This window comes from Myxocyprinus asiaticus, chromosome 29 (genome assembly GCF_019703515.2).
Source record: "Myxocyprinus asiaticus isolate MX2 ecotype Aquarium Trade chromosome 29, UBuf_Myxa_2, whole genome shotgun sequence".
NCBI lineage: Eukaryota > Metazoa > Chordata > Actinopteri > Cypriniformes > Catostomidae > Myxocyprinus > Myxocyprinus asiaticus.
The window spans coordinates 12,052,580-12,115,285 of record NC_059372.1 but is presented as its reverse complement, the minus strand read 5'-3'; the positions used below and the strand labels follow the sequence as shown (position 1 = coordinate 12,115,285).

Below are 62,706 nucleotides of genomic sequence, written 5' to 3'. Positions count from 1 at the left end.
TTTTTTTTGCTCCGAATACCATCCACAAGTACATAAGTGTGTATGTAATTTAATGCACAAATAAATGCTGAACTGTTTGTAATGGTATTCTTCTTCGAGAATGTCTGTTCTGCAGTCTTGACATACACACACGCGCAATGCTGGGGACGTGGTTTAACGTGGCTGACAGCAAATGCCCATTCATTAAAATCCAGTAGATTTGGCTATTTTTTTTTTTTTAAAGAATTTTTTTAATTTTCATTTCTCAAGTGTAATGTGGTTATAGATTACAGATATATAATCTCTATAATCTGAAATAAGTGTTTTATGTTTTTATTTAAAATTAAATTAAATTTTTATCCATGATGGCAAAGCCCCATTTTCAGCTGCCATTACTCCAGTCTACTAAGAAATTAATGTGTCACATAATCCTTAAGAAATCACTTAACATGTTAACTTAGTAGTAAAGTAACATTTCTTTTTGTTATAACAGTTAAAATGGTTGTGCTACTTAATGAAGTGTGGAAATCGCAATATAGCATATTTTCCCAGCTGAGGTATTGCATTTTTTAGTTACTGTACACTTGCAAGTCAAATTTCAGTTTTAAAAATAAACAAAAATAAACATATTTCTTCTCAAATTCATCAATCTATTGTTCTTTTGAGAGAAGAAGGCTATTCCATCCATGCACTTCTGTTTTGAAAGAATAAAACAAATTTGATCTAATCGAGACAGAAAGAGCTGCCTTTATATGTTTTTTTGACCTTCAAAATTTTGGTACCCATTTACTTGCATTGTATGGGCCTACAGAGCTGAAATATTCTAATAAGAAAGTCATACATATCTTGGATGGAATGAGGGTGAGTAAATGACGGGAGACTTTCCATTTTTGGGTAAACTATCCCTTTAAATAAAAGGCCAATTCAAAAGTATTGATTATTAAAAGCACACATCTGAAATGTCAAAGAAAGTACACTGTTTCTCTAAATATGACTCAATTCCTTCTTATATGCAAACGTTTCATTGTCTGTGTGTGTCTTTAAAATGTATAATTCTCTTCACTATCAACACAACAAAAATACATTTTGTATAGTGGATTTCAGCACTTTGAAATTGAATTTGAACAGATTTTCTTTTTCTTGACATCTGTTTATGCATTGCTTGTCCTGATTCAATCTTATATCTCCTCCTCTGAGCATTAAGGGGTGTAGAGTATACTTTGTTGTCAGACAAAAAATTTAGAATATATATATATATATATATATATATATATATATATATATATATATATATATATATATATATATACAGTATATATGTATCTAGATCTAGATAAATGCAGGATCTGATGAAACCAGAAGATGGCACTGTGACGGTGGGTTGTGCACAGACATACACCACTCAAATTTTCTTTAGAAATGTAAAAAGCAATATTCTCTATGATCATAACTTTGTTGTACTATAATTTTATAATTCTCATTTTTCAGACTTTTTCTATTCTGGATCTCTGCATCTTTGCATTGCACAGTGAGCACAATGCTTCAAGCAGCTGACTTCAGAGACCAACTGTCCACTTACGGAAGCCCAGAATTCATGTCTTCTCTCAAACCAGGTTCAGAACCATAGAAATGCATGCAGATATAATTTATGTGTTATAAGGGGCCTGCTGCTGTTCAAAATACCTAAAGCCTCTACTCAGTTATCTGGCAAGCACCCAAGGCAATAGCAGTACACTAAAACCAATATATGGCTATTCTGACCTCAGAGCTTCCACAACAGTGGATCCAGATGAGATGGGGTGAGACTCATTATCATGTCAGTCTGATACAAGAGAAATACAGTGACACACACACACACACACATGTAAATATCCCACTCTGCATGGTGCATGGCTTAACCCTTTACAACTATAATTACATAAAGACTGTATCAATGCACTGATACTGGTATCGAATAGTGGATTGTTTGATTCAAATCCTGCAGGCCACAATGAGCACTTCTCTCAAATTTGGAGCCTTAGTTACCCCATAAAAACCACAACATGTGGAACCACAACATGACGAAACAACCAAAACCATGACCTTCTATTAACCTCATTTACACATCCCTAAAAAATGAAAGGTTGTGTAATAACATTCCATACCTTAGAATCATCACTTAGGGTCTTTCTAAAAGGATATCTGAAAGATTCCAGAGATCGCATGATTTCTGATAAGAAACAGTATACCCTGTACCTTGTTCCCACTGCATAACCTTCAAAATCTCCAGGAAAACAATGCTATTGTTTGATTCCAAGGTTTATCATTTAGGTCTTGAATGAGTATGATTATGTCAGACCCTCAACAAACAACCTTACTTGATTGGCAAGGGTATTTAGATATAGAAACATGCATCACCCATCTAAGAACTGGGACCTATTATACTCATAATACAATGTGTTTTTCCCTTTCTGTCCAGTGTTGGCAACCATTAAAGAGCATATGAACAAATGAACCTATCCGATCAGGTTTGTACAACTTTTTAAAAGGTCTTGTTACAGTCCGTTGACCATTTTAGAGGATGGCAGACACTGAAAATGCAGTTCAATTGTTAACACATTTTTGAAACTATATCACTTGTTCTAGCTTGGATATTGCAAAATCAGACAGATTTGAACACCAAAACCATTTCAACTGGCGTCATATAGTGAATTTTACTTTTGAATAATAGCAGAATCCTACATTATCATCAACAGTAGTTCTGCTAGTGCAGTAGTTAGTGATATCCTTAGAAAAAAATATCAATATTTGTAGGCAAAGAATTTTAGCCTTGAGATATTTAAAGGTTTATCAGCTTTCTTCTTTTGGCTTTAATTCATAAAGGTCAAAGAGAATGGACCAGTGAGAACGTAATGAAAACCATATTCCAGAGTCTCTGACTTATACATTGCCAAACTTAAAGGGAGGTGATGTGTAAATCCAACTTACAGAGATCCAACACTGCTTCTCTGTACAACAACAAAACTGATATCCATTGACATAGTCATTTTCTTGGCCTTGACTAAGAGGAAAAGATTTTAGGAGTTTTGTGAAGCACCATTTTCTTTTGTGCATGTACAATATAATTCAGAATTATAGTATATAGTAGCATTGTATAGTCCATCACCTTTTTCATATTGTACTTAGTTCCTTTGCTTAAAAGCATCTGACAAATGAATAAATGTTCATGTAATAAAGTCACGTCATATGCTTACAACACTATCATTGATTTATGTTGGATTTTCCCTGGCCTAACTCCTTTAGATGCCTATTTAGACTGTGTCAGAAATTGTGTATGAGTGTGCACAAATATGTGGTGTGTAGTAAATTCACTTACCTGTTGGTGACTCTTCACAATCAATACACTGAAATCTAATCTGGTTTCATAACAGAGAAAGCATGGCTAAGCAGGCTGGGCAGCCGAGTGAAAAATTGTACATTCTAAAACTGTTCTAAATATGGTCTGGAAAACAGGACATTCCCACAATTTAAGCACCTCTGTATACACACTATTCCTCTTTTAAAGGCGATAGTGCTACCAATAACAGTATCAGGATTAGGATTATAAAAACCAGAGAGGACACCAGGAAAAAAGTTCTGAATTATTTTGCAACTTGCTGGCAGAAGATGGAAGTGTACTATTTTGTAGACATTACCTCAGGACATAAGCAGAGCCATTGCTTGAATTCACAGGGCCTGAGGAGTAGACAACAACTTTTTGCACAACTTATTTTTAGGGGTATCAACACTGCTGAGTTAAAGGGATAGTTCATCCAAAAAAAAAAATTCTCTCATCATTTACTCATCCTCATACCATCCCAGATGTCAAAAAAGATTTTTAGAAGAATATTTCAGCTCAGTAACCCAAATGACTCCAGTGGTTAAATGTATGTCTTAAGAAGCGATATTATAGGTTGGGCCGCCGATAAAGGGCTACAACTGGACCTTTTGTCCCGGGCCTGGGCTTGAGGGGGGGCCCAGAGTTGGGGGTGGGGGGTGGGCATGGGAGGGGGGGACAGAAAGTCTATTCCATATTGTAGAGCGCATCTAAATGCATTTAGCGGGAGACACAAATATAAACATGGAGACAGTGTGCAACCGCGAATGCCGTCTGGGTAGCGCACAATGATGGGACAATGGACTATAGGTGTGGGTTAGAAATAGATAAATATTTAAGACCTTTTTACTATAATACCCTGCCCAGTAGGAGGCAATATGCATGAAAAATGTGAATCGCCAAAAACAAAAGTGTGAAAGTGGAGATTTATAGTAAAAAAATAACTTAAATATTGATCTGTTTCTCACCCACGCCTATCATATTGCTTCTGAAGGCATGGATTTAACCACTAGAGTCCTATGGATTACTTTTATGCTGCCTTCATATGCTTTATGTATCTTAATGGACCTACAGAGCTGAGATATTCTTTTAAAAATCTTTGCTTATGTTCTGCAAAGAAAGAAAATCATATACATCTGATGGCCAAGGACAATGTTCAGTTTAACAAAGGCCCTATAGGCAGGGTTGGGAGGGTTATTTTTGAAATGTATTCCACTACGGATTACAGATTACATGCCGTAAAATGTAGAATTACATTTGTAACGTATTCCGTTAGATTACTCAAGATCAGTAACTTATTCTAAATACTTTGGATTACTTCTTCAGCACTGGTAGATTTTTTCACTTGTTTTGACTATAAAAACTCTGCCAGTGCAATAAGACAAAATACACATGTTAAAAATACATTCTATGAAAAACCTAAATATCTTATGCAGTGTTGTTTCTAAAACAAGATTAATCAAACTGATCTTGTTTTGAGGATTTTTAGATATTTTTATAGGAAAACAATACAAAAATTATTATCAAGAATACGATTTTTCCCTAATATCGAAGGTCTTACTAGAAAAAAAGAAATTATGATTCAACGTGAATTTTCTTGATAAAAAAATATGATCATGCCTGGTAACGTGCATGTAAAGCTGACAATTTACACAAGGTTTATTTCTATTTCTTCTGCTCCAAACTTACTTCAAACGTACTTCTCTGTCTGCTCGTGTGAATGTAACACAACATAAGAAAGTGTTTCACCGCTGTTCAAATGCTCTTTGGATCGCATCATTTATATGGATAATTTTTTCCATCTGAAAGGACTAAATATTAAATGAAACAAATGACAATAAAATGCAAAGTAATCTCTTCAGTAATCAAAATACTTTTTGAATGTAACTGTATTCTAATTACCAATTATTTAAATTGTACTGTAGTGGAATACAGTTACTTATATTTTGTATTTTAAATACGTATTCCCGTTACATGTATTCCGTTACTCCCCAACCCTGCCTATAGGTATTAATAAAAGGTATGTGTCAGTGGTAAAAGACAACTGTACAACGTTAAATTGAAGTTTTAAGTATGTAGCTGCAGGAACTTGTTAGCAATAACACCATTCATGTCATGGAACACTGCACTTTAATTTGACACATATTTTCAACCACCCAAAAACTAAACTAAAATAAAATAAACAAATGTTACTTAAAAAAAAAAAGTCAATTTATGTCCGTAAAAAACATTATCAACCCTATACTGAAAGCTGTGATTTTACGTTGAATTTGAATCAGGCGGAATGGTGGGTAGTCCGCAGAGTGACGCGGGGACTTTGGACAGATAAATATGGCGGCTCCCAGTGGAAGGTCGGTTTTATTCGTGTGCTTGGGTAAGAGAGTTTCTAATCTACTAAAAGACAATCTTTAACTTTAATCTGATTTTTAAATGGGCAATGCAAAAAGCATAATAAACATCAGGCGAAAACAGCCAAACAATTACCATCATTCACTATTTCACTGGCTTCATTCAGGAAATGAAACCTTTCATGAGTTCATACACCCGGCATATGCATAAACCCACCGCCGATTTCATGCATTTACACATGAATGAACACTTATTACTTATGATTACTTAAACGTCTCATTTGTAGACTTTGAAAGAGTAGGGAATTCTAACTATTGGCATTTTATTGTATAGATCACCCATCAATTTTTCCATTAGTTTGGCATTAGATGAATCATAATGCCCAGCACATCAGCCTAAAACTCCCCATTTAGTGAGCATTGATATTTAAAATTATAAGATAGTTTGTGACATTCATATTGCAATCCACATAGGAGAGATTTCCTTATAGTCTAGTTGGTCCTCCTGATGATATTAGTAAGGAATTTACCTTTGATGCAAGATAGCAGTAGTAATGTAACAGGACCTAACACTTGCAGAAATTTGTTCATTCTATTCAATTCTGTTCTATTCCACCATAACACAGGGAATATCTGCAGATCCCCAATCGCTGAGGCTGTTTTCAGGAAGAGTGCCACAGATGGCGGGGTGGTGGACAAGGCAAGTCACCGCATGTAGTATTTTGTGCATGGAATGATAAATGGATCAATATATATTGTCAGATGTATGTAACCTACTTTGCATGAACTAAAACACTTCATAAAGAGAAACTGTTTTGAAGTACCAGCACCTTGGCCTTTGGATGAGCCCATCAGCATCATTATCAGTTTTATAGGCCAGGTAAGATTGTTCTGAAAAAAAATCGGAATAGTTGAAACGTCACAAAGGTCAAACATTAAATAGGTACATGTTTCTTGTTGATCAAAAATACAAAATTAAAAAAAGAGAAGAGAACAAAGCAATTTCTGTATTTTTATATTAAAGACACTTTAGCCTTGCCAGCCAAAGTACAGAGTAATGGTGTCAAATGCAGAAACAGGCCAGAAATATATTCTATGCAAGTTTGTAAACAGATACAAATTATTGGCTGATGCATCGCAAGCGCAGAGTCCCGTTGTACACAACGTGGATTCTTGCGTTACTGTGGTGGAAACAAACCCCTATTCTAAGAGTTACCTTAAAGGTGATGTAACTTTCTGTGCTACAAGTGGCACCAAAAAGAAGAAAATACACAAATAAACTATGTTTTCAAATAAGCTTTGCCAACACCCCTTAGACTCATCATGCCCTTTCGCACTCTGATTCACTATGAACAAATACAGTGCATCCGGAAAGTATTCACAGCGCTTCACTTTTTCCACATTTTGTTATGTTACAGCCTTATTCCAAAATGGATTAAATTCATTATTTTCTTCAACATTCTACAAACAATACCCCATAATGACAACGTGAAAGAAGTTTGTTTGAAATCTTTGCAAATTTATTAAAAAAAAAAAAACCACATGTACATAAGTATTCACAGCCTTTGCTCAATGCTTTGTTGAAGCACCTTTGGCACCAATTACAGCCTCAAGTCTTTATGAGTATGATGCTACAAGCTTGGCACACCTATTTTTGGGCAGTTTCTCCCATTCTTCTTTGCAGGACCTCTCAAGCTCCATCAGGTTGGATGGGGAGCGTCGGTGCACAGCCATTTTCAGATCTCTCCAGAGATGTTCAATCGGGTTCAAGTCTGGGCTCTGGCTGGGCCACTCAAGGACATTCACGGAGTTGTCCCGGAGCCACTCCTTTGTTATCTTGGCTGTGTGCTTAGGGTCGTTGTCCTGTTGGAAGATGAACCTTCGCCCCAGTCTGAGGTCCAGAGCACTCTGGAGCAGGTTTTCATCAAGGATGTCTCTGTACATTGCTGCATTCATCTTTCCCTCGATCCTGACTAGTCTCCCAGTTCCTGCCGCTGAAAAACATCCCCACAGCATGATGCTGCCACCACCATGCTTCACTGTAGGGATGGTATTGGCCAGGTGATGAGCGGTGCCTGGTTTCCTCCAGACATGACGCTTGCCATTCAGGCCAAAGAGTTCAGTCTTTGTTTCGCATGGTCTGAGAGTCCTTCAGGTGCCTTTTGGCAAACTCCAGGTGGGCTGTCATGTGCCTTTTACTGAGGAGTGGCTTCTGTCTGGCCACTCTACCATACAGCCCTGATTGGTGGAGTTCTGCAGAGATGGTTGTGCTTCTGGAAGGTTCTCCTCTCTCCACAGAGAAATGCTGGAGCTCTGTCAGAATGACCATCGGGTTCTTGGTCACCTCCCTGATTAAGGCCCTTCTCCCCCGATTGCTCAATTTGGCCAGGCGACCAGCTCTAGGAAGAGTCCTGGTGGTTCCAAACTTCTTCCATTTACAGATGATGGAGGCCACTGTGCTCATTGGGACCTTCAATGCTGCAGAAATTTTTCTGTACCCTTCCCCAGATCTGTGCCTCGATACAATCCTGTCTCGGAGGTCTACAGACAATTCTTTTGACTTCATGGCTTGGTTTGTGCTCTGATATGCACTGTTAACTGTGGGACCTTATATAGACAGGTGTGTGCCTTTCCAAATCATGTCCAATCAACTGAATTTACCACAGGTGGACTCCAATCAAGTTGTAGAAACATCTCAAGGATGATCAGTGGAAACAGGATGCACCTGAGCTCAATTTTGAGTGTCATGGCAAAGGCTCTTATGTACATGCGATTTGTTTCGTTTTTTATTTTTAATAAATTTGCAAAGATTTCAAACAAACTTCTTTCATGTTGTCATTATGGGGTATTGTTTGTAGAATTTTGAGGAAAATAATGAATTTAATCCATTTTGGAATAAGGCTGTAACATAACAAAATGTGGAAAAAGTGAAGCGCTGTGAATACTTAAAGGTGATATATGTTTAACGTTGTAATAAACAAGACCACTATAACATGTACACACCGGACAGAAAGCGTGGAAGAGGAATCAGGTTGTCCAATAACATTGCCAGATTGAATGGGAGCTGGGTGTGCGGTGCGGGGGATCAGCACATGAAGTTGGATGGTTTTTCTAGTAACAAGTAAGGGTAACGGTACATATTCAGACTGTCTTTCAAATGTATCTGAAGCTCAACAGTAATGAGCTAACTTGCGTGGCAATACCTTGAGTGTAGCTTACCTGTCGACAAGATCTCTATCGAACCCCAAAAATTCCCTCAAAGTCCTCCACCTTGTAAATACGATGCCAATACTTATAGTTGTCAATGAACTGGGATAGTAGAACGTATTTTAACATAAAAAAGTTCCATACTTCACCTTTAAAATGTCTTTGCCATTAAACCAGATTTTTATTGCTGGCTATCTGAATAACGGCCCTGTCTCAATACCCACATTTGCGATCGCTTGCATGCGACACCGAATAAGTCTGCAAGACTTTCCCACGTCTAAAACATGCCAATGCTCAGTGCACTTAACCCACACTAGCCCAAATACTTATTCTGAGCGTGTTAAGTGTATCCCAGAGTTCATCGCGTTCACGAGTGATGTAGCTTATTTTTGCCAAGATGACATCAAGTAGCCAAGATGATGTCGTTGTGCGAGTAGTATGTTAACACTGAAAATGCAACAAAAATAAGTGTTCAATGAGTACCCGGATGATGGACTTCTTCAGCAATCAAAACGGAGTGTGGAATGTTGGACACTTCATGCACCCAGTGAATGTGGCTTGCCATACGTAGCGAAAAGTGCGGAGTTACCTGGCTGCAATGCACAAAACAATTGTACATAATAGAGAATGTAGCAACTAGTGAAACTTCAGTTAAGACAGCACCTTACAAATGTAAGTTGAATGCTTTACATGACCCCATGTTGTGTATGTATGTTCGAGATTTAAGTATTGAACTGAGGTTGGCTTAGCCACTAAACCTAGCAGCAACACGTTGCATGTTTTGAAACGTGTTTGAAACATCACTTCCGTCAGCTGTTAAACAGCGAATGCTTCTGTTTTGTAAAAAAATTTTGTTCCATTTGGGATGATACTACACTTTAAACATTAATATACTGCATAGTGTATAGTGTGTAATTTGGGACACAGCTGCTGTCTTTACGTCTACTTGCACACTGGCCAAACACTAGAAATAGTGAAGACAAGTGGGTAAGTAGGCAAGTACAAAGACCACAAGTGTGGGGATTGAGACAGGGCCAATATCACATCAACCATTTAACTAACTTGCTCATCAAGATTCTGTTCAAACTGTTGCTCCACCTTGACAGTAATTGACCTGACGAGATGTTGATGCCAGTGCCCGATATAGTGCCTCTTGTGGCAACACTGAGAATGCAGCACATGCATACATTTAGTTTCGAATTGGGTTCTGGCACATTTCGGAAAGCATTGACGCATGAAATCAAGCTTGTATAGCTAGAAATGTTTGCATTCACATATTTTCCTAGACTATATTTTGCACTTAATTCTGAATTAAGAAGCTGCAAGCACTTCACTACTTAGTAACTACATTTTATGATATGCTTCAAAATGCTTTGTGTGTGTTTGTGCATGTTTGTGTATATAATCTGCTATGTACACTTGAGCTGCCATCATCAATGCTGTGTTTATGTATATGTGTCTTCAGTGGAGAATAGACAGTGCCGCCACATCCACCTATGAAATCGGAAACCCCCCGGATTACCGCGGCCAGACCTGCATGAAGAGACACAGCGTGTCCATGAAGCATGTGGCGCGGCAGGTACGGTGGGGTCCTGATTAGAGTTAACACTTAACGTTAGAATTGTGTTCTCTTTGTGTGTATTACAGTGGGTTATAGATTCTGGTGCCACCTCTGATTGGAATACTGGCAGCGCTCCTGATGCCCGTGGTCTGGCCTGCCTCAGGAAACATGGCATAGAGACAGATCACAGGGCACGACAGGTATTGAAGATGTGAGATTTTGTATGTTTGTTATAGATGGAGAGGAATGAGTTAGAGAACCTGTCATATCAGTGCAAACACACATTTATCATCTCCTCATTACAAGAATGGTTCTCCCAAAAATAAAAGTACTGTCATCATCTCATGTTTTGTTTCAAACCTGTATGACTTTCTTTCCTCCTTGGAAAACAAAATGAGATTTTAGGCAGAATGTTAGCCTCAGTCATCATTAACTTTCATTGTATGGGGAAAAAGATGCATAGAAAGTGAATAGTGACCGAGACTAACATTCTGCCTAACATCATCTTTTGTGTTCCACTAAAGAATGAAAGTGGGTTTGGAACAACATTAGGGTCAGTGAATGATGACAGAACTTGCTTTATTGGGTGAACTATCTCTTTAATAACCCGAAGAACCGAATTTCAATCACTATCACTGCACGAGAGCTCATGCGGGCATTATCCAATCATAATTTACAGCCAAAAGAGATTTATCTTTGTCATACCCTGAACATTGTAATGCCACTACTTTATCTTTCCTCCTTTACGATTTTTTAAAACGTCTTGCCTAATAATTTATTTCGACAGGTATTCACTGCCTCGCTGCCTGTGACCTCTTCGCTCTTCTCCATCTCCTTCTGTGCTTTAAATAATTTTTCATCTTTCTAGAGCACTTTCCGGAAAAAAAAAAAAGTTTCTACAGAGTTTGTTGTTTTGAATTGCCTTCAAAATAATATTTGCTGTGTATTTTTATAGAGCACAGTTGCTCAGTAATTCACAGCACATAAAACCAAAATGGTGCTGGTGCTTGGCAAGGGAATCTATGAACTCTCTTAGAAATGGGATGTTTATATGCACACCAACACAATGAAAACTACCGAAAACCAGCTTATAAAAAGATTAAAAAAAACCTGACAGTGCAAGAAAAACGTGTTTACATTTGATTTGAAATCATCGGATTATTCTCTGCTATTGACATCACAACGTAAACAGGCATGCGCACAACACTTGGATAAGCCGGTAAAAGTGTTTACATACAATGCCATATTGGGGTAATGGACAAAAAATCTATGTATGCCGATCAGTTTTTGCTTAACAATTTATGACCATACCCCGATAAAGGAAAAGCCTTTATGGCTTTTATATGACCACACACTTTAACGGCTTATTGACTATAATTGATGTAAGATCGTGCATGTAAATGCGCTCACCGACTTGAGATCTACATTTACTTTACAAGTCTTACTCGAGTTTTGAGAACTTACATTAACATTAAGTAATTTAATTCAGCAACTTTCATGAGCTTGCTATAATGTATAGTCATTAGGGCTGAAACGATTAGTCGACGTTATCGACAAAGTCAACAAAAAAAGAATTGTCGACAAAAAATAGTCGTTTGATCTCATTTAATGGAACAAGATCACATAAAACTAATGATGAAGTGCGAGAGCAGCACTGCAGTTTGCACCTGACTGAGGAGAGGAAGAAAACACAGCTCACAGTCGAGATGCGCTCTAAACTTTCCAAACAGCTTCAGGTTATGTAGATAGCGAAGTATGAGGGAATTACAATGCAAAAATGCAAAATAAGTAAATACAGAAGCACTCTCGTTGTGGAATAAGTGGAGCTGGAGCAAAACTTGCATGTCGAGCATCTTTAAAGGAAACACCCCGGCGTTACATCTTAAATTCAGTTGTATTTAATGCGTTATAGCTTTATTAAAGTTCAAATAATATGGAAGCAGATCATGTAAATAACTACAAACTCCGAAACTGGCATTTCTCTGTGTGGTCAGCACCACTTCTATGAGTTGTGCAAATGTCCCGATCTAAGGGGGAGAGATTGAAACTGCACCCGGCTGATGCACACTCTGGGGCGGGGACGCTCGTCCCTCGAGCATGCACGCTTAATGCAGCTAGATTATAACGTGATGGCTCACGACTTATTGAATCATAATATATGTGTCACTTTATTAATTGAGAGAGTTTGTTTTTTTGTTTCATGGATTGAAGTGAACAAAAAAGTGAGAGAGGGTCGTCTTCGCCCCATTATACACTGCGACAAAATACGTTTTTGATTTGTTTTTGTTTTGGCTTGTTTTCCAATATAAATATCTAAAACTCCTTTAAAACAACGTACATTTACTTTAGGAACTTTACTGCAGAAGAAAAAATTGTTATCTGAGAATGTTGAATATAATATTAAAAATACTAATATTTTAAAATATCTAAAAATCCTTTAAAAAAAGATACATTCACCTGAGAAGCAGCATAAAAGATATTTAGACTTGCTTTTAGAGAACAGATCTTGAATATACGTATATTTTGTCTTTACTGCACTCACAGAAGTATAACAAAGTGAAAAAATACACTTATTTACAAAATACACTTATATTTAAGATACATTCTCTTAAAGCAAGTCTAAATATGTTGCTTCTCAAGTAAATGTATGTTGTTTTATGGATTTTTAGACAATTTTAAATGGAAAACAAGACAAAAACACTTGATAACAATAGGATTTTTTGCAGTGAATTTCTTTACTGAATTAAACTTAATAAAAAGTATTTTTTTCCCTTTAATTCAGTGAATGTCATTTAGAGATATTTGTAAAAGATGATTTTGTCCTCTTTATTGTTAGCAAGCACGTTTAATACAACCCTTTAAGTTGGGGCAAAAGCTGAATAATCGGTTAAGAGCTAATGATTAATCGTTGCAGTAATTGCCGAATAATCGTTAGATTAATCGATTATTAAAATAATCAATAGTTGCAGCCCTAATAGTCATGTATAATAACTACAGTTCATAGTAATCAGTTCACACAAATGATATTTATAAAGACAGGGAAAATAATGTGGCTGTGCAATAAAGATAGGAATAGGGTGTAACGCCGGATTCACACATACTCCGTGAGTGGGGCGTGAGCGAGGCATCGCGTTTGGGCTTTCACATTGGCCACGTCTCTTTTCTAGGTTCCTACGGCAATGGAGGGCAGTCACTTGCACTTGTTTTTCAGCGTACTTGGTCGTGATTGCTTAAATATCAAAGCCTCTTTCAAGGCAAGTCAGTCCACTCTGCGGTCATCTTTGGAACGCTCTCAGGCATTCCATTTTCTTTAAACAAGTGGCATAAAAGTACAGCTCCTATCTACGGAGTTGGTCATGATTAAGATCAGAGAACATATTTAAAATCAGCAGTAAAATCTGACAACAATAGTATCATAAATTGTGCTGCTTTAGCTCAGATTACGCTAAAAACACTTTTTTTAGGCTGGATCAGCTAATGTGCATGCGCATTCTTGAGTTGATTGACAGGCGATGTCTTTATCTAAAAGGTGATTGGCTCTTTTACCTGAAGGCGGTCGTTCCAGTTTCTCACATTCATTTTAATACCAGTCTCCTCTAAACTGTCTCTTTATATATACAAAAATGGCAAAAGTCCTGCAGTTTATTTATTTGTTCTTTCATTCATTTAGTTATTTTCTGTTTGTTTGTATGCAGACTTATAAATTGTAGTGTATAGTAGGCTAGGTTCGGTTTAAATATTTGTATCTGCTTTTGTTTCTTTTCTAAAATCTTCTGATTATTGTAGTTTTCTACTGCACCCAGAGCCAGCACCCAGAGTCCAGCATGAGCCGCGTGACAAAAATAGGCTCGGCGCCAAAACTATCTGCTCACTGCTGCTTCTGGGCTGCTTCACTTCGCATCTCATGCTTGCAATGTGAAGGGTGTAATCTGTTAACATGGATGCTGAAACGAAAACGCGCTGCTCACGCCCCGCTCACGGAGGATATGTGAAACTGACATAATGTAGTTCCCTCTCAGTTCAGTTCATGAGACATTGCTGAACGCTTTGGGGAATTCCTTTTCCTCGACCTAGTTGAAGCCTTTGTATCATTACGCCAATCTTATGATTGGCAATGGTGTTTGAGCCGCGCCCTTTTAGGTGCGCATTTGCCCTATATAAGCGGGTGCTCACACACCATTTCTTCAGAATTGTATTCCTTCAAGACTGACATCATCTCATCTTGACTACGCACCTGGATCAGCCCTCTCTTCACTGTTGATGGACACCGATCAGCGGACGAGATTCCCTGCAGACACATCAGGACGTTCTTCGCCTGATTCTCAGCGCCTGCAGCGAGGATCGCCCGCCCCCTTTAGTGTACCGGCAAAGAAGTCTCTTGCCGCCGGATCGGGTTCTTCGCTCAGCGAGACATCTACCCGCTTCCCGCAGCATCCAGGCAGGAGCTATATCCTTTCATATATATATATATATATATATATATATATATATATATATATATATATATATATATACACACACACCGGTGGCCAAAAGTTTGGAATAATGTACAGATTTTGCTCTTATGGAAAGTGGCATTCAACTGATCACAATGTATAGTCAGGACATTAATAATGTGAAAAATTACTATTACAATTTGAAAAAAAGTTAAACTACTTCAGAGAGTTCTCATCAAAAAAATCCTCCATGTGCAGCTATGACAGCTTTGCAGATTCCTGGCATTCTAGCTGTCAGTTTGTCCAGATACTCAGGTGACATTTCACCCCACACTTCCTGTAGCACTTGCCATAGATGTGGCTGTCTTGTTGGGCACTTCTCACGTACTTACAGTCTAGCTGATCCCACAAAAGCTCAATGGGGTTAAGATCCATAACACTCTTTTCCAATTATCTGTTGTCCAATGTCTGTGTTTCTTTGCCCACTCTAAAATTTTCTTTTTGTTTTTCTGTTTCAAAAGTGGCTTTTTCTTTGCAATTCTTCCCATAAGGCCTGCACCCCTGAGTCTTCTCTTTACTGTTGTACATGAAGCGTTGAGCGGGTAGAATTCAATGAAGCTGTCAGCTGAGGACATGTGAGGTGTCTGTCTCAAACTAGAGACTCTGATGTACTTATCCTCTTGTTTAGTTGTACATCTGGCCTTCCACATCTATTTCTGTCCTTGTTTAGAGCCAGTTGTCCTTTGTCTTTGAAGACTGTAGTGTACACCTTTGTATGAAATCTTCAGTTTTTTGGCAATTTCAAACATTGTATATCCTTCATTCCTCAAAACAATGATTGACTGATGAGTTTCTAGAGAAAGCTGTTTTTTTTTTGCCATTTTTGACCTAATATTGACCATAAGACATGCCAGTCTATTACATACTGTAGCAACTCAAAAACAAACACAAAGACAATGTTAAGCTTTATTTAACGAACCAAATAGCTTTCAACTGTGTTTGATGTAATGGAAAGTGATGCAATTTAGCATGATTACTCAAGGATAAGGTGTTGGAGTGATGGCTGCTGGAAATGGAGCCTAGATTTGATCAAAAATTACTTTTTTCAAATAGTGATGGTGCTGTTTTTTACATCAGTAATGTCCTGACTATACTTTGTGATAAGTTGTATGCCACTTTGGTGAATTAAAGTACCAATTTCCTTCCGAAACCGCAAAATCTGTACATTATTCCAAACTTTTGGCCACCGGTGTGTGTGTGTGTATGTATATATATATATATAAACTCAGCAAAAAAGAAACGTCCTCTCACTTTCAACTGCTTTTATTTTCAGCAAACTTAACATGTGTAAATATTTGTATGAACATAAAAAGATTCAACAGCTAAGACATAAACTAAACAAGTTTCACAGACATGTGATTAACAGAAATGGAATAATGTGTCCCTGAACAAGGGGGGGGGGGGGGGGTCAAAATCAAAAGTAACAGTCAGTATCTAGTGTGGCCACCAGCTGCATTAAGTACTGCAGTGCATCTCCTCCTCATGGACTGCACCAGATTTTCCAGTACTTGCTGTGAGATGTTACCCCACTCTTCCACCAAGGCACTTGCAAGTTCCCGGGCATTTCTGGGTGGAATGGCCCTAGCCCTAACCCACCAATCCAACAGGTCCCAGACGTTCTCAATGGGATTGAGATCCGGGCATTTCGCTGGCAATGGTAGAACACTGACATTCCTGTCTTGCAGGAGATCACTCACAGAACGAGCAGTATGGCTGGTGGCATTGTCATGCTGGAGGGTCATATCAGGATAAGCCTGCAGGAAGGGTACCACATTAGGGAGGACGATGTCTTCCCTGTAACGCTCAGCGTTGAGATTGCCTGCAATGACAACAAGCTCAGTCCGATGATGCTGTGACACACCGCCCAAGACCATGACGGACCCTCCACCTCCAAATCGATCCCACTCCAGAGAACAGGCCTCGTTGTAACGCTCATTCCTTCAATAAACGCGAGTCCAACCATCACCCCTGGTGAGACAAAACGGCAACTCGTCAGTGAAGAGCACTTTTTTGCCAGTCCTGTCTGGTCCAGTGAAGGTGGGTTTGTGCCCATAGGTGACGTTGTTGCCGGTGATGTCTGGTAAAGATCTGCCTTACAACAGGCCTACAAGCCCTCAGTCCAGCCTCTTTCAGCCTATTGCGGACAGTCTGAGCACTGATGGAGGGATTGTGCGTTCCTAGTGTAACTCGGGCAGTTGTTGTTGCCATCCTGTACCTGTCCCGCAGGAGTGATATTCGGATGTACCGATCCTGTGCAGTTGTTGTTACACGTGGTCTGCCATTGCAAGGACGATCAGCTGTCCTTCCTGTCCCCCTGTAGCGCTGTCTTGGGCATCTCACAGTACGGACATTGCAATTTATTGCCCTGGCCACATCTGCAGTCCTGCCTCCATGCAGCATACCTTAGGCACGTTCATGCAGATGAGCAGGGACCCTGGGCATCTTTCTTTTGGTGTTTTTCAGAGTCAGTAGAAAGGTTTCTTTAGTGTCCTAAGATTTTATAACTGTGACCTTAATTGCCTACCATCTGTAAGCTGTTATTGTCTTAACGACCGTTCCACAGGTGCATGTTCATTAATTATGGTTCATTGAACAAGCATGGAAAACATTGTTTAAGCCCTTTACAATAAAGATCTGTAAATTATTTGGATTTTTACAAAATTATCTTTAAAATACAGTGTCCTGAAAAAGGGACATTTCTTTTTTTGCTGAGTTTATATAAATTGTAATATTCCGTCCAAGGGACTTAAAAACTCATAAAAGAGCCGTTTGTGTGAATGCATCTTTTAAAGATTTTGTTTCGCAAGTGTTCCTGTGAGCGAAGCATCGCTCCGTCAGACCAACATGAGAGCTGTGTTTGCTGTCTGGGCCGCCCATGCCAAAGCAGCTCTCATGGGGACAGACTGCTCTAACTGTGAGGACATAAGTCTCAAGACGCCCTCCTGACCGCTTCCTCTGTGTTAAGTCTCGAGGGACCACATAAAGAAGCACGGCGGGGCCATGAGGTAGAGCTGGAAGAAACCGAGGAGGATCTCATGCCGGCCCAAGCCCAACAAGCCCCTTGATTTTCCCACGCAGCGTCTTCGCCAGTGCAGTACACACGTGATGACTTCTGGCCCTCTATGAATGAGCACGGTGATGTCGTATTCGGTGGGTCTGACAATGATAATGATGTGTGTCCCTCGCAGCATCGGAAGAATGGTCCATGGAGGATGCTGCAACCCCTCCCCCACTGAGGGTGAGGAGCGCGCACTGGCCATTTATACGAGTTACTCCACGTCATTGCGTGGGCAGTTGAGGAGCTCGGCCTTGAGTGGTCGCCTCCTGTCGAGCCGGAAAATTCACGTCTCAATGAATGATTCCTGCACACCGTCCGTGATTCGGAAAGCAGTGTCGTTCTTCCCTGAGGTTCACACGGAGCTTACTGAGACCTCCTTGTGAGAGAGGCAATGGGGTCGTTCCCTGTACCGTGCACAGAGAGAATGTCACAGGCCTTATTATCTCATCAAAATGCAGAAAGACGGTGGCCTCTGGCCTATCTGCACCTGTGACATTTGAATTGAGTGCTGTTCATAATGATCACATACAAACAATTCTCTCTCTTATGTTTGCACACTCATAAACCATACCTTAGTGTACTTATTAACTTTGGCTCAGGCCATTATTGAGAATTTGCCTTGCTTCCCCATTTCACACACTGTGCACAACCGCTTCCCAATGGTGAGCGGTGCGCTATCACAATTAGTGTCAAATATAAAGCGCCCGCTATCTCGATATGTGAACGCGTGGCGGGCGCTCACGGGCATGTCAGATTGGGTGCTAAAAATGATCGAACACGGGTATTCGATCCAATTCGCATGCAGACCGCCTCACTTCAGCGTTTTGTATTCGACGATTCTGTCACGGGATGTGCCTGTATTACGTGCAGAAATTCACAATCTCTTCGCAAAAGATGCGATAGAGGTTCTTCCGAGCTGCCGTGGCCGCAAAGGGTTTTGCAGCTGCTGTCCTTTCTGAAGAAAGACGGCAGGCTTCGGCCGATCCTAGATCTGAGATGCTTGAATTGCGCGCTGACAAAACACCCATTCAAGATGTTAACTCAGAAACAGATCTTATCGCACATCTGCCCACGGGACTGGTTTGCGTCAATAGATCTAAAGGACGCGTACTTTCATATCCGAATTGTACCGTGCCACAGGCTGTTCTTGAGATTTGCGTACAAAGGGATGACATATAAATTCAAAGTCCTTCCCTTCGGATTGTCTCTGGCACCGTGCACGTTCTCGAAATGTGTCGATGCGTTGCTCGCCCCTTTGAAGATGAACGGTGATTGGCTATTACTGGCACGATCATAGGCTCTGCTATGCGAGCACAGGGACATGATACTTCACCATTTGAACAGCCTGGGTATCAATGTCAACTGGGCGAAAAGCACACTTTCCCCCAGCCAACAAATCTCCTTTTTGGGGGTTCGACTCGACTCTATGAGCATGCGTGTGCACCACAAGAGTGAGCGCGTCCAGACCATTCACCATGTCTGTCTCAGTTCAAATTGGGAAAAACATTTTCACTGAAGTCTTTTCAGAAAATGCTGGGTTTTATGGTGGCAGCATACGGTGTCATACTGTTAGGTCTTTTACACATGAGACCTTTCCAGTGCTGGCTCAAACACCATGTACCGAGTCACGCCTGGCGTCAGGGGCGCATGCATGTCACTGTGACTTGCCGCTGCCTGACTGCTCTAGCACCATGGACAGCTCCAAACCTTTATCAGCAGTAGTTGTGTTGACCACGGATGCATCCAACATGGGTTGGGGCGCACTGTGCGATGGACGTCTGGCTTTCGGCACTTGGACAGGTGCGAAACGAGCGTGACACATCGCTTGGAAATGCTAGCCATCTTCTTAGCGGTGAAAGCTTTCCATTCCAACATAGTGAATCATCATGTTCTGATTTGTTCAGACAATATGTCAGTGGTAGCGTACATAAATTGGCAGGGCGGCACTCGATCGCTACCAGTGTTGGGCCTGGCGCAATGCCTCCTCATGTGGAGCACACACCATCTCCTCTCCCTGTGTGCGACATATGTCCCAAGCTGTTTGAACTTTGGAGCAGACATGCTGTCACGCCAGGGGCCGATGGCAAGGGAATGGAGATTTCATCCTCAAATGGTTTTGAGGATTTGGGAACTGTTTTTCAAAGCGAAAGTCAACCTATTTGCCTCTGCGAAGACAGCACACCACCCTCTTTGGTACTCCATGTCCCAAGCCCCACTGGGAGTGGACGCCTTAGCCCACAAGTGGCTGCACATGCATGTGGAGCACACTCGTCAGATCAGCACTTTGTTTGTTATGGAGGATGCACAAAAGGCATGTCTGTCTCCAAACAAAGGCTATCTCACTCGCGATCGCCCTGGATTATGAATCACAGTGTGTGAGATGCCCTATTGGCGTGAAAGCGCATTCAAGTAGAGGCATGGCCTCTTCAAGGGCATGGAAAAATGGTATATCCCTACAGGATATATGCTTTGCAGCAGGATGGTCTTTGCAAAACACGTTCACGAGGTTTTATAACCTAGATGTGGCGTCCATCGCTTCATAAGTCTTCTCAGTCTAGAGAGCTTACTATTCCAACACCCGGCGGAGCCCAAGCCCCTTCTCATGGGTTGGTTACCTGTTATATTTGAATACAGTCGCCTGTGTAGGCCGCTACCCAATTTACTCCCACTAGAAGTCACAAGCTCCTGAGATGAAGGGAACGAGACATTGCAAACTTGGCTGCCCAACTACTTCAGAGTTTTGAGGTACGAGTGATGCGTTCTTGTCCTCAATCAGAAAATTCTGAAGAAATGGTGTGTGAGTGCCCACATATATAGGGCAAATGTGCGGCTAAAAATGCAGGGCTCAAACACCATTGCCAATCATAAGATTGCCGTTATGATACAATGGCTTCAACTAGGTTGTGGAAAAGGAATTCCCCAAAGCGTTCAGCAATGTCTCATTCCCTTCATCTCAGGGAACCGAGGTTACAAGAGTAACTGGAGAGTTTTGTGTTTTCAAGCAAAATTATGTAATTTCTGCGACACTAGCGCCACCGAATGGAATTGCAAAAATAATGTTTTCAAAACATTTTTCTGAATACGCCCCTCGTTTGTAGTTGTTCAAACAGTCAGATAGTTCCACCCCCAACTCACGCCATTGGTTGAGTAAGTTGTTGGAGTCGGTATAACTGGGTCACTCTAGACAAAAACAGGAATTTTTAAAGTTCCTCAGATAAATAGTTTACAGTTTTCAAGAAAATTAGCATGAATAGCATACTTATAGTTGTCTCTGCATATTAAGCGGGGATAGAAGAAAGTATTTTAAAACTGAAAAAGTTTTTGTCGTTTTTAAAAACTGTACTTGGTGAGAACATTATCTGACCCTTTGGCATTTGATCTTACTGGTTCCAGTTCAAGACCAGCAGGTTTAATGGGCCAATGATGATTTTTCTGGCACAGAAACTTTTCTTTGGTGAAAAGGCCCGGAATAGTGCCAGATTTGTCATCGGTTCCGACACTGTGATGGTAAAAAGAGGTAATAGAGACAGCAAACAAATCCCAACTGATTTGGTGCCTACACGAATATTGAAACATGCACAATTTTTATGTGGCTGCTGCATCATCTTTGCGCAGTGTATTGACATTCTCAGATTGAGTGAAACTCCTAGTGTTTCTTCCTCCCACTTATTCAAGCTGTCAGTAAAATATTCCCGTCATGTGGGCAGGCTTTAGCTTGGCCTTTAGAGGTCAGGTTCATATGAGAATATACAGAGCTGAGCTCACGCTAAAGACATGTTTGTCCTGTTGATCTCACAGCAGACAAACCAGCAGACCACGATTATACAAGAAAACAAATTCACCAATATTTTCGTGATTTACAATGGTCCAAATTGAGCCAAACAGGCATTGTGTAATTCACAATTTCCAGTACTTAATTTTTGTTCTTTGGATGTTAAAATGAAAGTTCACCCGAGCAACATCCTTGTGTTGTTCCAAACCCATATGACTATCATATGGAACACAAAAGATGTTAGCCAGAATCTTAGCCATCTCAGAATATTGTGAATATCTCTTTAAGTTCTTTGTTGTTGTTTTAAATTGAAAGGATGTACTTCTATTTCTATGACTTTGTGCAATGCCGTCCCAGAAGAATCATGCCTGTTGTTACTCAACATATGTCCACACACATGCGGTCTCTTTCTATCTTAGGTCACCAAAGACGACTTCATGACATTTGATCACATCCTCTGCATGGACGAAAGCAACTTGAGGTACGTGCACCCGTTTGGCTTGACTGTATTTTTGAAAGTATCTTTTTTTTAAATATGTTTTATTTTTAATCCATCTTCAAGGGAACATTTGGACTAGAGTTTCCCTGTGACTTCTCGTTGAGTTGACAAGCAACAAAGTGATGGGAAACAATTAATCCCTTGGGGGAGGAGGGAGGGGATTTGAAATCATTGCTCTTAATTATTACTTCTGACAAATGTGGGAACAGATGCAAACTACCACCTTACAACCTTACTCTGCCTCTCTGGAATCAGAATGCTAATTGATGTTGAGCGAAATAAATATATCATGGATCTGTTAAGAGCAGAATAAGTATAAAAGCAAAGGAAGAATTTTAAAAGGTTTCTAAATAATAGAAGACCTACAGCTAAGTGCACCTACCCACTTAAGGCTAGGGTATACTTTGTTTTTCCACATGCGATTAAAAATTTTGATATTTTTTAGTATAGTCAATGGCAGATGCATTGTGCAGACGACTCGCACAGTCGTAGACTGTCCATGTACAGTCCAGTTTTTCTAGACATGTGAACAGTCTGCGTCTTTGACTGTCACATGCACTGTGCGCGAGACGTAGCGGCATGCAGAAAACCAAAGTATACTTTGGCTTTTAGTTTACAGTACTTCAGAGAATGCTGCACATCCATTGATTTCAATTGCAAGGATGAAGAGAAAAAACACAAGTGTTTTTGCGAAAGTGATGGCCTAGATCCAATTTCCTCTATTTTTCAAGCTCACCCAGCTCTTTCCAGACACTCAAAATGCATCTTATACATTTCTATCCATCAATCTCGCCATCAAACCTTTCTCTAGTGTTTAAGTGGCAATTCACACTGAACGTGTTTTTGTATCCATTGGTGCTGTTTTTGTTTTTGTTTTTTTTTATCCCCTTTTCTCCCCAATTTTGTCATGCCCAATTCCCACTACTTACTAGGTCCTCGTGGTGGCGCGGTTACTCGCCTCAATCCAGGTGGTGGAGGACAAGCCCTAGTTGCCTTCACTTCTGAGACAGTCAATACGCGCATCTTATCACGTGACTCGCTGTGCATAACACCGGAGAGACTCACAGCATGTGGAGGCTCATGCTATTCTCCGCGATCCACGCACAACTTACCACATGCCTCATTGAGAGCGAGAACCACTTATCGCGACCATGAGGAGGTTACCCCATGTAACTCTACCCTCCCTAGCAACCGGGCCAATTTGGTTGCTTTGGAGACCTGGCTGGAGTCACTCAGCACACCCTGGATTCAAACTCGCGACTCCAGGGGTGGTAGTCAGCGTCAATACTCGCTGAGCTACCCAGGCCCCCCATTGGTGCTGTTTTTTAATAGTTTTTTTGTATGTAAACATGTGCTGGAGGGACATCTGTGGCTGGGCTGGTGTGCCTAGTTTTTTAGACGTCTTATTAAGTAAAAAAAACAGCAGTCAACTTTTGAAAAGCATCTCAAGATTCCATTCGTTGAACTTCGTATAGCTTTTTATAATGCAAGAACATATTAGATCTTAAAGGACCCTAAGGACACATTCATACACTCATCTCCACTGTTTTTCAATTGTTTTTCTATGTAAAGGTTCTCGACACCTCTGACTGTTGCTGCACGTCTCACTTTGTTTCTCAGCGTCTCATCCATGAGTGCCGCATTGTTTTTAATTATTTTAATTATTTTTATTTTCTCCCCTTTTCTCCCCAATTTGGCATGCCCAATTCCCAATGCGCTCTTATTCCTTGTGGTGGTGCAGTGACTCACCTCAGTCCATGTGGCAGAGGACGAATCTCAGTTGCCTCAGCTTCTAAGACAGTCAGCCCGTGCATCTTATTATGTGGCTTTCTGAGTGCATTACCGCGGTGACTTGGCGCATGTAGAGGCTCACGCTATTCACCGCGGCATCCACGCACAACTCACAACGCGCCCCATCGAGAGCGAGAGCCACCTTATGGCAACCAGAAGGAAGGTAACCCACGTGACTATACCCACCCTAGAAACCGGGCCAATTGTTTGCTTTGGGAGCCTGGCTGGAGTCACTCAGCACACCCTCGATTTGAACTTGCTATTCCAGGGGTGGTAGTCAGCGTCTTTGCTTGCTGAGGTACCCAGACCCCTGCCATGTTAATAAAATGCAGTGTCAAGTTAAAATAATCAACTTTTCAAAATGCACCTTGAGACACCTCCATTATGCCTAAAGTACACTTCGGTCAGACAGAAATGCTGAGCGACGGCATACAGGATGCGTAACGTAAAACTCATCATCAGCAGAGTACTCGAGCACTTAATGCGTGCAGCATGATTTTTCTAACAGCGCATCTTTGAATGCACAGAATGTGCATGTGCCTGGAATTATTTGCACTAATTAGTGGGTCCACATTGTGGCAACACTCACATTTGAGTTGTTGCTGTCACAAAGAAGCACTAGAAGATGTAACTGCTGGTAAACATCAGGAGACACAGGTAAAAACAACAACAGTGGATCATTTGTATAACTCATGTCTGAAGGACTATAAAGACATCCTTAAGGGTCTAAACTCCTGAAGAGAAATAGTCCGTTGTCTCATAGCAGTAGTAGCGCATATGCGCCAGCCGCCTGTGTATCAGGCACAGTCATATGGAGTATACTTTGACAGGCTCGCATTTTACTGTATGCAGACGCTGAGCGTTCACATCAAAATCTAAGTATACTTTGGGCTTTATGTTCCCTTTGTTGCACTGTCTAGCTTTTTAAATGCAAAAACATGTTTGATCTGAACGGCCACTAAGGCACCATGCACACACGTTCATAAACTCATCCATGCTGTTTTTCTTTGTAAATATTTGCGCTAGATGGACGTCTTTGACCATTTTGGCATGTCTCGATGTTTTTCTGAGGGTTCCGTCCATGAGTGCTGCATTTTTAAGATACGGTGTCAAGTTAAAATAACTTCAACTTTTAAAACATGTGCCTTTAAAACACCTGGATTCCATTAGTTGTGCTGCGTCTAGCAGCAAGAACATGTTCGATCTGAACAGTATCTAAGGCATCATATCAACACTTTCATACACTAGTATGTACTGTTTTTCCAATTGTTTTTCTATGTAAACATGCACTAAATGGACATCTTTGAATGTTCCGCCACAGTTTGCTTATTGGTGTGACTTTTACACTAATACACAATTATAAACCTGAGAGCAAGGGGGAATATATAGGAGCTACAAAGTATCTCAAACAAAACTCTTTAATATGCTTCAAAGAATAATTAAATGCATTTACATGCATGCCAATACAATAACTACCAAAAATCAAACTGGAACTTGGTGATATAAGCCAGCTCTTGTCATTGTTTGTACAATATGTATCAAATGGTCAATGGGCATACCTTAAATGGCTGAGAGAAGGTCATAGTTAGCACCAAAGAGTGGTGGCTGTTAGTTGCTATCATTTGTGAAAGTGGGAAGAAAAGCAGAGGGGGAAAGTGAAATATATAGAGCAAGTGAAGTAGACGGGGCAGGAGGGTCACTTTTCTGTTTGGAGGGGTGTGAGGGGATAGTGTCTGAGTCACATGTTCCTGCTAGATCCAGTGCTTGTTAAGAAGATTACTGAGTTCTTTAGATTCCAAATCTTTGCTCTGTGTTCCTTGGTCTTGGCTTTTCTCTTCTCCTGATGCTCAGCACAATGGACTGACAATTAACCGTTTCACAATCACAACATCAGTAGGCCATTGAGTTAAGTGATGTACAGTTGAAGTCAGAAGTTTACACACACCTTAACCAAATACATTTAAAATCAGTTTTTCACAATTCCTGACATTTAATCGTTGAAAATATGGCCTGTCTTAGGTCAGTTATGATCACTACTTTATTTTAAGAATGTGAAATGTCACGTGGCGCCATGCAAGGGTCGGACGTGTAAACGGTGAGCTCTGCGCACTTTGCTAGTTTTTAATACTTTTGTGTCATGAGATTCGATACACCCTGTTTCATAACTGTTCTATGAAGACAATATGTCAAAGAATTCAAAATCTTCAGGCTCTGGAGACATTAAAAGACACTTACATGCTCAAGCTGATATCCCTGACAGGGCCGCAGAACGGGGAATCAGTTTGGACGGTGCGGTGGAAAAGATTCAGAGTCAACTGTTGAGCTTATCGGCAATGCTGGCGAAGGTCGTTGCTGACTTGGAGGATCTTGCTGTAATACGTCAATCGATCACTGCCATGGAGACAAAGTTCTCTGAATTGGTTACAAGAGTGGGGGACGTCGAGAAACGGATTGATTATCTGGAGTCTTCGGAGAGGGAATTAGCTGCTAACCCGCTAGCGACCAAGACGGACTTGGAGCGCGTTTGGAAAAAGTTGGAAAACTTAGAGAATCGTAAACAACATCCGAATTGTTGGAATTCCTGAGAATGAATAAGGCCGAGATATGGTGAAATTCCTAGAGAAGCTCTTCCCAAGTCTGCTCGACATAACGGCCATAAGCTGGAAATCGAGCGAGCTCACAGAGTTCCGGCTTGGTGATCCGCTGAGGGAGACAGGCCCAATCAATTCTGGCCAAATTTCTGAGATCATCCGATAAAGATTGTGTGTTACATGAAGTGAGGAGTAAAGGAAGGCTTTCTTGGAAGAACCACAGCATTTTCTTGTTCCCAAACTTTGCGAATTTGACGAGAGAAACGTGATCGATTCAAGGAATGCAAGAAACTCTTACATCAATGGAAGGTCGCTTTTGCACTGATGTTCCCGGACAAATTGAGAATAGATACTAAGGATGGCCGCAAAATATTTACAAGCCCACAGCAAGCGATGTCCTTCATAAAGTCAATGGAATGAGTAAGTCATTGTGTGATGCTCTCGATGCAGCCAAGTGGACTTGACTCACTGAACATTCACTTGACCGTCCGAGGAAACTGGGCAACTTCTTTGTTTCTTTTTGTGTTGGTTCCGCCTAGCGGCTGGAGTTTGTTTTGTGGAATAACACTCCCTTCGGGGCAGTTTGTGGATGTATCTGCATGTTCTTTGTGCTTATGCCTCCTATTGGATGGAGTGTGTTTTGTGGAATATTTCTTGCAAACATTGGAGTGATTTGGGCATTTGTTACTCTTGTGTGACAGCCAAGTGGGCCTGACTCACCGAACATTCACTTGACTGTCAGAGGAAACTGAGCGGCTTTTTTGTTTCTTTTTGTGCTGGTTCCGCTTAGCGGCTGGAGTTTGTTTTGTGGAATAACACTCCTTCGGGACAGTATGTGGATGAATCTGCACGTTCTTTGTGCTTATGCCTCCTATTTGATGGAGTTTGTTTTGTGGAATATTTCTTGCAAATCATTAGAGTGATTAGGACGTGTTACACTCATGTAACTGCCGAATGGGCCGGCTCACTGAACATTCGTTTGACTGGCCGAGGAAACTGAACAGGCCTTTTTTTTTGCTGTTTCCGCTAGCTTCTGGTTGATTTTGGCTAATATTTACACACCTAACACTGATGTTCAGGGCTTTTTTATAGATCTTGAAGGGATGTTGCACCCCTCATGATATAATATTGGGAGGAGACTTTAATCTTTTGATGGGCTCAGTCCTTGATCATTGTGAAGCAAAAGTGTGTAAGCCCCCTAGAGCAACACTGACGCTTCACAGGATGCGTAAAAATCTTGGTCTTACAGATATTTGGAGACATTTGAACCCATCTGGTAGGGACTATAAATTGTTTTCATCAGTCCATAAGATTTATTCTAGAATAGATTTTTTTTTTAATGTATAAGTCCCTCATTTCATCTGTTGTTGATTTGTTCAATTGGAAACATTTTAGTCTCAGATCATGCCCTGGTGAGTTTAGAGGTGTTGCCACATACAGAGAAAAATAAATCATATAGTTGGTGCTTTAATGTATCCCTTTTACAAAATCCTGAATTCCAACAAATGCTAAAGGCTGAAATCAATGTCTACATGGAGACCAACTGGACCTCGGTATCCTCTGTGGGCGTGGCTTGGGAGGCACTTAAGGCGGTTCTTAGGGGTTGGATCATACAGGATGATAATGCTCATTCATCAAAAAAATCTGCTGGTGGTGAAATATTTACCTCAGCCATTGATATTAATATTGCTTTTAAAGAATTCTATCCTGATCTCTATAGTTCCATGTCTTCTTTACTGATGAAGATATTAGAAACATTGTGGAACCATTAGAACTCCCTAAACTGACGACTGAGCAAAAACATTCTCTTGATTCTGAGATAACCTTTGAGGAGCTTGGCGAGGTAATTAAGGCCATGCCTACAGGCAAGGCTCCGGGGCCAGATGGCTTTGCCGCTGAATTTTTTAGATCCTATGTTACAGAATTGGCTCCAAGTTTGCTAGAAGTTTATACAGAATCATTAAAGAATGGAAAGCTTCCGCCAACCATGACACAAGCCCGGATCAGTCTGATTCTTAAAAAGGACAAAGATCCAAGTGAGTGTAAGAATTACCATCCAATTTCCCTGATCCAGCTAGACGTTAAAATATTGTCCAAAACTTTTGGCTTATCGATTAAGTTATGACACCTCTTATACATATAGATCAGGTGGGGTTTATTCGGGGCCTCTGCTCTTCTGATAACATTAGGCGCTTCATCAATATCATGTGGTCAGTGGTGAATGATCAGACTTTGGTCACTGCCATCTCACTCTAAGGCGAAAAGGCATTTGATATGGTAGAATGGGATTATCTTTTTAATATTTTGGAAATGTTTATTGGATGGTTTAAGTTACTTTATAGACACCCATTAGCGGCGGTACAAACAAATGGATTAATTTCAGATTATTTTACTCTGGATAGGGGCACCCAGCAGGGTTGCCCTCTTTCCCCATTATTGTTCTGTCTTGCCCTGGAACCATTAGCAGCTGCGGTAAGAAAGGAGGATGATTTTCCAGCTTTTGCTTCACGCAGATTATATTTTATTATTCGTCTCTGACCCTTCTAGATCTATGCCTTGCCGCCACAGATTTATAAATTCCTTTTCTAAGTTCTCAAGATACAGAGTCAATTGGTCTAAATCCGAAGCATTGGCTCAGACAGCGTACTGCCCAGTAACTGCTTTTTAGCCGGGCGTCTTACTGTGGCCCCAACAGGGCATGAAGTATTTGGGCATTTTATTCCCAGCAAATTTGTCTGATTTAGAGTTAATTTTGACCCCTTAATAAAAAGGTTTTCGAGCGATGTGGGCAGGTGGGCTTCATTACATTTATCTATGATTGGGAAGGTTAATGTTATTAAAATGAATTGTATTCCAAAATTTTGCCTACCTGCTACAGTCTCTCCCTGTAGATGTTCCCCTCTCTTATTTCAAGCAATTCGATAGCATAGCGAAGTCCTTCGTTTGGAATGGTAAGCGTCCCAGATTACATTTCAGTAAGTTACATAGGCCGATTGACAAAGGCGGGCTAGGCCTACCCAAGATTTTGTTTTATTACTATGCATTCGGTCAAAGACATTTGGCTCATTGGTCGCTTCCACCTGAGAGAGCCCCTCCCTGGTTTTGTATTGAACAGGAAGCTCTTGCCCCTATTTTGCCATTGCAAAGCCTTTCTATCAAACTATTTGGAGAAGTTAAGTTACACCCCGTTATCTCGCATTTGCTCTCGGTATGGACAAAAGTGTCCAGAGTGTTTAATTCGGACATTTATTTAAATGTTGCCTCGAGCATATGGCAGAACCCAACATTATGTATTAATAAGTCCCCTTTCTGCTGGTCAGAGTGTATTGTGAGGGAGGTTAATACGCTCGGTGACCTATGTTAGAGTGGAGTGTTGATCTTTTGAAAATTTGGTTCAACATTTTGGGATTCCCAGATCTCAGTTTTATAGGTATTTACAACTGTGCCACCTGCTATGTACTATTTTTGGGAGTAGCATACACCCCCCTAAAGGGGTAGATACTCTGGGAATGGTGATTACTGCTTTTGGAAAAGGTCATGAGGCATCAGTGTATTACAACCTGCTAATTCAGAGTCTAGGGGACGGAGCTTTAACTTCTGTCAAGAGATTATGGGAGAAAGATTTCAACTTGGTATTGGAGGAGGGAGTGTGGGCTAGGTTTCTAAAAAGCGTCAAGTCTGCATCTAGAGATGCAAGGGTGCGCCTTATGCAATTCAAGATTTTACATAGATTTTATTGGACACCCTCTAGATTGTATAGGCTTGGTCTTAAAGACACACCCACCTGCTGGTGATGCCAATTGGAGGATGGAGACATGGCCCATGTTTTTTGGTGGTGTGTTTGTGAGGTTTAAATGCTGATTCTATGTTTATATGTTTTTGCTTTTCTTTATTTATTGTTAGTATCAATAAAAAAATTTAATTACAAAAAAGATTGTGAAAATGTCAGAAAAATAGTAGAGGGAATGATTTCAGATTTTATTTCTTTCATCACATTCCCAGTGAGTCAGAAGTTTACATACACTTTGTTAGTATTTGGTAGCTTTGCCTTTAAATGGTTAAACTTGGGTCAAACATTTAGGGTAGCCTTCCACAAGATTCTCACAATAAGTTGCTGGAATTTTGGCTCATTCCTCCAGACAGAACTGGTGTAACTGAGTCAGGTTTGTAGGCCTCCTTGCTCGCACATGCTTTTTCAGTTCTGCCCACAAATGTTATATTGGATTGAGGTCAGTGCTTTGTGATGGCCACTCCAATACCTTGACTTTGTTGTCCTTAAGCCATTTTGCCACAACTTTGGAGGTATGCTTGGGTTCATTGTCCATTTTGAAGACCCATTTGCGACTGAGCTTTAACTTGCTGGCTGATGTCTTGAGATTATATATCCACCTAATTTTCCTTCTCATGATGCCATCTATTTTGTGAAGTGCACCAGTCTCTCCTGCAGCAAAGCACCCCCACAACATGATGCTGCCACCCCGATGCTTCACGGTTGGGATGTTGTTCTTCAGCTTTCAAGCCTCACCCTTTTTCCTCCAAACATAACGATGGTCATTATGGCCAAACAGTTCAATTTTGTTTCATCAGACCAGAGGGCATTTCTCCAAAAAGTAAGATCTTTGTCTCCATGTGCAATTGCAAACTGTAGTCTGGCTTTTTTATGGTGGTTTTGGAGCAGTGGCTTCTTCCTTGCTGAGCAGCCTTTCAGGTTATGTCGATATAGGACTCGTTTTACTGTGGATATAGATACTTGTCTACCTGTTTCCTTCAGCATCTTCACAAGGTCCTTTGCTGTTGTTCTGGGATTGATTTGCTCTTTTCGCACCAAACAACATTCATCACTAGGAGACAGAATGTGTGTTGTATTGTTTGTACAGATGAACATGGTACCTTCAAGCATTTGGAAATTGCTCCCAAGGATGAACCAGATGAACCAGGAGGTCCACAATTTTTTTTCTGAGGTCTTGGCTGATTTCTTTTGATTTTCCCTCGATGTCAAGCAAAGAGACTGAGTTTGAAGGTAGGCCTTAAAATACATCCACAGGTACACTTCCAATTCAGTACCCCTCCTATCAGAAGCTAATTGGCTAATTACCTAAAGGCTTGACATCATTTTCTGGAATTTTCCAAGCTGCTTAAAGGCAGAGTTAACTAAGTACAGGTGCATCTCAATAAATTAGAATGTCGTGGAAAAGTTCATTTATTTCAGTAATTCAACTCAAATTGTGAAACTCGTGTATTAAATAAATTCAATGCACACAGACTGAAGTAGTTTAAGTCTTTGGTTCTTTTAATTGTGATGATTTTGGCTCACATTTAACAAAAACCCACCAATTCTCAAAAAATTAGAATACATCATAAGACCAATAAAAAAAAACATTTTTAGTGAATTGTTGGCCTTCTGGAAAGTATGTTCATTTACTGTATATGTACTCAATACTTGGTAGGGGCTCCTTTTGCTTTAATTACTGCCTCAATTCAGCGTGGCATGGAGGTGATCAGTTTGTGGCACTGCTGAGGTGGTATGGAAGCCCAGGTTTCTTTGACAGTGGCCTTCAGCTCATCTGCATTTTTTGGTCTCTTGTTTCTCATTTTCCTCTTGACAATACCCCATAGATTCTCTATGGGGTTCAGGTCTGGTGAGTTTGCTGGCCAGTCAAGCACACCAACACCATGGTCATTTAACCACCTTTTGGTGCTTTTGGCAGTGTGGGCAGGTGCCAAATCCTGCTGGAAAATGAAATCAGCATCTTTAAAAAGCTGGTCAGCAGAAGGAAGCATGAAGTGCTCCAAAATTTCTTGGTAAACGGGTGCAGTGACTTTGGTTTTCAAAAAACACAATGGACCAACACCAGCAGATGACATTGCACCCCAAATCATCACAGACTGTGGAAACTTAACACTGGACTTCAAGCAACTTGGGCTATGAGATTCTTCACCCTTCCTCCAGACTCTAGGACCTTGGTTTCCAAATGAAATACAAAACTTGCTCTCATCTGAAAAGAGGACTTTGGACCACTGGGCAACAGTCCAGTTCTTCTTCTCCTTAGCCCAGGTAAGACGCATCTGATGTTGTTTGTGGTTCAGGAGTGGCTTAACAAGAGGAATACGACAACTGTAGCCAAATTCCTTGACACGTCTGTGTGTGGTGGCTCTTGATGCCTTGACCCCAGCCTCAGTCCATTCCTTGTGAAGTTCACCCAAATTCTTGAATCGATTTTGCTTGACAATCCTCATAAGGCTGCGGTTCTCTCGGTTGGTTGTGCATCTTTCTCTTCCACACTTTTTCCTTCCACTCAACTTTCTGTTAACATGCTTGGATACAGCACTCTGTGAACAGCCAGCTTCTTTGGCAATGAATGTTTGTGGCTTACCCTCCTTGTGAAGGGTGTCAATGATTGTCTTCTGGACAACTGTCAGATCAGCAGTCTTCCCCATGATTGTGTAGCTTAGTTAACCAAACTGAGAGACCATTTTGAAGGCTCAGGAAACATTTGCAGGAGTTGATTAGCTGATTGGCATGTCACCATATTCTAATTTTTTGAGATAGTGAATTGGTGGGTTTTTGTTAAATGTGAGCCAAAATCATCACAATTAAAAGAACCAAAGACTTAAACTACTTCAGTCTGTGTGCATTGAATTTATTTAATACACGAGTTTCACAATTTGAGTTGAATTACTGAAATAAATGAACTTTTCCACAACATTCTAATTTATTGAGATGCACCTGTATATGTAAACTTCTGACCCACTGGAATTGTGATTATAGTCAATTAAAAGTGAAACAATCTGTATGTAAACAATTGTTGGAAACATTACTCATGTCATGCACAAAGTAAATGTCCTAAACGACTTTTTAAACGAAAACTATAGTTTGCTAATATTAAATCTGTGGAGTGGTTAAAAAATTAGTTTTAATAACTTCAACCTAAGTGTATGTAAACTTCTGACTTCAACTATATATCTTTTTTGGATTATTCAAAGTAAAAAATATACCATTGAGGAGATCAATTGTTGTGTTTTTTCCTTCCCTATGGTATTAGGACTTTGTGTATAGGAGTGGTTTGGCTTAATGGTTAAAGACCTGAGCTGGTAATCCAAAGGTCATAGGTTCAAACCGGGAAGGGGTGATCCCTGAACTGTAGAGTTAATGAGACTCCCCATTGCAATTGTGCCCTTGAGCAAGACTCTTATCCCCTTGTGACGGCTCTGTAAGTTGTACCACAAGTTTCTTTGGATACGAAAGCATGTGATAGGGGGCCTGGGTAGCTCAGTGGTAAAAGACTCTGGCTACCACCCCTGGAGTTCGCTAGTTTGAATCGCAGGGCATGCTGAGTGACTCCAGCCACATCTCCTAAGCAACCAAATTGGCCTGGTTGCTAGGGAGGGTAGAGTCACATGGGGTAACCTCCCGCAAACCGCAAAGTCCGCTTAAAATTGTGATAGATGCAATTCAATTCCAATGTATTTGGGAATATTTCAGAAATAATGTTCATTTTGCCTACATATGCGCTTCCAGCGGTCCCCTTATACAGGGGAAGTTCTAACTATGCAAAAATACAAAAAAGGGCTAAAATGGTACTGTCACTTCAAGAATAGCGTCATCTCAGAGAAGTGTTTTGGCTGAATGCTTAGTTGAATGACTTCTTTAAACGTCTCTGTGCTATGTGTGATTATAATTAAATGTTTCTATTTTTGTTGTTTTTGAGCAACAGCCGACTGTAAAGAACAGAAAGAGACATTATTCAAATGGATTGCATGGATCTATTCTTTGGACACACATTACATGGAACGAGTCAAACCAAACTTTTACTCTTGAAACACTGAAAATGCATTGAAAACTGTGAAAAACTTTTTCACCACTACTCAATCACTGGTGAGTGAAATCTGAACATTTACCAGCCATTGAGTAAAAAAAAGTTATCTACAACCCCAATTCTGAAAAAGTTGGGACAGTATGAAAAATGCTAATAAAAACAAAAAGGAGTGATTTGTAAATTATATTCACCCTTTGCTATATTGAAAGCACAACAACTAAACATTATATGATAAACATTATATGACAAATGGCCCTGATCAAAAGTTTACATACCCTTGAATATTTGGCCTTGTTACAGACACACAAGGTGACACACACAGGTTTAAATGGCAATTAAAGGTTAATTTCCCACACCTGTGGCTTTTTAAATTCCAATTAGTGCCTGTGTATATATAGTCAATGAGTTTGTTAGCTCTCACGTGGATGCATTGAGCTGGCTAGATACTGAGCCATGGGGAGCAGAAAAGAACTGTCAAAAGACCAGTGTAACAAAGTAATGGAACTATATAAAGATGGAAAAGGATATAAAAAGATATCCAAAGCCTTGAAAATGCCAGTCAGTACTGTTCAATCACTTAAGAAGTGGAAAATTCGGGGATCTCTTGATACCAAGCCAAGGTCAGGTTGACCAAGAAAGATTTCAGCCACAATTGCCAGAAGAATTGTTTGGGATACAAGGAAAAACCCACAGGTAACCTCAGGAGAAATACAGGCTGCTCTGGAAAAAGACAGTGTGGTTGTTTCAAGGAGCACAATACTTGTTGACCCTTCTCCAAACATAGCGCTTATGGTTGTGACCATAAAGCTTTATTTTGGTTTCGTCACTCCAAATTACAGTGTGCCAGAAGCTGTGAGGTGTGTCAAGGTGTTGTCGGGCATATTGTAACCGGGCTTTTTTGTGGCATTGGCTTCTTTCTGTGAACTCGACCATGCAGCCTATTTTTGTTCAAATATCGTCATATTGTACTCCTTGAACCTTGAAAAAGGTTGAACCAAGCAACTGTACCAAGTGTAAAAGCAACCCAAAATGTTGACAAAAATCCCAAAGATACATTTCTTAAGTTATCTCTGCATCATTATTTACAGTCAAGTGCAAGTCACACTAATTGTGAATGAACAGTTTAAAAGAACCCCTGAATTTACTGTACATCTGGTAAGATCAGGGTTTTCCATAAAATACAGTGTAGTATTCCTGTACAAGTCTCCATTATACTGGAAACCCCCAGTGGAAAAGGACTGCAGTACACCGTACCATTTGTAGTTATTGGCTGCAATATGTTCTAGTCATTTAGGATTGGCCCTCTGGGGTTGGTGTGTTGCTATTTGATTTTGATATTTTTTAACTGTGTATGCATAGGAATGTGTGTCTTGGTCTCGGAGGGCTTTTAGAGAAAGAACAGACAGACCCTGTCATCTTGCATTGCCACTTAAGTTTATCGCATTCTTAAATTAGTCTGAAATAACTGCAGTGAAGTGCAGAAGGCCTTCCATTGATATGATTATGCATTATTCCACTGGCTGCACAAGATCTGATGTATGGGTACATTTTTTCTTGCAGAGATCTGAACAAGAAGGCAAGCAGCGTGAAAAACTGTAAAGCCAAGATTGAGCTGCTCGGCTCCTACGACCCTGAAAAACAGCTGATTATCCAAGACCCGTACTATGTAAGTATACACGCACACAGCAGGATCAGCCTCAAACACAAGTCATTTATTGCCAAATGTAAAAAAAATAAAAATAAATATTGCACACAGTATGTTTGTAGATACTCCAAACTGAAGTGTTTTGTAAATTTAGAATCGCATGTGCCAATTAAAAAGAGAGTTCACCCCAAAAAAGGAAAATTCTATCCGACACATTAGCGACGTTAATAATGGACACTTTTCTTTTATTCTGAATGAAATCATTCCAATTGATGATTCCGAATGTACTGTTTACATAAAGGCGAAATAAAGTGATCGGGTTGATGTGCGCATTTTTGTGTCGCAAGCATCAAATCGGAATAGATCTTTTGACATCTTACACTGCAAGATTATTCAGCATATCTCATCCATAATGTTGTAGAACTGAAAATTTGGCCCTTTTGTTATTCTTAGATTTCACCTGGTAGTGTTCGCTCTTCAGCCCTTTCCAGCAGTTTTTTTATTTGGTCTATTGACCTGTTCATTCCTGCTTCTTGCCGTTTTTGGAACACTTGCTTGAACAAATTGGTAATACGTGATTTGCGGCTTTCTAGTCTTTTGACTATTTTAAAATTTAAAAAAATGTTTAGCAAGAACATAGTGTTGCCGACGGACCAATTGTCTATTCCGACCGCCATGTTTCTTCAACTAAAGCTACTTTGGCTTGCGTGAAACATTATTATGTCATTTCCGTGTCTGTAATGAACATGCTCAAAAATTTCCAATTGCAGAAGCTATCCAATCAAGTGTTTACATGACTAAAATTTTGCGGATTATCAAAGGTTTACACCACCACTTTCAATCTGAATGACATTTCAGTCGGATTTGACCAGTTTATCCTAATTGACATGGTTACATGAGACTTTTTTATTCGGATTGGGCAAGTAGTCCGATTATAAGCGGATTATTAGGGTCCATGTAAAGGCAGCTATTGGGTTGTGGAGCTCATGCAGACAACATAGAATGAATCCAGCTTTCAACGTTTCACAATTACATTCCTTTCCTCTCTCACCTCGTCATTTCTGGCTTTATCTCCAATCTCCTCTCAATAAAAGTTCCAAAAGGCCAAAAATACAAAAAGAAATAACAGAATCCTTATGTTAACCACTCCATATTATCACAGAGGGTATGGAAGATCCAGGCCAATTAGATCCTTTGGATTGTCTACACACCATAAAATAGCATACCGCTCCTTGGGTAATGGAAATTAATCTGACTACTGTATATCTGTTTAGATCTAGTGTGGTGACTGTTTCAGATCAACTTAGCATCATTACACAAAGAACATCGTTAGTTCATTCGGATTTAGTTGTTTTCCATAACTATTCATTTTTGGGTGAATTATACCTTTAACATTTTAACACTTCTTCAACTGTAATCATTGTTTTGAAGGATGATTCTTACGTGACATCATTTGACATTTTGTGTTGGATAGGTTGGGGAAATCAAGAATTTTTTTTTTTTTTTAATTCATCTTAATATTGCAGAAACAACTAAGTATGCCATTCGTAGGCAAAAACGGCAAGAAACAGCATGTTGGGCGGCTCTTTTCAACTGTTAGTGTTGTGTTTAACAAGAAAGTTGTTCCTTGTGGTTAAATTGCACTTGTTTAGCAAAATCAGAGTACATTATTTTCATGGTTGTTGTCAGAGGTCGACTGATACTGGATCTTGCCGATACGACAACTAAGGTGGTGGAAAATGCTGATAACCGATTCATCAGCCAATAGTTTTTAAAATAGATTAAGAGAATGTTACAAGATTTTCTTAGTCGGCACAAACATAGAGGCCAGAGTACAAAATGAATAAAATCCCAGATGTTGTTTACTTTTCAACCAATAATAATCAGAAAAAAAGAAGATTGGGTGCATAACATGGGACTTTTAACACTAAACAAGGCTGAAACACACCGGGGACTCTTATTTTGAAGTGATGGAGACTTGGCTCCATTACAATGCTCTATTTGTAATATATACCAAATGAAGCTTTTTATTGCCTATTTATTATTATTATTATTATTATTATTATTCACAATATATGAAGTTGGAGACACGATGTATGTGCTGACAAGGGACGTTTCCATATAGTCAGATGTTTTTTTGCATGCCCTTGCTTCAGTTTAAAATGTAATTATCGATGGACCACAGAAGAATAAGGCATTGATATTTTCAGATAACCAATAGTTCCAAAAAGCATTAATCGGTAAAAATGATATCTCTAGTTGTTACTATGGGTATTTAAGGGTATCTTTAAACTTTTAACAATGTTTAAACCACAAAAGTTTTTAGTGTCACAAGTACACAGATATGTTACATCTGACTCACAGGTTCCTTTTGATTAGCCAATAGATACAACCACTAACCTCATGTTTGGAAGGAAGCAATGGACAACAGACAATGAGAGATGATAGGGAGGAAAAGGGTTTTATTTCTTGAGAAAGAGAAACAGAAATGGGAAAGAACCTGATGGGCCACCCTTACTGAGGTCATTAGAATTCCTCCTCCAGACAACCTAGAAACTGTCGGGTCACCCATCATACATCAACTCTCCGAGAGACATCTGTGAAGGTCAACAAACTCAGTTTTGGGTACATGTGGAGGTCTTTAAGGACACATTTTGATGATGTCTAAATAGGGGGACAGCTTCCTCAACATCTTGCTGTGTTTTGAGAAAATAATAATACTTCACATGCTGCAAGGTGTAATGCCAAATTCAGAGGAAAGTTGGATGTTTCCTCTCCTAAAGTAATTCTTCCTTTCATTGGCTAATTGAGCGGTCGTGAGCCAGTTGGCTGATAGATGAAGGTGATTCTGCCATTGCAGAATAACAGGAAACTGATCTTTACACTGAACAACAACTTTACAAGTGCCATGGCATGCGTTCAGACCCCATACAGCTCAAGCCAGCCACACACACACTCACGCAACAGTCTTCAGGCACCAGACAGCTGAAATTTCCTGTTTCTTCCCCCAGGATTCCAATCTGAAAGGAAGTGCAGTGCTCTTGAGAGCTGCGTCTGGTAATGATGATAGAATTGTTGGTGTTCAGCGATGAGATCCACGGCCATTTTTAATTATTTGAACTGTTGAAACTGAGCTAATAGAACCTGTTCTTGGGCTCAAGAGCGGAAAATGCAAAACCCCTTTCAAACATTAAGAGAACTGTTGTGAACAAACCACAGCAAAAGAGCTCTGCATTGACCGCCAACTTCCATGACGTGCTGTGAAAGATGCAATCGAGTCTGTCTCCCTACATTCTCAAACTACTTATACATTATTATTATATATCGGAATATTTTGCAGTAAACTTAAAATGCATTGTTGTTATAATTAAAGGCTTCAGATAAATAGTTGTATTTTTTGCCATTGGTTTTAATTTAGTTAAGTCATTCGCAGTGTTCATTAAAGACATTAAGTACATAGTCTTTTTGTCTAATTTTCAAATGCTTTTTTGCTTTAAATCAATGTATGTAATGTTTTGATTTACCTCGGAGCTGGTACTTTATGAAATCCCTATGAAAAATATGAATGGGGAAAATACTTTAGAAACCAAGACGGTTGAAAAAGTGCCACTGTTGCACTCTATTGTATTTTTAGTGCTCTTATTCTTATATAACAGTCCATGGCGGCCCATTGAATAGTATGGTAAAAATGTTTGAAATTTGACACGTATTGGGGCGAGTCTCAACTTTTACCATGCCAAATTTGAAATCTCTATCTCAAGCCTTCTAGCGACACCAACAGTGGAATGTATCACTTACTTAGGGAACAAAGTTGAAAATTAGGGTTAAATTTGTATTTGTTTAATTTTGTTGTTGTTGTTGAATATCCTGTTGCACTCGGAGTGAACTCACAATTGCTTCTTGCATCTATATTTTAATTTTATAATTTTAAATGTATTTTTTATTTTTTTTTGCAGGGGAGTGATAAAGATTTTGAGACCGTGTATCAACAGTGTGTGAGGTGCTGCAAAGCCTTCCTGGAACAGTACTCATAACACAAACGCATTTATCGACCCTCTCCTGGAACCTCCAACACCAATCACACCTCATCATAAAATACTTGATGTCTAGTTCAGTCTGTCACAAATGGAAAGATACACCCAATGATCCAAGCTTCTCCATAAGCAAAAATACACACCAAATAATAGCAGTCTATGGAGAAGCCATTTGTCTTGTAAAATAAGTTATTAGGATGCTTGCTTAAGCAGATATAAATAGATTTGTTGTATTCAACTGTATATGTTGAATTGAGGAGAGTAACTAAACCAAAATCAACCATGCTCAAACTTGCCTGAATGTGAAAATTACTGCGCTTCCTTCTCTACACTAATAAACTGTAATTGTTCCTGATTTTCTTGAATATGATTGTGGTTGTGCCAGTGAGACACTGACGAGACACACTTCCTTCTGTGCGATTGTCTTATTTCCTCCACTTTTCCTTCTCTCTTCCAATCGTTTCTTCTCTCACTCCATAGCTTTATCTATGTCATCTTCTTTAAGAGTTTGATAATGTTTTACTACCATCACTACGATACTAGCAACAAAATTGTACCATTATCTTTGGTGTGGCTAAAGACAAAAATTAAATAACTCACAAATATTCAAAGCATCCAACATTAGCGATAAGATGACCTGAACTCCCTCCCTGAAAAAAATATATTTTTTGATGCCAAGATAAACTGAGAGACACTATGAAATATGTTGCAGAAGATGGGGGTATTATTTAAGTATTAAGGACACAAAATGTTTAAACAATCATAATTTATTTAAATATATTTTCTTTTAAATATACATATCCCAACAATCCAATTGTATGTTCACTTATATGGTTGTCAAAGGGATTTTAGGTCTCATTTGTACAATATTTACATATTGACTATGTTCGTCACTATACATCATGTACGTCAAAATACACTGAATATATTCCACAGTCATACACTCATAGTCTCGCACAAAAAACTAAAAGCTTTTGGTCACAGATTACAGCAAAGATCCACCTCTCATAAATGTCTGCTGGCAAACAGAAGAAAAAAAGAAACGTTCATGCAGTTAATGGGTTTTCAGTGCTAGCACAGAGAAAAGGAAAGCTCATATGAGCACTGTATTGAACTAAATAATTTCTCGTCACAACTCTGTAGTATAAACCCCATTGAGGCACGTCGCATGAAAAACATAAGTATTGAATAACAAGTTTCATTAGCTGATGAAAACAAAATGCAAAACCAAGACAATCCCTTTTTTCATAGTGAAATGACTGGAAAACTGTTTTTCTTTTTTGGCTGAAGGGTTTTGACCCAATGAGCCAGATGTTTTTGGCTTTCATTCTTTGATGTCCTCAATATGCATTTTAAAGTTGGCTCTGAGCAGAGTCCATCAGTCTGTCCTTGAGCAAGTGCATCCCGTTATTCTTGGTCCGTAGCCGCTCTGTCAATTCTATATTCTCTGAACAGCCAGTGTTCTAGACGTGATGTGATGATTAAGTGGAATGTTGCATGTTTTTTTTTTGTTTTTTTACTCTCTTCTCTTGTCCAAAAGGCACTTTTTTTTCTTCTCTGGGTCACTGTGGTTTGGCTTCAACCTGCTTAATAAAGGAAGTGAAATTAAGTGCTGTTTCAGACTTGGCTGTGTTGTATACAGGTGTGCACTTGGATGCATCTGAAAATTCTTTGCCTTCCAAAATGCTATGAAAGATTGAGAAACAGGATTTGTTACATAGTACTCCCTCCACAGTGGTCTTAGAAAAAACCATTGAAGACACGTTCAGACTTAAGTGCTCGGTGTCATCATATACCTGCTTAAATCACATCCCGGAGATCATACTCTAAAATACACAGGTGTATCTTTAGCTCCCTTTAACAGGAAAAAGGGATCTAAAACTGGAAATGTGTTCTCAGTCATAAAAACTTCTACAATGTGTCCTCTCTGAATGTGTAGAATAACTCATTTTTGTGTTGTGCTCTTGTAACTGACCTACAGACTAAACATCATTCTATGCTTTATGCACCTGAACAGGATAGTTCAGCCAAATATGAAAATTCTGCTGTCAAAAATTAACTTTCTTCAGTGCAACATAAAAGGATATGTTTGGCATATTGACAGCCTCAGTCACCATTCACTTTCATTGTATGGAAAAAGATGCAATGCAAGTGAATGGTGACTGAGACTAAAAAATAAAAAAATTAAAAAAAAATAAAAGTTGGGAACAAAACTTTTTTTTTTTTTTTTTTAAATATATAAAAGGAGGAACGAGTCAAAAAATGCTGTGGTAATAAACATGCCAAAAATCCTGTTGATTGAGCTTAACTTGTATTGAACCTGGAATATTCCTTTAAGATTTTTCATCTGTTTAACCTGAACCTAACCATAAAGTCTAGACCTAACCACGATTTTAACAGGAAAATAACTTTTGTGTACCACGTGAGGAAAAAAAACGTAGTTCAGAACTAAAAAGAGAAAAGTATTACTGGTTATTGACATACATCAGTCATTCGTATTGCATAAATGTATATGGCATGAGTCACACAGACCTTTTCTTTCTCAAAACAAAGTGATGGATAGGAGGCTAGCTAAAACTTGATGCCTGTAATGTATCAATTTGAAATTCTTTTGAGTTTGTTGATTGATTGGTCTTTATAGAAATAAAAGTCATAACTTTCCTTACAAGCCAAATAAAAACAAATAAAAAATGTATTACCTTATAAAGTTATCCCTCTTGACACCTTGGACTCCCTGCCAGTCGCGTCAGGAGCCGTGCGCACCTTTTGTAGTCTAAGGACAGGAGTAAAGCTGGATGAGTAGGATAGTCAGCTGGATGAGTCCTGAATTTGTTGGCTATACTTTTTCTGTTAAAAGTCCATGTGCACAGGTATATCTGGGGCACCTAACCGACATCATGAACATAAAGCCAGTTTGTAGAGGGTCGTGGCGTATGCATGTGGGCAGAGATGTAACCTAGTTGTGGTGTCTGAATAGATGGGCATGCTCGGCTGTACTCACATGCAGGGATTGTGCAGTCTCTTGTGTTGTGGTAAAGCCTGTAGACATGCTTTCTGCATTTCGGACTGAAATAAAGAGGACCTAAAAGAAAACAAAACAGGTCAGAAATCTCTTGTCTTTTTGGTTTTTCCTTTATATTTATTTATTCGGCAGACACTTTTATCCAAGGCAACTTATAGTGCATTTAAGGTATACATTGTACAAGTATGTATGTGTTTCCTGGGATTTGAACCCTTGACCTTGACCGTTCCATGCTCTACCAGTTGAGCTACAGGAACAAAACAAAAAAACACAGATATCTCTTACCTGTTAAGTGTTTTATGATCTTCTCTTTCTTTCGGAGGTCTCTGGGAAAGATTTCTACAAAGAGAGAAAGAAACAGTCGTTCAAAGGTCAAATCCTGGATATCCATTGATCTTTAGGGAGAGATGATTCTGAAGCTCAGACAAATCGCTCAGATCAACATTCCCCAGCAATGAACACGCTCTGACTAAGCAGTTTAGCGCAAGTTTATATACGCCCCGGTACCCACCATGATTACCTCTTCATGCCACTATTATAATATTTAATTCAACTCAACATGACCAATACAAATATATCTGTAATGCTTTTTAACATCAGAAACACTTATGCACAATGGTCTGATGCTTTCTTATTTCATAAAATTATCACTTTACGTGTTATTATGACCTTCCAAGGTGAAGCCTCTAGTCACTGACACTGTTTATAAGTGCAGCACGCTTTCTATCCAAATTTACATTTACAAATATTGTTGACTGGTCATTTGCAACACCAATGGTGAGATTCTGATTCCTGGGTTGGTTATGCAGGCCATTCGGTGTCTTATGAAATGGGAGTCGCAGACCACCAATACCATGTGTCTGACTCAGCACACAACAGGTGAAATGCAAAACTATTTCACATAATGCTTTGAAAGCTAAGACTTTGTGCTTTTGTGGGCAAGCCACATATCTTTAACCCTTAATCGCATAACATGGGTCTTTAGTGACCCAGGACCTCATTTCACCCCTTGTACCTCATCCATTTTTTGGAGTTGTGCCCACACCTCTTTAGTACTCCTCAATCTTTCTCTTAGAAATATTGTAACACACAAAAAAGTCAGAAAAAAAAAAATGTATTAAATATTTTAAATAATGGCTTAAGCACCAAAGGTTTATAGGGTCATTAGAGACCCTAGGTATGAAATGTTTTTTTTTATTTTTATTTTTATTTTATTTTTATTATTATTTCACATCTATATAGGCTATCACAGGATATCTATTTCTTTGTTTATCACAAGAGAAATGACTACTATATTCATACAAATAACTACACTATCACATTGATTTTCTGTACAACGATGAATTATCAGTATCTCATATATTACACATTCTGTTTCTTACTCATGGTGGCACTGATGTATCAGTGATTGACTTGATTTACATTTGACATTGCTATTTGATGAAGAAACAACATGGAAGTAAACTATAGCAAGTACAACACATGAACAGTATGGTTTGACTATTGTCAGTTGGGTGTACTACTGAAATAATGTAAGTTGTGCATCTATTTAGACTCAATACGTGCCTGAGAAAATCTTATGCGTTATGTGTAGCTCAATGTGTGTTTGACAGCCAGTTGCATCTCATGAAATTTCAGTGTGAAAATAATGAATCCTGTTCTAGATTTGTCCTGATTTGTCGCATTATATCTTTCATATATGAAAAATAAAACATCAAAATATATTTTATTCTATTATTTTCTAACTGTCTTGAAAATATTTTGAAAATGTGACGTTATCTGGAAATTTTGTCAATCCATTTGTGATAGATATACGTGCCGGGTCTCTAAAGACTCGAATATGTAATAGTGTTTGGTGAAATTCGCATGCTTTTAAAGGTTCAAATGTGGTTCAAAGAAAAAGAAGGCATATGAAGTGTTTCCAAAAGTATTTGGACACTTTGGCCACACTTAAAATGTATTTAAAATGTATAAATGTTATTGCAGTAGATAAAACATGAAAACAAAAAAGATGCATCCGCAAACAAATGTTGCTAGAACTTTTCAGAAATTTCACTTTTCTTAGCCATTTTTGAATTTACTTTTAAACAACTGGTCCCAACTTTATATCAACTTTAGCTGATATGAAGTCAGTTCCATTCAAGTTCACATGTGTGTCATTCATCACATTAACTACACTGCCTGACCAAAAAAAAAGTTGCATACTATAATATTTCATTGGACCACCTTTAGCTTTGATTACGGCGTGCATTCTTCGTGGCATTGTTTCGACAACCTAATGCAACATCACAACATTTATTTCCATTCAGGGTTGCATTCATTTTTGGCCAAGATCTTGTATTGATGAAGGGAGAGTCAAACCACTCCGTAAAGTCTTCTCCAGCACAACCCAAAGACTTTCAATGGGGTTAAATGGGAATAAGCCCGTGCCATCAGGGAAGAAAAAATCCATTGATTGGATAACCTGGTCATTCAGGTAGTCGGCTGACTTCATTTTATTGCTGCTTAGTGTTGCTGAGCCTAGACCTGACCAATTGATCAATCCCAGATCATAACACTGCCTCCAGATGCTTGTACAGTGGGCACTGTGCATGATGGGTGCATCACTTCATGCGCTTCCCTTCTTACCCTGATGCACCCATTGCTTTGGAATAGGGTAAATCTGGACTCATCAGACCACATGACCTTTTTCCATTGCTCCACAGTCCAATCTTTATGCTCACTAGCAAATTTAAGTTGTTTTTTCTGGTTAGCTTCAGTAACAAGTGGCTTTCTTATGGCCACACAGCTGTTTAGTCCCAATCCTGTAACTTCTTGTCGCATTGTGCATGTGGAAATGCTCTTACTTTCACTATTAAACATAGCCGTGAGTTCTACTGTCGAGTTTTGACGATGTGACCAAGCGTTTTAGTGATCTCTGATCACGATCATTCAAGATTTCCATGAAGCTGACAATTCACCACTATCCTTCCAGGTTTTAATAATGCATTGGACAGTTCTTAACCCAATTCCAATGATTTCAGCAATCTCCTTTGTTGTTTTCTTTGCTTGACGCAGGCCAATAATTTGCCCCTTCTGAAACACAGTAACATCTTTTCCACGACCATGGGATACGACATGGTTGTTTAAGAAATGATAAGCTGCACACTGCATCAGTTAGGGTTAAAAGAATTGTTGCCAGCTGAAACATATTAATCACTGCAATAATTATCAAATCATAGACTCTTAAGTATCTGTTTATTTAAATCCAAACTTTTTTTTGCCAGGCAGTGTCCAAATACTTTGTCTTACTTCTAAACATTGTGTCTTACTTTGTTGACGTTTTTAAACCTAATATATATATATATATATATATATATATATATATATATATATATATATATATATATGTGTGTGTGTGTGTGTGTGTGTGTGAGAGAGAGAGAAATGTTTTGCTTGGAAAATGTGCTTGTGCTATCCTAAATGCCACTTTTGGTTTGATATTTTGTTAATAAGTGTGGCTGAAGTGCCTAAATACTTTTTGGGGTCACAAGCTACACAACCTGTGGACACTTACTGTCCTAGCCCCCCACTTACCTAGTATTGTTTCCCCATTCTTCGTTTTCAGATTATCCTTTGGCTGAAGCGCGCGCTCTGTCTTTGAGGTTGTTTGCGCGCGCTCAACGCCAGCGCTGTTTTCAACCTGTCTCGTGATGTCTAATATCCGTCTGAACCACGTTTTCTCGTCCTTGTCGACGTTGTTCGCGCTGGCATCGCTGTGTACGGTAGTGCAGATTAACAATACGAGCCCCATGACGACCACCGGAGCCCGCAAGGCGCGCATCGCTCCCGCAACCAGAGTGTACAAAAGTACGGCACTGCCCAAGTCCTCAATCGTGGTACAGCCTGGTGAAAGGGTGACAATAGTCCACTTTTGATGATTTTACGTTAAATAATAGTTGGTATGTTTAAACTTAGACTACATTACCAGTCAAAAATGTGGACACACCTACGTGTTCTTAATTATTGGGTTTTATCCACATTTTAGAATAATAGTAAAGTCTTCAAAATGTGAAATATAGCACAAAAACACTTAGGTAGACATTCTTTGCCTAGATTATTACATATGCACACATTCATTCAACTAACTTCAGAGATGCTTTTAAAAGAGCATTAAGGAGTTCCCATGTCCTACTCGTCTATTACAAATAACGTTTTTGTTTTGTTTTTTACTAAAAAGTTAATTTTGTATAGAAACTCATATGTTACATTTCAGAATATAAAGCATTTAAGCATAGCTTTTAGATCAACCGACTTTTCAAGATCACGAGAAACATTAATTCAGTCAAATGTCTCCAAACTTTTGATTGGAAATGTATATCAAGTCTTGTAACTGTAACTAAGTTCTGAAGTTAACTGTGGAAATACTACACAATTTGGGGGGTGTTTGCATGCATTTCTTTTTGCATATAGTAAGTTTAGATCCAGAGACATAAGTGGAAGCCAGCAAAATTGGGGTGATATGAGAGAAAGAAACCCCGAAGGTCACAAGTGGATCCAGTAAACCTACCTGTGGACGCTCGTATCGTGGAGTTACTTTTCCTTAATCCGTTTGGGGCGATTGAGCGCGCGATGTATTTTGTTGAGTTTCGGGTGCTCAGGCTCAGACACGCGAAGAGAAAAAAAGAGAGTGAGCGATCCTTTAAAGGGAACTGTCCTTTATTATACTTGAGCGTGGGAAGTGTGCGTGGTCGGTCTCTCTTGTGATGTTTCCGAGGCTTGAGGTGAAAACTCCTGAAAGCTCCTTGAGAGCATTGAGCGCGCGCCGCTCGTTCGTGAAGTCTCGAAACATTCGCCGTCGATTCTTGCCAATTTATTGAGGCTCGCAGACGGAAGGAGTTGTCCCTCGTGGGGTTACATGGCCGTGTCTTTAATTAGAAACGCGTTACACAAACGCCACATCTTCATATTCCCGTTTCTCTCCCGCAGCATCACTTTGACTTTTTTTCTTGCCCACTCCATCTCATTAGAGCACTTAAAAAGCTGCGCAGGAAGAGATGTAGGCAATACCAGGAACTGTCCCACACCATTCCACAGACTGGAACTCCAAGAGTGACTGAAAGTCAGGTTTTCCCCTCACACACCACCATATATCACCATTTCATCCACTCAGATCTCCAGAGGATTGATTCGAGTTACAGATCGATGCCCGGAAGTGGCTGCAGCTGATGTAATTATTGTGCGTAATGGTAATAATAGCAAGGGTGAAAACTGAGTAGCCTACTATACACTTCGGATTAGTTTGTGTTTGCTTTCGTTCATACCACTCCCTCAAAGCAAAGGAGAACACGGAGCTATTGGCTTCATGTCACTGGCTTCCATCCCGGTCACATCTGACAGTGATTTGTGTGCCCTTTTATACCAGCATAGCATTGCCCGGTTAATACCTTTGTTAAACTTGTTCTCTTTGAGACTGTTTGGCATTGTTTACATGGAGACAGATTTACCTGTGTGGATCTTATCAGTGAAGTGCTCATAAAAGCAGCTGCGAAGGGTTTCAGCATGCCACTGCACCTGATAAGGTGATTACACTTTAGATATCATAAAACCGTGTACAAGGGCGTAGCCAGGAAATTACTTTTAGTTGGGCCTCATTACAAATGGATGGGCCAAGTTTTCGCCCAGTTCTTTTTTTATTTATTTTTTACCAAATTTTCCTAAACAGAGAAGCGGCACATTCAAACATTTCTTTCACTCTTTCAGAAATCAGAATTTATGCCTTTTTAAACTATTTTATAAATATATATTTGAAATCAGAGTATAATCTCTAATACTCTGAGTGGGCCTGGGTCTAATTTGGGTGGGCGTAGGCCCACCCCTGGCTACGCCACTGACCATGTACAATGAGACCTAAAAGAATGACAGTCTTGGGCAAGGTGTAGCCTAGTGATCACAGATCTGGGCTGGTAACTAAAAAGTTGTGGGTTCAAACCCAATGAATTTGCAGTTAAAGGAATAGTTTGCCCAAAATGAAAAATGAAATTCTGTCATCATTTACTCACCCTCATGTTGTTCCAATTGTATATGACACAAAAGGAGTTATTTTTCAGAATGTCCTACCTATTATTTTCCATACAATGAAAGTGAATGGGGACTGTCAAACTCCCAAAATCATATATATATATATATATATATATATATATATATATACATACACATACACACACACACACACACACACACATGTAAAAAAGTAGTTGATATGACTCGTGTGATATTACAACCATATGAAGGATTTTTGTAAGGAACGGATAAAAAATCTGAAAATTTTGCTCTACGCTGTAGCTCTCATTCTCATTCACGCAATATGTTTTCTAACTTGGCATGTCGCTATCCATTACGAGCCGTACAAGAACCATAGGCAGGCACTTAATATCATTAGCTATGTTTCTATCCAAGTTGCAAATGTAATTTATGTGAAAAATCTGAATATCGCAAAAACAGTTTGTGAATAAAGCAGCATTTCCATTTGGCAGACACTTTTATCCAAAGCAACTTACAGTGTACTTATTACAGGGACAATACCCCCAGAGCAACCTGGAGTTAAGTGCCTTGCTCAAGGAGGCAATGGTGGTGGCTGTGGGGATTGAACCAGCAACCTTCTGATTATCAGTTATGTGCTTTAGCCCACTACACCACCACCACTCCTCACATGTGTTGAAAGGGATAGTTCACCCAAAAATGAAAATTCTCTCATCATTACTCACCCTCATGCCATCCCAGATGTGTATGACTTTCTTCTGCTGAACACAAAGATTTTTAGAAGAATATCTCAGCTCTGAAGGTCCATAAAATGCAAGTGAATGGTGGCCAGAACTTTGAAGGTCCAAAAAGCACATGAAGTCAGCATAAAAGTAATCCATACAACTCCATTGTTTTAATCCATGTCTTCTGAAGTGATACGATAGGTGAGAAACAGATCAATATTTAAGTCCTTTTATAAATCTACTTTCACACAGACCTCCTTCGCATTCTTCGTGCATATCGCCACCTACTGGGCAGGGCGGAGAAATGAAAAAAAGGGATGGCTAAAGAATAAATAAATCATATTTGCACAAAAGCCCAGTAGGTGGCGATATGCACGAAGAATGTGAATCGACAAGAAACAGAAGAAAAATACCTCTTGTGAATGTGCACATGAGGGCTGTGTGATAGTAGACTGTTAGTAAAAAAAGGACTTAAATATTGATCCATTTCTCACCACACCTATCAAATTGCTTCTGAAGATATAGATTTAACCAGTGGAGTCATATGGATTACTTTTATGCAGCCTTTATATGCTTTTTTGACCTTCAAAGTTCTAGCCACCATTCACTTGCATTGAATGGACCAACAGACCTAAGAAATTCTTCTATAATAGCATGTACTTTTTTTATTTGCATTTTGGAATCTTCATTGCATCTTGGTGTTTCCATCCATAATTTTTTATGTGATATCCCAAAATTCACATAAAAATATGTAAATGGGAACCCAGCTATTGATGTCAAACCTGGCGGAAAACATTTTCACCCACTGAGTTTGAATATGTGTGACCATGAATCTGTGGCAGAGGCAACTTTTTTTTATTTCTGAGTGGACTATTCCTTTAAACTGGAGTCACTCCAGAGGGCCTATTCCTGTATTAAATGTCCTGCAAGTCACTTTAGAGACTTCAGCTAAATGACAAATTAGTAAGTTAGGAATACCCAAGTAATTGAGCATGCATGGAGGTTTCACGGGCTAATGGATATTCAGGATGATGCCCAATAAAATTCTTGTTGACCTGTACCAAATCATAAAATAATCTGTGTGAGGATTGCAAATTTATAGAAATGTATAATTCAAACATGACACTCAAAGGATGCCCATAAATCATTAAAGAGATTTGAAGGGCAAACACCAGGCCTCATTAGAGTACACTGTATTTCAGGCAAACGAAGCTAGTAAAAACAGAGAAAATGGTAAATGTAAAATTGGTACTTACTAATTAAAATGGAAATTGCCCTAAAATGATGAAAAGAGAAAACAAATGAGAGAGGATAAATTAATATATGGATCATTTGACCATTTTTACATGACATATATAACAGACCGATCATCTTTGAATTACAGAAACAGGAAACTTTGACATTAGCATACACCTGACAATCTATTCTGTTTAAGATGGCATCCTCAGGGTGAATATCGATCACAAAATTAGTGGTGTAGCTGCAAGGTCACAGAAGCTTCATTAGGGGAAAATGAGCAAAACTAAACACTTTTCACAAAATCCTTACCCTTAAATATGCTACTCTTACAGTACTTACAATCAGCCAAACGCTGGATATATCCACCCCTATTTCTAACACCTATTTAATTACTCTATTTTCTTTCTTTATGTCTTTATATCCTGCCCATATTGAACATATTGCAGAACACAAGAGAAACCTCACTTCTCTAATAGTGTACAATAGCTAAGGAAATGTTGTACAATTAAGTCAGTTCAGTTGCATTTTAACAATGCAGCAGAAAACATAAAAAGTCATGGAAATATTTGTGATGACATCAAATCATTTTAAAAAGTTTGTGAAAGGATATTGGGAGACATTAAGGTATTTAATAAGTCAAGACTATTTTGTCCATCTGCAGTGGAAGGCAAGTTTATTTGAATCAGTTTAATTCCACATGTCACTAATTTGAATACATGCTTAGTTCTGAGATCTTTCAACAAGATCTTTGTTGAAATAAAGTTTGTCAAGCTGTGAGTCTCTGTTTGAAATAACTGATGAAAAGTAGGCAATAAAATTAACACAGTCTCCCATCCTTATTCTCTAAAAGACAACTGCTGGAGAAAAATCTCACTGTCCATGTTGGCCTTTCATCAAAGATTTATCTTCATTGTGTCTTCATTCTCCTTTTCAGTTTGCCAGAGTCTTTCTCAAACTGCCCATCTGGTCAGTCTATTTTTCTTTCTTTTGTCCTCTCAAGTTTTTGAAATGGACCAAAAACTTCCTCTATCAGCATTCTGATTGTGAATTATTTTCTTTTATAATGTGGCAACTTGGGGAGTTCAATAAATGTCTTTTATTGTCTTCTTTAATTTTAAGTTGGCTTTACTTCATGGTGGTTATTTACTATGCTTCTGAGTAATATCCACGGCTCTGTTGGCGAAACAGACAGGAGCTTCCTTAATTGCTTGCATATTGATGGTCAGTGTTTCAGACTAAGACATTATAAAATGCAGACCTTTATCACAGTGAAATCGTAAATGTTGGTTGACTTTTATTTAGATAAAATCGGCCTTTTCTTACCAAAATTCGAATCACTGCCCCTAGTGGCCAAAGCGGTAAGTGTTGTTGGGCGTTTGGGCACGAAGTGAAATGTCCACAAAGGGATGCCAAATGAGAGTAGTAAAGTGAGTTGTTTTCAGGATGTACAGTGAAGAGGAATGCATATTTTATAAACTGTACCCCCAAACCTAAACCTAACCGTCACTGGAGTTAAAATGTAATGTAAGGGGGAAAAATGCAACCTCCAAATTGCCTTCGTCACTGAATATGCGAACGCAATTACTTCCTGGTTTCAGCACGGGATCTCCCACGCTGCATGCTTCTGGTTGCGACATAAAGAAAGGTAAACATGATTGAGCCAATGCAAAAATGTTTTATGGATGATGGCGCATGTCAGTAAGTCAGCATTATGTGGCCAATCCTAGGGTACTGCAACTTTCAGCATCAACATGCCAATTTCCTGTGCGATCATGTTGTAAACTGATAATTCCTTCACCTTTTTTTGTTTTTGTTTGTTTATTTCCCTCAAGAGAGTCAACGGTATGTAGACAAAGGTCAAAGTTGCCTGGCAGACAGTCTGAAAAATCTGCTTTTTTAATTTTTTTTGCTTTGTATGTCTCTCTCTCACACTCTTTCTGTCACAGCCCTAAACCTCTAGGAAGCTCTTTGAAAAGGTATTTACAAGACAAATCAGGCTATATTCAGACTAAATGGATGTTAGTGGAGAGGTGTGGGTTTTTTGTTTTCTTGTTTGTTTGTTTCCTCTTTGAGAGCAAATGAATCCTTTTTGTAACCAAGTTTAAGTTCAGTGGCATCAAGATTATTCCTTTTTATGGCATTTGGTTGATTGACCTAGGAACTGTAGCTTGCATATAATGGAGCAAAAACTGGACTTAAGATGTATTAATATATGCACATTCAAACTTAAACACAAACTATTTGAATAATCATAAATATGGATGTCTGAAAACAGATTTTTTCTTTTTTTTTTTTTTTTTTTCTCAAAATGGTGAGCTTCTAATCTTATTTACAAATGGATTTTAACTCTGTGCAATGTGCCTGTAGGTGTGGCTACTCAGGAGCACAGGTAGAGAGAGAGAAATGGTGTTTTAAGTCAACATGAAACGGCTTTCACATCCCATTATACTTTCACAGTTTGACAGATTTCCAAGTGAAACAAGATATTTAAAAGGGCAGGACTTGGTTTTATCCCAACCAGATCACACTGAATAGCGACATGCTTCCGAAAGTACAAGAAATCTGAAATCGACCCAATTCAGCCGAATTACTGACATTATTGATAGCATATTACAATGGGAACAATAGGAAGTAATGGTGTTCATGTAAACAAGGGTGAGTGCAATTTTGCTCTAAAGGTTGTATTTTCGCTCTAAAATTAAATTTTTACTCAAATGATGGTTAGGTTTAGGGTTGAGGTTTGGGTGAGAGTGTAGGGTTAGTAAAATATAGATTTCTGTTGTTTGTATTACATTATTTACAACTAAAAATACAACTTTTTCCGCCACTCATTGGATATTTTCACCAACTAATAACATGCACATGAATCATTCATAATGAGACTAGAAACGTGTATTAAAGGAATATTCCGGGTTCAATACAAATTAAGCTCAATAGACAGCATTTGTTGCATAATATTGATTACCATAAAAGTTCATTTTGACTTACCTCTCCTTTAAAGCAAAAATCTGGGTGACAGTGAGGCACTTACAATGGAAGTGAATGGGGTATATCCATAAACGGTAAAATAACCACTGTATCAAAAGTCTAGACATAAGACATAAACAATATGCATGTTAACATGACTGTAGTATAATAAAATCACTTACTAACCTTTTCTGTGTAAAGTTATAGCCAATTTTACAACTTCGTTGCCATGACAATGTAATGTCAACAAACCCTAAACGACTGTAAAATTATGATTTAAACAACTTTACAGCTCAAATAATACATTAGTATTAACAGAAGAATTAATGTAATGCTTTTATAAAATTATAAGCTTCACATTTCCGCCTTTAAACCCTCCAGAAATTGGCCCCATTCACTTCCATTGTAAGTGCCTCACTGTAACCTCAATTTTTAGTTTTGTTTTTAAGAAAAGGATGGACGAGTCGAAATTAAATTGTGTGGTAATCAACATTATGCCACAAATGCTGTTGATTGAGCTTAACTTGTATTGAAGCCGGAATATTCCTATAAGAAAATAAATAGAGTCCATTTCTGATGTCAACATTTGTGAAAGGCATGTTTTTTGAAAGTCTTACTGAATTTCTGTTTGCATGATCCAGCTTTGTAATATTTTGTAGATTATTATACATTGACCAAAAACTGACTGACCATCAAAAGAGTCTTTTGTAAGACATTGAGTTATGATGTCATAAGATATTCCGGCCTGAATAATGTCACATCATCACTTCAGACTTTATCTGTGTTCCAGAGATAGAGTTCATACTATCCTGCCAATTAAATTATTTCTATCTCTGTGTATGTGTGTGCATATGGTTTTGAGTGGGACTGATTGTTGGGAAAGAGCAAAACACATTTCCTAACAAAAAAAATAATAGTTTTTATATGGAATGATGGAGCCTAGAGGTCTTATTTTCATGCACTCACTGGGCTGTTGTTGCAAGACTGGGAAACAGCAGCCACGCCATGCTTGGGAATCTTCTGGAGGTGTTGGAGATGAACCTTTCATTTTCTGTTTAAGGGTAAGTTAGGACAACAGCTACAAGCCAAAATCAGCAGGCGATGGAAAAGTTTTAGATAGTCACCAGTGGAGTAGAGGTGCTGAAGATGAGCAGATCTCAGGCATATCACTCACTCTCTAGATATAGTTCAGCCCCCTATTTTAATGTAAGTCAATATAATTTTTTTAAGTCCTTTAAAAGTTTGCTCAGACGGAAATATAATAGCACACCTCTCCTCTACAAGCCCCATGATTTGGTATCGGCCATGTGCAAAATGTGCAGGATGAGTTGCATCAACACTTGTAAGCATGAGCTTATAATAGCAAAGTAAGCATCACTAATAATTTATGACAGTCATATTATTGTTTCTTGGTACTTACAGTTACTTCCTCTGATGTATTAGATAATTGTATGGATAGCAGGAAGTAAAGATACCAGGCAGGAGGACATATTGCTTGAAGCTGGATGTGGTTAACTAATGCCCTATATGATCTCTATAATCCACTGGGAAATTAGACTTGTAAGAATGACATGCTACATTATGCAAAATTAAATAGATTTAGCTGAAACTAGGAAGCAGAATAATAATATCGCTGATTTGATTTAAGTATGTAACAGACATGGACTTAAGGAATTTGATTCAGTGAGAGTCTCCCCAGGTTTTAATAAATGTACAGACATAAATGCAAGATTAAAAAGTAGAATATTAACATTAAATACAGTAATTAAATGATGCAGTAGTGTAATAAAATGTCCTGCATGCAGGGGTGGACTGGGACTAAAAGTGGCCCTGGACATTCTGACCCAGAGCGGCCCACCAAACCTGGCCCGCAACACACCACACTGGCTCACTGATTGCATTTTCTGACTAGTAAATAATAAAAGATATTTCTATTGACTGCTAGTCATGACAGCGGACCCACCAGTGCAAACATTGTCATGAATTTAAAAACTTATAAAACCACTGTAAATGTGATGATTGGATTTTTAGAGAAAGCCCTAAAAATAAGCACTTTACGGGTCAGACAAATAACATGTCCGAAAACTTTTTTTCCCCAACATACAGATGTTAGGTTAAAATGTACATGAAAGTACAAGTATGTATTTTAGGTGCTGTGACAAGTCAGCATTTCTTCCAAGTTTTAAAGATCTTAGTCATCTTTCAACGTTTTTCTAGAAGTGCAAATAAACTATTGTCTTAGGAAATATGAGGTTGTGGAAACAACAAGTATATATAAAAACATATTACATACTGTATGTATATAGAGCTATACAAGATCATAAATGTTGTTTAAAATAGTTAGATGAAGAAAGTGTCACACAACAGGATGACAATGCTTAAAATTTCATGTCATTTACCTGCATATGTAAATGTTTATTTAAAAACAAAAATCAATGAAACAAAGTTGGCCAGAATATGTACATATATAAATATAAACAAATATAAATATATGTAAAGTGTAGATCTTTGCAGATATTTTGCAAATTGCTCATATTTTTACTCTATGTGAGTTTGTTGCGTCTTTATATCTGCAGTGCTTTAATTCTTATCCTTTAAACAAAGCCTCAAAGACTCAAACAGCCACAAAGTAATATTTTTCATGACTTATTTTCTGCATTTTTATCAGGCGTGTGCCGTGAGCATTATTCAGCAAGCATCACTTCCACTCCCTGTAATGCTTTGCGGTATGAATGAATTATGCAAATGACTGCTCATAGCTTTACTGTTTGCCGATTTTATTTATGCTGCTGTTATTCTATTTGTTGTAACTTGCAGTTATTTGTTATTTGTGATTTGTTATTTTGTGATTATTCAGAGCTCATCTTATACTTAATGTTGTTTTTGGTTGTCACCATTATTGTGATTTGTATGTCAAATAATTAGGTCCACACAAGGTACAGAATTAATATGCACTTGCGGATATGCGCTCTGATGTGTATGTCATTTCAAAATAAAAGACATAAAACATTTTCAAAATAGAAGCCATTGAATTGCTTTACCTTATAGAGTTTACTGAATATTCACTCTGGAATGGAGTCCACGCTGGCATGTTGGGCCAGTGCTTGCGCAGCAGCAGGCCGGCCCAAATTATCCAGCGGCTACTGGGAAAACGCCCGGTGCTCCCGATGGCCAGTCCGCCCCTGCCTGCATGTTTTGGCATAGTTCACATTACATGCAACCGACAAAACATAATGTACTGTATATATAGGTGATTCTTCAACTTCAGGCACTTTTAGCACTGTGAACTACTAGAAAGTACAGTTAAGTCTCGTTAAAATATTCATACTATTACTATTTCTTTTAAATTTGTGGACTAACATTGTCCAACAGTGTATGTACATGCAACACATGTGATTTAAGTAATTTTGGTCATTTATGAAAGTCATGAAAATTCCTACCAGTGTCATTTCCAACACATCTCAAATTCTGTATTTGTTTTTTGTTTTTTTTACAGAATTCTGTGGTGAAAAATGTTGGTAATGGAAATAACGTTTTTTTATTTTTTCTTTTTATTTTGAAATAAAACAGCTGACTCCTTTGTCTATTATGGTACACTGTAAAAAAATGTCTGTAATTTTAACAGTAAAATATTGTAAAAATGCTACAGTAAAAAAAAAAAAAAAACCTTAATTGGTTAACGGGTAGTTAAATTATACTATATTTAACAAGACAATACATAAAAGGTCAAATATTGTAAAAAAAAAAAAATCTATGTAAAAAGTATAATTTTAATGTATAAGTATGGTAACAATTTATATTATGTTTAACTAGAGAATACATGTACATTTTACAGTAAACTATTAATAAAATCTCGGTGAAAAACAATAATCGAGTGTTCCCAGAAGTCTCTGCATGATCCATCCCATTTCATTATGTTTTGTGTAAATAGTTATGTTTCTTTGTATTTTTTATATCAGTTATGTGCATGTACTATATTCTGTGTTATATTTTATGTAGTTTAGTTAATGTTTATTACATGATTTGTTTTGTGTCACATGTGATAGAGGGGCGGATCTAGAAATGTTTTTATGGGGTGACAAGGGGGTGGCATGCAGAGTATGAGGAGTGGCAACACCAAAGCAAACACCCATGCATAGTTCTTATGGATGAAGGCACCAAGCTTCATTGCAACAAGTACTAGTACATTAATTGGGGTCAATATCATATTACAAATGTCCATTAATTTGCGATACAACTGCATTTCCACAGTAACCACATAGTAACCATTTTGCTACTTATTTGCCAACATTTTAAAAAAAAATTAGATAATAAAAAATAAATAACAAATTGTATATCTCCAGAGCACCAAGACATTGTCTATTAAACACATCAACAAATTCTAAATGTTCCTAAGCTTCACATATAGAACCGGCAATCTGGACTAAACGTCACCACTTTATGCAGGCAATTTTTTTTTTTTTTTTTTGGTAAGTGTACCCATGGATGGAAAATGCATGCATATCCCATGTTATTCTGCTAATAAAGCCCTGTAGGCCTATCATCTTTGTTACAGCTGGAATTAGCCATTTCAAAGTGAAGATTAACACAAAGTTAGGTCTAAATAAAAATAAACTGTGCAGAAAATTGTACTGTGGGGGGCAGTGCTGCAAAACTCATGAATATTAATTATGCTATGCACAGTAACAGATTCTTTTAAAATACCTGTTTCAATCAAGTCATTCTTAATGACTGATTCAAGCACCCAAATATTTCACATTATATGGCAATTTCATCATATGCGATTTTGTTAGTCAGTAGATGAATACATAGATCAGCACTTTGATCAAGAAAATGACTGATTGATCTGGTGGTAACTTTTTGCCTTTTGTTTTTAGAGGTTTTGGATTCTAATTTGCCCAAATATAACTTTTTATTTTTTAATAAAACAAGATTGCATGTGTACGTCAGTGGTTGGGTGTTACACTTTTAAAATAAAATGCAATAAAAGATGCGGGGAGATGAGAGTAGCGCAAACAGACACATTTATTGACAGTTCTGTATTTGAAAAACAGCAAACTCCGAAATTCATACAGAGACAACCACAAACTCTCCGCACCAGCAAAATTTCAGGAAAAATTTAAATATGCGCCTGAGCGCCCGTGAACGAGATGACAAAGCTCACGAAACACCTGTCTCCCATCACATAACCCAGCCATGAAACACTCAGTTTATATAGGGAGGAAACACACTGCCCACCGGTGCACCCCATCAACAATCAGCTCACTTGGTTACCGCACACCCGAGAGCGATTAAGAGAGAGGGAGAGAAAGACAAAAAGACAACACATACTCTACATACACACAAACAATAAGGCTGAGAAGGTCATCACAATGGGGGACAAGGAAAAAGTGCGAGCTGCGGAAAAACTGCAGACACTAAACTACACTGATAACAGCCGCAACAAACATTTATCATAACATTCAAAATAACACATTCCAGTGCCGGATTGCCAGTCAAAATACACACAGATGAAATAGAAACCCCTAGTCAAGAACTGGAGATGTTTCATCTGGATTATACACATATGATGACGAAAGTTATTTCAAAAAGTGTTGAGGACACATCTCACCCGTCTCAACCCATAACTGTCAGTGATGTTTCTCGTAATCATTCAGTGAATTCTTGGAAACAACTGAAAATTAATTTTTTTCCCACATATTTGTCCATGTGGTCATTGTTGTTGAGGAAATAAGCTTATCAACCCACGAGAGCCCAAACACTGTACACATGCTGCAATAGTAGGTATGTGATTGGTCGATGCAGTGATTGGCCGCTGCAGCTGCTATAAACAGTCACGGGATTGGTTGCTGCTGTAATCAATCACGCTATGAGTCTGTAGTCATTTGTGTTCGGTGACAGTTTAGGCAGTTTGACATGAATAAACTCCCACACAATGTCAACATCAACTATAATATACTTACATTTATATTTAATACATTTGGGTACTTATGTTGTGGTGGCAGATGGGGTGGCAATGCTTTTTCTTAGGGTGGCATTTGCCACCCTATGCCACCCTGGTAGAGCTGCCCCTGATGTGATACCCTAATGCCCTTTTGTGTTTGTGTAAGTGACACTATGCACTGTCTCTGCATATTTATTAATTTTTGCTCCTGGAAGGGTCTCTCTAGATGAATCTTAAGTCATCATGTGGCCTTTTTTAATAAATAAATTTATTAACAATACATTTTAAAGTGAAAAGCAGACATTTATAGTTCCAGAAGGTCTATTTATCAAGTTTATATTATTTAATTATATAAACGTTAGTGAACTGTTAAATATATGGGCATCAAAAGTCATCTTGTAAAGACTGAAACATGGTCAGTGGTCACTGTATTTTTTTACAGTAAATTTCTGGTATCCACAGCTGCAAGTATTTTACTGTAAATGTAACGGAATTGTTTTTACAGAGTATGGCTAATTTCATAGCTAACATTTTCTGTATCCTAAATACAAACAATTAAATAATTTTTTTAATTTTTGCATAATTTGGCAAAATTACAGCTTGATTGGAAATGATGCCCAATAAAATATTCTGTCCACAAGTGATATTTACCTTGATTTTTCTTTGTTTTCTTTAAACATGTCTTATACTAAATTTAATTTCAAGCATGCATTTCACTGATACTTTTGTAAAAGTGGTTAACAAGTACACTAAATAAAAAAATAAAAAAATAAATTGTATTGGGGCTAAATTGTTTGGTGTGGGAAAATGACGCCACAACTGTGGGACAGTTGTAATTTTTGAAAAATTGATGGAAATAATTTTTTACACAATAAATATTATCAAGATAAAAAGAAAAAATCCTGCACAATACCATAGCTTACAAAACACGATCAGAAATTTATGAGCAACGTTTCGGTCACACGACCTTAATCAGCCTGATGACGGTTGTGTGACTGAAATGTTGCTAATAAACTTCTGATATGTGGATGTCAGCAGTACTGCATATCAAAAGTGTTTCATGTCAGTTTGATGGCATGCAGTTCAATTGATGAAGAGGGCCACTTTACATGGTAAAATAAAAATGGTTTTGTGCCTGGTTGCTTTACTTTGATGCCTTTGGATTACTTTCAGAGGCTAACGTTAAAAAGATGCAATGACCCGGGTGTGAGAGGCTGCTGATGATGTTGCCTGTCTGTTCATGATCTTACCTTGTAAAGGTCCTGGAGAGCAGACTGCAGCCAATGATTCTTTCTGCTGTGGACGATATATTCTAATCTAGCCTGTCTTGTATGTTGAACAAATGGCATATGTAAACTTAAAGATGCACTCAGCGATTCCTGAGAAACACTGTTGATATTCAAACTCAACTGCCAAAACAAACACACCCCTCCCTTCAGTGCTCCTTTGGAAGCTCCGCCCCCCAACTTCTGCATCCGTCTTCAAGCCTTTTACCTCTAGGAGGTCTCTCCACCACTGAAAAGCCTCGCCGATGTTGACGCGGCTCCTAGCCCTCGACTTTATATTCGTCTGACCTTTTTCTCTTGGTCTGTTTCTTAGCCATTTGTCCTCCTTGGAGTTTAGAAAGTTAGCATCAGCCAGATTTGTCATCGATCTTCTAATGAATTTCCTTTCACTCTGCCCCCACCCCCCATCCTGTGCACACGCAAGAACAACCCCCTGTTGCTGATTGGCTGGAGTAGTGTTGTGTGGATCGATCCGATCCACTTTGTTTTTGTCCCATTTACAGAGCCAGGGTGGTGTACAAATACTAGATTTTTTTTCAGCCCATCCACAGAAAGGAGAGCTAACAGACTGTGAGGAGAAATTTGCAGAATTTGACAAAATGTGTACTGGATTAGAATTACTGAGTGTACCTTTAAAACACAAAAGTATATTTTAGGCAAAATGTTCACGTTACTTTTTTTCATACAATGAAAGTGAATAGAAACAAGTGCTATTGAGTTCCAAAAAGGACACAAAAGCAAAGTAAATGTGGTCTCCATTTCAAAATTTCATGTCTTCTGAAACAATTCGATAGCTTTAAGTTACCAACAGTCCAAACCTGAAGTCATTATTTCTTGAAAATCAACTCCTCCGCCTCTCATATCATTCGCTCATCACCAACTTGACATGTCGCAATCAGTTCTGACCCTTACAAGAATTAATGATGTTTGGTATCACTGATGTCAAATCTGGACTTGACACACCATATTTGAATTTATGCAAAAGCTGCAGCCTGATCTAAAGACATATCGGCCATACTGCCTCTCCACCATATTGAATTTTATTAAAAAAGCAAAATATCTTTTGAATGCATTGTCGGATTTTAATGAAAATTGGTATGCATATTTGACATCATGTCCTGAAGGTACCTGAGCAGTTTGGAGACAGCACCACATAGTGATCAGAGTTACATGACTGTAAAATTATATTATGCAGTTCCTTACAAGTAGTTCCGATGTGAAATGTCCACTGTGTGGCTCTAAAAGCGAGTTAAATTATCTCCCAAAAAGATATGTTTTTTAAGGTTAATCCTCTATTGAGTTTAAAACAATAAAACATACCTTCCTACCATAAACCTTAAACCTAAATC

The 62,706-nt window shown here is 38.7% G+C and overlaps 2 protein-coding genes across 5 annotated transcripts; one reads left to right on the top strand and one right to left on the bottom strand.

Moving 5' to 3' along the window:
• Nucleotides 1-5,633: 5,633 nt before the first annotated feature.
• LOC127419928 (low molecular weight phosphotyrosine protein phosphatase-like) lies at nucleotides 5,634-41,762 on the top strand. 2 transcript variants are annotated; one of them, XM_051661751.1, is made up of 6 exons: nucleotides 5,634-5,708; nucleotides 6,309-6,382; nucleotides 10,537-10,650; nucleotides 22,196-22,257; nucleotides 36,035-36,140; nucleotides 40,076-41,762. In XM_051661751.1, exons 1-6 carry the CDS (start codon nucleotides 5,666-5,668, stop codon nucleotides 40,151-40,153), a joined length of 477 nt encoding a protein of 158 aa, XP_051517711.1. In that variant the 5' UTR covers nucleotides 5,634-5,665; the 3' UTR covers nucleotides 40,154-41,762. The 2 variants fall into 2 exon arrangements, with proteins under 2 accessions (XP_051517711.1, XP_051517712.1); XM_051661752.1 differs by lacking the exon at nucleotides 10,537-10,650 and adding an exon at nucleotides 10,355-10,468.
• Nucleotides 41,612-48,331, bottom strand: LOC127419927 (ALK and LTK ligand 2a-like). Of its 3 annotated transcripts, none has more exons than XM_051661750.1 (6): nucleotides 47,725-48,257; nucleotides 46,752-47,060; nucleotides 43,461-43,514; nucleotides 43,155-43,235; nucleotides 42,853-42,926; nucleotides 41,612-41,736 (listed from the first exon to the last, which is right to left on the bottom strand). In XM_051661750.1, the coding sequence occupies exons 2-5, from the start codon at nucleotides 46,996-46,998 to the stop codon at nucleotides 42,862-42,864; spliced, it is 447 nt and encodes a 148-aa protein (XP_051517710.1). In that variant the 5' UTR covers nucleotides 46,999-47,060; nucleotides 47,725-48,257; the 3' UTR covers nucleotides 41,612-41,736; nucleotides 42,853-42,861. The 3 variants fall into 3 exon arrangements, with proteins under 3 accessions (XP_051517710.1, XP_051517708.1, XP_051517707.1); XM_051661748.1 differs by having other exon boundaries at nucleotides 41,625-41,739; nucleotides 47,725-48,258; XM_051661747.1 differs by lacking the exon at nucleotides 41,612-41,736 and having other exon boundaries at nucleotides 42,876-43,235; nucleotides 47,725-48,331.
• Nucleotides 48,332-62,706: the final 14,375 nt, after the last annotated feature.

Coding starts and splice junctions, on each gene's coding strand:
- LOC127419928 (XM_051661751.1), top strand. CDS start 5,666: ATGGCGGCTCCCAGTGGAAGGTCGGTTTTATTCGTGTGCTTGG. Junction 10,651..22,195: donor CAGATCACAGGGCACGACAG/GTATTGAAGATG, acceptor TTTCTATCTTAG/GTCACCAAAGACGACTTCAT. Junction 22,258..36,034: donor ATGGACGAAAGCAACTTGAG/GTACGTGCACCC, acceptor TTTTTCTTGCAG/AGATCTGAACAAGAAGGCAA.
- LOC127419927 (XM_051661747.1), bottom strand. CDS start 46,998: ATGCGCGCCTTGCGGGCTCCGGTGGTCGTCATGGGGCTCGTATTGTTA. Junction 43,515..46,751: donor GAATGGGGAAACAATACTAG/GTAAGTGGGGGG, acceptor CTCTCTTTGTAG/AAATCTTTCCCAGAGACCTC. Junction 43,236..43,460: donor GATCATAAAACACTTAACAG/GTAAGAGATATC, acceptor GTTTTCTTTTAG/GTCCTCTTTATTTCAGTCCG.